Here is a 72,089-nt window from a genome sequence, read left to right as displayed (position 1 = left end):
AAGAATAATCCAGAGCATCGTCTAACTTGCAGATCAAAATTATATCACTACCCTTCGTAATATATACACACAGTATATACAAATAATATATAGATGTAGTGCCAAACAATAAAGCAAGTAGTCACGTCAGCACATAATATATAATTTATATGCTTTAATAATTATATTAATATATAATCCAGTGATACTTGTATACAATCTCATATCTGATTATATACAATCAACTAACACATAAATAATACATTCTTGGATATAATCCACATCCAAATATAAATCAAGTCTTTCGGAATTACAATCCAATTGTAATTCAAACATATCTCGAAACAACTTAAAATAATCAAATAAAATAATAAATAATATAAATTTGGACAGTGTGCATTTTAAAATGGAGCAATTATCAAAACTCAACAACACCATACTCTCTGTCCAAAATAATACACACCACTCGTCCAAATGTCAGATCATGAAAGCATGCGTCTCAAATAATAATCAGATCAAAAAATTAAACAATAATGACAATATTATAATTAAATGTCATCCAGAAAAAAAAATAGATTTTGGAATTTAAATAGCAGTTTCCGGAGTTTATATAAAATCTAATAATCGTCACAAACAATTAAAATACGGAAATAAAGTCCCGACAATAAACACATGTCATTTGCACTTCCAATCACAATTTAGTATTCAAATATTTGAATTTAATTTCTAGATGCAGGATCCTTAGAACAATGCGTATAATTAAATCCGACTAATTATATAACAACTATTATCTACCGATAACAACTCCAGGTTTTAGATAAGATGCAATCTAAAGAACTCGCGATTAGCAACGACCTTCCCGATCTGTACCATGACTGTAATCTATTTCATTCAATCCCTCTACTACAATTCATCCCCTCTGCTTTTCTTCTCTACGGATGTAATAACCCAACCCCAACAATGAAAATAACCACCGCCGACCAAACTCCTAAACACCAAACTTTAGTACAGCCTAAACATCTTCCCCTTAACCTTATGCACCACAACTCAATTACATTCACAACCAACTCCATAAACAACTATATCATGTAAGCATCAGCCTTTAACCCCTTTAATTCAATTTACCCTCACCCTGGACTATCCCTCCCTTACCAACAGCCGTCACGTATCCCTGCAACAACTCCTATCGCCAACTCCCCTTCTCCCTTCATTCCTCCCTGCAACAATCGATGGCAAAATCACCGCTGCCCTCTTACATGAACCCGCCACCACGACAACAATCCCCACAACAACCTCTGTTACGAAAGTAACCTACTCACCTTCACCACAATCTCTTCACCTTTGCCTGCGTGACTGCCGGCTCCGTTAACAACCACCACAAAACTCCCCCTTCTCACGATACTGCCCTGCAGCTCCTATATAATCCCGCGATGTACCTCTGGCCAACGCGGCACTGCTGGCCCTGCAGCTATCCATCCAGCCACCATACAAATCCACCATACCCACCAGCAACAACCCACCATTTCGATCCTTCCCCGGCGACACCCAACCAGCCTTCTTTCGACCAAAAACACAGCCACCAGTATGAAAGCCACCATCATCTCTCCCTCATATACAAACTCATAACCACCTTTATCCCATCGATGTAACCCTCACACCACCGAGCAGCCCCCTTCATCCACTAACCCGGCTGCTGCCGCCGCACAGCCATGCCCTGGCCACAAAACGTGGCCTCGTCGCCACCTGTGCAACACCCCAACCCCTGTCTTGCCTCTCCTCGACTCCAGATCATCTCCGAACAGCGGCAAAGCTGCCGCCTCCCCAACCTTCGGTTTCGAACTACCACAACTCAATCAACATACAATCGCACGCATACAACTATAGATATAATATAAGCATGATTCTCACCTGGAGATGATGCTTTAATCGATTGGATTTAAAGGAAAGAACGCTGGTTGCTTTGGATCCCCAATTCCCCAAACCCTAATTCCCCTCTGCTTCTTTCCCAATTGCAGCCGACTGAATATATATGATCGTGGGTTTTGTTTTAACAAAACAAAAACTATTTATAATTAAAACAAAACAAACCCCGCTTTTTAAAACACAAGCTATTTTGACAATAATATAAATTTAGGGGCTTAAAATTATCTCCAAAATTTAAAAATAAATTTTTCTAAAATCTCTAAATATCACGAATACACAATATTTACAAAAAGAATATTTTAAAAGCTTCCATCCATTTTCAAAATCAAAGCTCAAATTCATTTTTAATTGCAAATAATTAAAATAATCATTTGCACACTTTCAAATATTTTAAATCCGACAAAAATATAAAACACCAATCTAATTATTTTGATAATTTAAATCAGATAAAACTTTCCGGCTCAAATAATAATAAATATTGATTTTGAAATCTAAAAGAATATTTTGATTTCTCAAAAGAATATAATAAATCCAATTTCTAAACTATCCGTTCGGATAGGAAATAATTAATTAAAACTGCACATTCAACATGTACCACAATTAAATTAAATAATCACATACTTCCAGAAGCTCACAAAAATTGTTTTTGAAACTCCAACAAATTGGAATAAAATATAAAATTTTATTCCTTATCTTTTAGAAAATTAATAACAAATTAATAAATAATTATAGAAATTTCCGAGTCGTCACAAACTTCCCCCCTTATAAGGATTCCGTCCTCGGAATCCGCGAAGAAAGAACTAGAGCACTCTATTGTTTGCAAGTCGCATCATGATCTGCTTTATAGTTGTAATCTTGTACAAAACCTTGAAATGCATCGGCATGATTAGCTTTTTTTTTAAATCCGGATGGCATACCCTCAAAATTGATTGGAAAACAAGAATCATGAAAACTTAAATTATATCCGCTTTTAGATATCAAAGCAAGTTTCATATATATAAGTTTTCAAGACAAAGTTGAATTGAAATAAAGAGTTACTGAGTGATCAATAATGATCCAGAGAACTTAATGTTGCGTATCTATAAAGATACTACTAAAGGTAATTAGCCTTCTTGTAATGCACAACACACAAGTGATGGCGTCCCATCAAACTTCTATCACACAGACAGATAGTCCTTGTGTCCCCTATAAATAGGGTTGTTCATCTCAGTTAGAAGAAAAATGTGAAAGTGATTCAAAATCAAGTAAATAATCATTGTCTTTCGAGGGATCAAGATGAATCAATCTCTAATGTATACCTTGGATCAAAACCAGATATATTCCAAAGGGGCTAATTTTGATGAAAAGAATAGTCAGAAAGCATACAGTGAATTCATGCATCCTCCTATAACTCGAGAAAGAGAATATATGCATTTCAACGAAAACTTTATAAAAAAAGATGTTAAAACAAATCACTGATTGGGAAAATAATCAAAATAATCAATAATGAGGAAGGTATTGCCAAGATTCTCAAAGCTGTCTTCTTGATTGATTCTTCTGATGGCTCGTTTCGATTCTAACGATTCTTCTTCGTGCTCGTAGTGATCACTGATATATATTCTGGTTGATTCGTATTTGACTCAAAAGATTCCGTCACTGATATCCATGTTTGTAGGAAGTCCTCTCCAGCTTGGTATGGTCAAAAGTCATATCCATCTTTATACGAGCATCATTATAGAGCGTTGATGTTCTAACCTACTCATAGCACTATCTCGAGTAGTCTCTCACGAACTCTACATAAACAACTCCAAGGACTACACATATGGAGTCCCACTCTAGCTCAACAATGTCTCACTCATTCCATATGTATTTCTATAAGAAATAATAGATCACCTTCTACCCAATACTCAAGAATTGGTAGACATGACAAAGAACATTCTAGGTTAGATAGGTTAATCCACGAATCTGGCTAGTACTGGTTACTCCGAAAGTAAACCTCAAGCTCTGAAATTAGAAATTAAAGGTGTGCTATCATCTTTCTCCTGAGATCCAAACTCACTTGTTTTAGCAATAGAAAACTAGGATATACTAAATGATTACATAAATCAATACTCTAGCGCAATCTCAATTCTATCAACATAGACTACATCCAATAGTCTTAACTTACCTCTATGTGAGGTTCGACTAAACCCTAAACACATCTCTTTATAAACCTGTTAGAACCACCTATATTCTGATTTCAATAACTTATAACCTACAGCTCTGATACCAACTGTGACATCCCTCAAATCCGGGGGTCTGGATTTGGTGCCACTAAAAGAAAATCATTTAAAAACCTGTATTTGCGGAAGACGATAAAACAGATATTTGAAAATCTGGAATTTTTAAAAGAGATTATTAAAAAAAAAATCACTTTGACCCCCTAAAAACAGGATCGCTAATAGGTTACAGCACTGAAATCAGAAACTAAAACTTTAAATCTTATTACAACTTAAACTCCATTATCAGTTAAACCTCGATAAGAAGAGCAACTGATAACCAAATAAATAAATCTATTTACAACTGAACTGAACTTGAACAATTCTAACTATAACTGGTCTTATAGACACATCTCCCTGGCAGTCTCGCCTAGCATCAATCTTACGCGCAGCTTATACAGGTGACCATCTTAATCCCTAGCTGAAAGGGTTAGAAATAATAGCAAGAGTGAGCGAAAATGCTCAGCAAGATAATATGAAAGGCAGAGCCACGAGATATAAATTCTTTTGAATTAAATCAGAGTATTTGAAATAGAGCAAACTTTTGAAGTAAATTATAACAGTTGTAACTCAAAGATTAGCACAGCAACAACAAAGTAAGAATGAGCAACTAGAAGGCTCAACAATATATATATAAAATGCTTAAATGTAAAGCATTAATAAGTGCTATCCTTCTGGAAGTAAAGAGATAAGAAACAATAGTATCCAATGGAAAACAAAACCAATATTAGCTTAAGTAATCAAATCATAAATTTTGATTGAAACTTCCACTGACGGGTGTACTATCACAGCTGATCAGCACGTGTAATAGTACGGGATCACACTTCGTAGAAGCATGTCCTAATTCACAGGTACCAAATATAAGGCAACACATTGGCCTTTGGCAGCAAAGTATTATCATATTTCAATAATACCCAAATAGCCCTTCACTGGACCGCCGTCCCGGCCTCTTACGAAAAAAAAATGTTTTATTTTTCTTAGGGAGTTGAATCACTCAACTCTCTCGATCAACAAACTCGCCATTTCACATGGTCCGGAGTAATCATATCAACTGATGGCAACATAACTAGAATAGTTAGTTATTTGCTAATTATGAATTTCAACTCGGTACTGTTTGGAGTATATCTGGATAGCATAGTTTTCCACTATCTATCTTAGAAGTAATTCGAGAATTCTAGTAGAATGATTACTAGAATGTAGTGAATTCAATCATTGGAATGTATTGAATTCAATCATTATTTGAGTATCTGTATGGTGTATGGAATATCGAACAACAGTTAAATTCCAAGCATATGATATTCTATGAATTGAAGTCCAGAATATAATAATTGCATTGGCAATAATTAAAGGTTGTGGAATAAAATCACTTGCTCTTAATAAATAAGAGAAGAATAGAAATACTTGCTCTTAATAAATAAGAGAAAATTAGAAATACTTGCATTATCAAAAGAAATTGAAATACTTGCTCTTTAAATAAAAGAGAAGAGTAGGAATACTTGCCTCTGACAGAAATACTCGTGACAACCTAGTCACGCTACTCGAGATTCCTAGACTGGCTTCAATTGCTAATCTCTGTAATCACTATAATCTACTGGACTATCTTACGGCACAATATCGCCTTATCAAACTATTTCGGACTTGATTTGCATCACTATTGGCTTGCTTCTGAAAGTCATTGAATGCACGCGTCTCGATAACTATATATGATAGCAACCAATACTTCAGTTGAAGAATAATCCAGAGCATCGTCTAACTTGCAGATCAAAATTATATCACTACCCTTCGTAATATATACACACAGTATATACAAATAATATATAGATGTAGTGCCAAACAATAAAGCAAGTAGTCACGTCAGCACATAATATATAATTTATATGCTTTAATAATTATATTAATATATAATCCAGTGATACTTGTATACAATCTCATATCTGATTATATACAATCAACTAACACATAAATAATACATTCTTGGATATAATCCACATCCAAATATAAATCAAGTCTTTCGGAATTACAATCCAATTGTAATTCAAACATATCTCGAAACAACTTAAAATAATCAAATAAAATAATAAATAATATAAATTTGGACAGTGTGCATTTTAAAATGGAGCAATTATCAAAACTCAACAACACCATACTCTCTGTCCAAAATAATACACACCACTCGTCCAAATGTCAGATCATGAAAGCATGCGTCTCAAATAATAATCAGATCAAAAAAATTAAACAATAATGACAATATTATAATTAAATGTCATCCAGAAAAAAAAATAGATTTTGGAATTTAAATAGCAGTTTCCGGAGTTTATATAAAATCTAATAATCGTCACAAACAATTAAAATACGGAAATAAAGTCCCGACAATAAACACATGTCATTTGCACTTCCAATCACAATTTAGTATTCAAATATTTGAATTTAATTTCTAGATGCAGGATCCTTAGAACAATGCGTATAATTAAATCCGACTAATTATATAACAACTATTATCTACCGATAACAACTCCAGGTTTTAGATAAGATGCAATCTAAAGAACTCGCGATTAGCAACGACCTTCCCGATCTGTACCATGACTGTAATCTATTTCATTCAATCCCTCTACTACAATTCATCCCCTCTGCTTTTCTTCTCTACGGATGTAATAACCCAACCCCAACAATGAAAATAACCACCGCCGACCAAACTCCTAAACACCAAACTTTAGTACAGCCTAAACATCTTCCCCTTAACCTTATGCACCACAACTCAATTACATTCACAACCAACTCCATAAACAACTATATCATGTAAGCATCAGCCTTTAACCCCTTTAATTCAATTTACCCTCACCCTGGACTATCCCTCCCTTACCAACAGCCGTCACGTATCCCTGCAACAACTCCTATCGCCAACTCCCCTTCTCCCTTCATTCCTCCCTGCAACAATCGATGGCAAAATCACCGCTGCCCTCTTACATGAACCCGCCACCACGACAACAATCCCCACAACAACCTCTGTTACGAAAGTAACCTACTCACCTTCACCACAATCTCTTCACCTTTGCCTGCGTGACTGCCGGCTCCGTTAACAACCACCACAAAACTCCCCCTTCTCACGATACTGCCCTGCAGCTCCTATATAATCCCGCGATGTACCTCTGGCCAACGCGGCACTGCTGGCCCTGCAGCTATCCATCCAGCCACCATACAAATCCACCATACCCACCAGCAACAACCCACCATTTCGATCCTTCCCCGGCGACACCCAACCAGCCTTCTTTCGACCAAAAACACAGCCACCAGTATGAAAGCCACCATCATCTCTCCCTCATATACAAACTCATAACCACCTTTATCCCATCGATGTAACCCTCACACCACCGAGCAGCCCCCTTCATCCACTAACCCGGCTGCTGCCGCCGCACAGCCATGCCCTGGCCACAAAACGTGGCCTCGTCGCCACCTGTGCAACACCCCAACCCCTGTCTTGCCTCTCCTCGACTCCAGATCATCTCCGAACAGCGGCAAAGCTGCCGCCTCCCCAACCTTCGGTTTCGAACTACCACAACTCAATCAACATACAATCGCACGCATACAACTATAGATATAATATAAGCATGATTCTCACCTGGAGATGATGCTTTAATCGATTGGATTTAAAGGAAAGAACGCTGGTTGCTTTGGATCCCCAATTCCCCAAACCCTAATTCCCCTCTGCTTCTTTCCCAATTGCAGCCGACTGAATATATATGATCGTGGGTTTTGTTTTAACAAAACAAAAACTATTTATAATTAAAACAAAACAAACCCCGCTTTTTAAAACACAAGCTATTTTGACAATAATATAAATTTAGGGGCTTAAAATTATCTCCAAAATTTAAAAATAAATTTTTCTAAAATCTCTAAATATCACGAATACACAATATTTACAAAAAGAATATTTTAAAAGCTTCCATCCATTTTCAAAATCAAAGCTCAAATTCATTTTTAATTGCAAATAATTAAAATAATCATTTGCACACTTTCAAATATTTTAAATCCGACAAAAATATAAAACACCAATCTAATTATTTTGATAATTTAAATCAGATAAAACTTTCCGGCTCAAATAATAATAAATATTGATTTTGAAATCTAAAAGAATATTTTGATTTCTCAAAAGAATATAATAAATCCAATTTCTAAACTATCCGTTCGGATAGGAAATAATTAATTAAAACTGCACATTCAACATGTACCACAATTAAATTAAATAATCACATACTTCCAGAAGCTCACAAAAATTGTTTTTGAAACTCCAACAAATTGGAATAAAATATAAAATTTTATTCCTTATCTTTTAGAAAATTAATAACAAATTAATAAATAATTATAGAAATTTCCGAGTCGTCACAAATGTCATAGCAATAGCACTTTGGTTATCACAATAAATAGGAATTTTAGAAAAGGATAACCCATAGTCCAACAATTGATTCTTCATCCAAAGAATTTGAGCACAGCAGCTGCCTGCAGCTATATACTCTGACTCTGCTGTTGATGTTGAAATGGACTTTTGCTTCTTGCTATACCAAGAAACAAGTCTTCCACCTAGAAATTGACAGCTCCCACTGGTGCTTTTCCTGTCAATTTTGCAACCTGCAAAATCTGCATCAGAGTATCCAATTAGACTAAAATCTGATTCTCTAGGATACCATAATCCCAATGATGTGGTTCCCTTGAGATATCTGAATATTCTCTTCACTGCAATCAGATGAGGCTCTCTTGGGTCTGCCTGAAATCTTGCACATAGACATGTGGCATACATGATGTCTGGTCTACTTGCAGTCAGATAAAGCAAAGATCCAATCATTCCTCTATAGTTTGTGATATCCACTGATGCACCAGTATCTTTGTCTAGTTTGGTTGCTGTTGCCATAGGAGTAGTTGCAGCTGAACTGTCTTGCATACCAAATTTCTTCAAAAGATTTCTGGTATACTTGGCTTGATTTATAAAAATCCCATCTTCAGTCTGTTTAACTTGTAAACCCAGAAAATAACTGAGTTCCCCCATCATGCTCATTTGGTACCTAGACTGCATGAGCTTGGCAAATCTTTGACAGAGTTTAGCATTAGTGGAGCCAAAAATAATGTCATCAACATAGATTTGAACTAAGAGCAGATCATTACCATGATTCAAATAAAACAGGGTTTTATCTATGGTACCTCTAGTAAATCCATTTTCAAGAAGGAATTGAGCCAGAGTTTCATACCATGCCCTTGGAGCCTGCTTTAGTCCATAAAGTGCCTTGTCCAATCTATAGACATAGTCTGGATGCTTTGGATCCACAAAGCCTGGAGGTTGTTCAACATATACCTCCTCATCCAGTTTCCCATTTAGAAAAGCACTTTTGACATCCATCTGAAATACCTTGAATTTCTTGTGAGCAGCATAGGCCAGAAAGATTCTAATTGCCTCCAATCTTGCAACTGGAGCAAATGTCTCATCATAATCAATACCTTCCTGTTGTGAATACCCTTTTGCCACAAGCCTTGCTTTATTCCTTGTAATGACACCCTCACTGTCAGTTTTGTTTCTGAAAACCCATTTTGTACCAACTATGGATCTATCTTTAGGTCTTGGTACTAGGGTCCATACTTTGTTTCTCTCAAACTCATTTAGCTCTTCTTGCATTGCTTGAATCCAGTCAGCATCTTGAAGAGCTTCCTCCACTTTCTTAGGTTCTGTTTGTGACAGAAAGCAATGATGTAAACACTCATTTGCTGTGGCTGTCCTTGTTTGCACACCTGCTTCTGGATTTCCAATTATTAAATCAGGTGTGTGAGATTTTGTCCACTTCCTAGCATGTGGAAGTTGGCTACTTTCATCATTGGATCCTCCCCCTTGATCCATGCTCTCTTGATTCTGTTGATTATTCTCTGTAGCTCCCCCTAAATTTGTGCTATCAGAGTTTGAATCAGTATTCTCTGATGAGTTTGAGTCAGCATTCTCTGATGAGTCTTGGTTAGAGTTTGAAACATTCTGGTGCTCCCCCTCAGCAAGTGCTTCATTATCATGAACTTGTAAATTTTCACCAGAGTTTGCTGTATTTTGTTCACAGTCAGAGTTTGACTGTTCATCAGAGTTTGTCGAATCAGAGAATATTTCTTCATTTTCAAAATGCAATCTTTCATGATCATCCATGTCTGCTAAGCCAATAATTTTCTTGTCATCAAATGACACATGTATGGATTCCATGATCACCTTGGTTCTGAGATTGTAGACTCTGAAGGCCTTTGTTATCAGAGGATAACCTACAAAAATGCCTTCATCAGCTTTTAAATCAAACTTGGTAAGCTGTTCTGGATGAGTCTTCAATACAAAGCATTTGCATCCAAATATATGAAAGTACTTCAGATTTGGCTTCTTTTTCTTCACCATCTCATATGGGGTCTTGCCATGCTTATTAATCAAGGTTGCATTTTGAGTGAAACAAGCTGTTTGAACAGCTTCTGCCCAGAAATAAGTAGGTAATTTAGCCTCATCAAGCATAGTTCTGGCAGCTTCTATAAGAGTCCTGTTTTTCCTTTCAACTACACCATTTTGCTGTGGTGTACCAGGTGCAGAGAATTGTTGCACTGCACCTCTTTCTTTGCAGAACTCTTCCATTGTTGAATTTCTGAACTCAGTTCCATTATCACTTTTAATGATCTTCACTTTGTCTTCAGATCCATGATCCAGTTGCTTCACATGATCCATCAGATGCAAGGCTGTTTCAGCTTTAGTGTGAAGAAAATATACCCAAGTGTATCTGGTATACTCATCAACAATAACAAGAGCATATTTCTTCCTTGCAATGGATGGTACATTAACTGGTCCAAATAGATCAACATGTAGAAGATAATATGGTTTCTTTATTGAGAATTCAGTCTTACTCTTGAAAGATGTCTTTCTCTGCTTGGCCTTTTGACATGAATCACATAATCCAACAGATGTGAGTAGTGATTCAGGGAGTCCTCTCACAAGCTTTTTCTTTATAAGCTCATTTATAGAGTTGAAATTGAGATGTGAGAGTTTCTTGTGCCACTTCCAACTTTCTTCTGCAGAGATTCTTGTAGACAGGCAGATTGCTTTTCCTTCAGAGTTTGTAGGCAAGTGGATTTTATAAATATTCCCATGTCTGTGAGCTATCACTGCCACTTTGCCTGTTGACTTGCTTACTATCTCACTGTGTTCTTCATAGAAATCAACATGATATCCTCTGTCACAGATTTGACTGACAGAGAGTAAATTGTGTTTTAGCCCTTGAACAAGAGCTACATTTGATATGATGACATTTCCAAGATTGATGTTGCCATATCCCAGAGTCCTTCCTATGTTGCCATCTCCATAAGAAACACTTGGGCCAGCCTTCTCCACAAACTCTGACAGCAGGGACTTATTTCCAGTCATGTGTCCTGAACATCCACTGTCCAAGACTAGAATATTCTTCCTGTTGCCCTGCAATCACAAAGACCACTAATTGTTAGTTTTAAGGACCCAGACTTGCTTGGATCCCTTGGCCTTATTAAGTTTGTTAGCTTTTGCAGCGGAATAATGATTATTATCAGAGTTTGAGCTAACAGACTTTGCAACAGAGTTTGTACTGGAAACAGAGTTTGTACTTGCAGAGTTTTTATTAACCTTTAAAGAAGGTTTCAATTGATAATAATCATAATACAAACTATGATATTCTTTGCAAGTATAAATAGAATGCCATAAACTACCACAATGAAAACATGGATCTTGTGGTTTATATCTAATACTACTTTTTCTAACTCCAGACTTTGTAGGTAAAGAGTTAATGTCCTTGTTCTTCCTGCAAAAATTAGCAAGATGATTAGTATTCCCACAGTTATGGCATGTCTTCCTAGGTGCATTTGGAATAGGCATGTAGTTATTACTCTTGTCTATTCCAATCTTGCCATTTCTATTTTTCCTAGGCTCCCTGTTTTTGTCATCAGACTTTACCTCTTTAAGCTTATGATTAAGCTGTTTCTGAGTCATCAGTCCTATGTTAACCTGTTTGGGCTTATCAGATTTTAAATTGTTGTTAATCTCTGATTTTGGTCTATTCTGTTTAGACTTAGAGGATTCAGCAACAAATTTAACAGGTTTAACCTTAGGTTTTTGAGTTTTAACAAACTCTGTTTTTGATGACTCGGCTTCTGAGTTATCAGTGTAACCTAGTCCCTTCTTCCAGTTTCCACTACCTAAGATATCCTGAGTAGTTTTGCCTGAATTAGTCCATGTCTTAATGATCTCCCTTTCCTTAGCAAGTTCTGATTGAAGAGATGCATACCTCTTTAATAATTCATCTTTGATAATGACAGCATCATCTCTTTCTTTCTGAACTTCCAACATTTGAACTAATTCTTTTTCTAGATAATCATTCCTTTTCTTCACACTTAGAGTTTCAGATTTTAATCTTTCATTTTCTAAAGTCTGATCTCTAAAGCTGATATGCAAAGTTTTAAGAAACAATCTTAACTCAGTTATATCTTCAGTATCAAAGGCAAGAGTAGAATGAGGTACCTTTGTAGTAGATTCAGAGTTGTTGTCAGTGTTTGCCATCAGAGCATAATTGACTTCTTCCTCTGAATCAGATGTATCTGTCCAGTTTCCTTTCTTGGTGATAAAGGCTTTTTCTTTTTCCTTCTTGGCTTTCTTGCATTCAGATGCAAAGTGACCCTTTTCACCACAGTTGAAACAGGTATACTTGTCAGCCTTTCCAGCTTTCCCTTCCTTGCCCTCATTCTTCTTGAAGTTCTTCTTATCATAAACTCTGTCAGAGTTTCTGTCTTTCCTTGAAAAACTTTTGCCTTTGTTGAACTTTTTGTAAGCCAACTTCTTGAAGCTTTTCACCATCAATGCTGCTAACTGCATCATCTCACCATCACTGTCATCAGAGTCTGAGACATCAGAGTTTGAGTCATCAGAGTTTGATGACTCAATGTCAGATTTTGTGACATGAGCTTTTCCTTTGCTCTTAGCAGCTTCCTCTTGAACTTTCAGAGCAATAGACTTTGATTTGCCTCCATGACGTTTGCTTCTTTGCTCCATCTCAAGTTCATGGGTCTTCAGTCTTCCAAAAACATCATCAAGAGACATTTCTCCAAGATCAAGATTATCTCTTATTGTGGTGACTTTCAAATCCCACTTTTCAGGAAGAGCCAGAAGGAATTTGAGGTTTGAATCTTCAAGATCATATTCCTTATTCACCAGAGATAAGTCATTCAACAGTTTGACAAATCTGTCATACAGATCTGTCAAGGACTCACCAGATTTTGAGTCAAAGTGCTCATACTCCTGTGTAAGGATGGTTTTTCTGTTCTTCTTGATGGCGTGAGTTCCTTGACATCTGGTTTCCAGAGCATCCCAGATTTGTTTAGCAGTTTTGCACCCAATCACCCTATTAGACATTGCATTATCAAGGGCACTGTGCAGAAGGTGTTTCACCTTAGAGTCTTTACCAATTGACAAGATGTCCTCAGGGGTATAATCTTTCTTTTCTTTTGGAACCATCTTCTGAGGTTCATCTGCAAGCCCAACAGAGAGCTTGGTGGGCATATGTGGTCCATCATAGATCCTGTCAAGGTATTCTGGATCAACAGAGTCTAAGAATATGATCATTCTCTCTTTCCAGACTGGATATTCAGATGCCTTAAGGATTGGAACTCTAAAGGATGAAGCTTGTGATTTTTCAGACATGATTGTGATTAAGATCTCACTGTAGTAATCTTAACAGAGCTGGCTCTGATACCACTTGTTAGGTCCTATAAACTCACTATATAAAATGATATAGTGATCACAATCTGTAGCACAGTATGACAATATAAGAGATTGAAAACAATAAACTCTTATTCACAAAGCTTTAATGGTTACAAAAACTCTCTCAGTGACTTATAATGTATCACTAAGAGCTGCTAGGGTTCTTAACAATGTACTCGATAACTCAACTCATATAGAGTAACCCTAATCTGTGTTTATATAGACACAGTTACAAAATCAATCTCTGATTTGATATCCTATAAATCAGCTATGTATTCTATCAATCAAAGATTGCTCCAGTTTTCTGTTTAGTTTCCATAGTCAGCAAATCACTCCTCAGCTTCTATCCTTCCTTGAAGTATATCCGCTTCTGAGCTCTTTCCACGTGTAAACTCTGACGAGTCTTGACTATGTAAACTCTGATCAGACTTTATCAAACTCTGGTCAGACTTTACTAAACTCTGATCAGCTTCATCAAACTCTGATCAGCTCCCAGCTTAAACTCTGATCACTTCTGTTCTAAAACAAACTTTAAGAACATTAGTAATCATCAATTATATCTAACAATATATATATTGCGCCTCTGGGAGTCAAACATGGCGTCAGGTCAATTGTTGCGCCTCAGTAGTGCATCACAGGGTATGTACAACTTAGAAAATATTCTAAGTTAGGAAACAAGGTGCACCACTGAGTGAATGGCTTGGAGTCGCAACCTTTGACTTGGTCAAAGTTTGCGCTCCAAGTGAAGTTGCGCTTTCACTGATGCTGTATGTGCATGACTTAGAGAATTTCTAAGTAGTTGATCCTTTTGACTTCAGTCAACACTTGCGCCTGTTAGAAGGTCAAACCTTGCGCTTCTTGGTTGGTCAAACCTTGCGCCAAGGTTACACAGTGTAGCAATTTTCATGACTTAGAAATAATTCTAAGTTACCATTTGAGTTTTGACTTTTAGTCAAAACTCGCTCCACACAGTGCAAGTTTATTGTCTTGACTTAGACAATTCTTCAGAACTTAAGCTATATGTATATGTATATGTGTTGTTAATTAATTTAACAATTACCTGACTTAATTGATCAAGTAATTATTAATTTATTAACACACACATATATATAAATATATATAAATTACAATTCTCTGAAGATACTTCCTGGAATAGCTCGATTGACTTGATCAATTAATTTGTTGATCGAATCCACTGAATAATTTCGTACGTCCTGACGTCCTGTGCACTGGTCTGGTTCACGAACGACTCGAACTGAAATAATTCCTTGAATTCTTTTGCTTGATAATATACTTGATGAGTCATTCCGGGTTAGATGTTGCTTCGATAAATTTGATTATAAATAATCAAAATTGATATACTGGAATCTTCTGGTCTTTGATACTTGGTCTTCAGGGAATCTTGATAGTAGAAACTGATTGAGCTTTATTCATCACTGAGGCTTGAACATATTAATGAACTTCTTCCAGTGGACGGAATCTCCCCCTATTTGATTGTTAGAGTTCGACAAGCAAATCCTTTAAGAGGATAACTCAACTGACACAATGAAAAAGCACACTAATTTAAAACAGGAAATAATACTAAGTACAGTCTGGATTATATCTTATAATTTTCAGAAATCAAAAGTAAATACAAGTAGCCATTGTTCCTCTAGCCTGAACTAATCTTTCCTTGATTTCTTGGCTCTTGCATTGATCAGATTCTGCTCAGCTCTTCTCTGTGCAACATCTTTCTCTCTCTTCTGAATGAGCTTGTTTTCAATTTCTTCAATCCTGGCCGTTATAGTACTCTGTTCCACTTGCTCCAATGTATTCTCAGGTGGTGGTTGCTCCAGATTCTTCTTCATCTTCTCTAAAGTCTGTAGATGGACCATTTTCTTCAACTTCTTGAAACTGATATTAAGCTCCATTCCTTCAATTTTCATGATGACCCTTGATGGATGAGCACGAACCCTTGAAGTGTTGTGAACAGTCTCTACAGCTTTCCTAATCTCCAGAAAATCAATCAGTTTCTTGAGCACACACTTATCTTCTTTGACCACAGACCACTTGACAGCACCAACTGCAGCCTCAGAATCTTTCTTCTTCTTGAATATAATGGAGGTTGGATTGTAAGTGACAACAGGTTCATTTGGATTTTCAGGAACTTCAGGATTGCGTGGAGGCAGTGGATATGGTTGCTGACGATTGATTGCAGATAAGTCCAAGTCTCTAATAGCAGCAAAGTTCAGACGATAAACATATAACAATTCAACAGTTAGTCTTCCCTTGCTGGTCCTAGAGCACTTCTCTCTCACTTGAGCTTCCAGATATTTCAGTATTCGAGGAGAGTAAGTTGATAATGCTTCATCAGTGAGTCCAATACTCTGAATCATACCACCCTTGAAATACTTGATAACTGAAGGCTTGTCATGAATTTCAATTCCAATGTCAGTGATCCATTCTTCCACCATATCCCTGAATACCTCATTGTGCTTCCTGCCGGTTGAGATGATCTTGTTTCTTACCACAAACAGTTCAGTTAGAGAAAGATCTCTGAGAAACTGACTTGACACATGCTTGAGTCCATGGCTTTCTCTCTGTAGCTCAAATGATATGTTTACCATCCATCCTCTCCTAGGAAGAACAGCAATAGATACAGTAGATATGATATCATTCAATACCTCATGATAGTCATGTAGATCCTTGTAGTTATTCCTGAAGGAATCAAAGATATCTTTCACTTCTGCATCATCATTTTCTTGATAGACCTCTGGAAAGTCAAACACAGCCCTGGCAGCATCCCATTCTTCTCCATTCTTATGCAAGTTGGCAATCCTTCTTTCCCTTCGAATCCGTCTCTGGTTTTATAACTTTTCCCTTGCTCTCTTTTGTTCTGCATGTTCTTTGGAAACTTCAGCAATGTCCTGAGGATTTGCAATTTCATACTCTTCAGGAGGGAAAATGTCATTGTGATATGCAAGTTCATCAGCAAAGACTTCATTCTGAGGGATTTCTCCTTCCTCAAGATCATCATCAGCACCAACCATCCTAATCACCCTGTCAGTGTCAGCAAACTCAGGGATGTATTCATCATGATCATAGCTTGATTGACTTCTAAGAGCAGAGTCAATCAGCTCTTCTGATACTCCAGTGATCACCCGTTTTCCTCGTGCTTTTTCTGCTGCTCTCTCCCCCTCAGTTGAGTAATCCTCTTTTGAAAGTTGAGATGCCAGTAGATTAGCCTCGAGTGCAGCCAACCTTTGCTCCATTGTAGACTTTATTTCCACTAACTCCTCCCGTAGAACAAGATTTTCAGCTTCTACATGTTGAACTTTGAATTTCAGAGCTTCAAATTCTGTCACAGATACAGTTGGAATAGTTGATTCAATTGTAGGTTTAGCTGTGGGGTTCTCACTAGATCGTTCTGTAGGTGTTTCTCTCGTTACGCTCATAGATTGAACACTCAGTGGGTTTGAGGGATTCTGTATGATATGTTCTGTTGGTGTTTCCCTCTCACTCAAAGTTGTTCCAGCATCTATATGGGATCTACCTGCAGAAGAAATCTTTTTAGCCTCTTCTAGAGAGGTCACAGAAGGTGCAATGAGGGTTCGTGAGCCCTCGTCCTCAGTTTCCTCGTCAGATAAATCTGATTCATAGGAAACAAGTTGCCAACTACTCGAAGGTAGTGAGTCCTTAACTGGATCCTGAGTTAGAATCTGAGGGTGGGTAGACACAGGGCTCGAAGGATGTGATCCTTGAATTGGCGAAGCACCCTGGTTTCCCACAACTGCATTTGACGGCGACAGACTTTGTGACAAGTCCTCTGTAACCGGCACACTTCCTGATATGAAGGGCTCAGAAACAGATTGTCGTTCACCTTCGAGAGGTGAAGAGTCCCTTAAGGGATCTGGGAATGTTCCTCCCAGGGGGTAGACGAGGGTGGAGATTGTGGCAAATCACCCAAGTTTCCCCCAAAAGCCTGTGAAGGCGGCTGACCCTGAATAGGATCAGAAACAACAGTGTCTATCCCTGACATGGACGACAAAGTGTTAGCAACCGTCAATTCTTCAATTGTGTGTGCAACCTCACTGTGCATTGAAATATTATGTGGTTGATGTGGTGAACAAATAGACATGTCTGCAGATGCCTCAGGTTCTATTCTCCTTTCTTGACTAGGAGACAGAGCTGCAGAATCAGAAACAGTCTCCTTGTGTGGTGCACTTAAGGCACTTTTTCCCTCGCGCTCAGAAATATCAAATGGTTGGCTAGGGGGTTGAGATGTTTCTGCAACAATGGTTTGTGTATAGGTGCTTGGGTTTTGAATTTGTGGGATTTTAAATTCACTGGCTCGTGCAAGAGGTGGAGATAGAGGATTGAGATCCAGCAAGTTCTGAACCCAATCTTCAGGTGCACTGAATGACAAATTATCAGGATCAGAAGTAGGTATACCTGATTGAAGTACTGGATTGTAGGTATTAGTGAAGAGCTCATCAATATCCAGCATTACATTGTCATTGGTTTCAGCTTCAGTGGATTGGATAGGAACATCCACTTCATCGTCAAAATCAGTGGTATTGTCCTGCAAAGAATCCTCTCCTTCGTCAGATGGAACTTCATGTTCAGAGGAATCTTCAGCAGCATCCTCCACTATCACTTTCTCTTCCTCAACTTGAACATTCTGAGCCTCGGGAATATCTGCTTGAATAATTGACTCAGGTTCTGGCTCAGGTTGCTGGAAAGGAACCTCTTCAGCAACCACTGGATCAGCAACAGGTTGAACAGGTGGTGGAGGCACGTTCTGATTTAGAAATGCTTGCATGGCCTCAGGGATCACTACTTGCTCATTATTAGTGTAGTTCTGATGATTCTCCAGCATTGAAATCACTCTTGTTGTCATGAAGCAAGAAATGATGTTGTCTATATTTGGATAGACAGCACGCTCAGCAGGGGTCAGCAACTGATTCAACACAATCTGGAAGAATCGAGGATATAGTAGCATATTTCTAGCTTTCCTCAAAGAATCTTGAAATGCTCCCATAATCAGATGTCCCAAATTGATCCTTGTATTCTGAGCAATAGCTATTCCAATTTCCTGATTGAAAGATGTAATTCCATGGAATCCACCAGTCTTGGGTGCAAACACATGGGAGATGGAATTAAAGAAGAAATTTCATTCCTTAGGCAGGTGCTTGACATACAGGTTTGATGGAAGTTCACCATCTGGCTCCCTCTGACAATGAATGGCATAGAAAAAGTTGGTCCTTTCAGCTCTGTCAAAAACTGCTTCAAAGTCCTCTGTTGGTAGTTGTAGAGCAGTATTCAGGGTGTTCTCAGTAATAGATATCGTACGTCCCTGAATAATACATGTAAGACCAAGTACCTGTCCTACATTCACAACAGAAACAGAAGACAAGAAATCTCGAAGAAGAGATTTGTTAAGCATTACAGATTCTGTCATAGCAAATCTTGCAAAAGAAAACTCAGACATATATCGAACCCAGCGTCGATAATTTGCTTGCGGAATTAAATTATTATTTTCAACAATTGTGAAATTTGTCTTCGGAATATCAAAATTTGCAGCCATTTTTAATTAAAATTGAAAATGATTATAAATTTCGTTTCACGAATAAAAATGGACAAATAACCACTTATGTTACGAAAATAATTAGTTAAATACGCTCCGTAAAAACCCTAAATTCAAGAATTTCGGATTTCGATGAAATTCAAGTATGTTGTTCCTCTCAAAATTCTAAGAATTAAGGTATCGGTCTTGCAAATTTTCGACACAAAAATCTCGTTCAAAACTAGCCTAGAAGTTCGAAAGTCACGAAAAACCCTCTCGAAAAATAACGACGGATCGTTAATATTCTGGTATGAATAGGAAGCTTTCGACTCAAGGATTCCAAAACTAGTCTCAGAACAGAAAATGGGCAAGGTTTTGGTTGTGTTTTTCTCGATTAATAAAAGGCGAGTTCGAGAGTTCTTGAAGCAGTGTGTGTATCGCTCGAATGTGTGTGTATATGACTGATAAATTTGAAAAGAAAAGAAGTAACAAACACATATACATATACAGTAACAATCCAAGACGCAGGTTGGTTATTTACGAAATTGCCCTCTATACATATGGCTGTATAGAGGCGCAACTTCGTAAATGACTTAGAAAAACCAAGTCGAGACACTGTGTGTATAGTGGAGGGTGGCGCAACTTTGGTAATTACCAAAGTGCCCCTCCATTGAACACAGATGAATGAGTGAGGCGCGACAAATGAAAAGATGATTATGCCCCCTATACATATGACTGTATAGGCGCAACTACGTCCTTTACTTAGAGAATTTGGAGAATTCTCTTTCAAATCACTCTCATATCAATTTTGTTAAACGTATTTTGATTAAATTCAAAATAATCTAACAAATTGATAAAGAAATAACACAATTAAATCAAATAAAGTTTAACTAAATTAAAAATTCAGTCAACAAGTATTTAATAAATTATGCTTCAAGTATTTTAATTAAAATTTAATTAATGGATAACTTAAAATAATTTGAATTGCTTCAAATCCATTAATCAAATATAATTAAAATATGAATCAAATAAATACTCATATTCATTAATTGAATATAAGCACTTAATTAATTCAAGAAAATTAATTTCTAAGTATTTACCACTTAACACATAATCACATAATCACATAAAATCATGCAAATCATATAAATCATGGCAAATAATTATAACTAATTATCCGATAAATATGTAAAGTACTGGATACTCTTTGTAAATTCACATGTCCTGAAAATATGGACATTTTAAAACTTGTGATCTTACAAACAAATTGCAGTTATTTCTTGTCTAATTAATTGGACATATTTAACATCCCAAGTTCACCAACCAATCTAGAGAAAGTGGATTCGTCTAGTGGTTTAGTGAAGATGTCTGCAATTTGTTGATCAGTAGGTACGAAGTGTAACTCTACTGTTCCATTCATGACATGCTCGCGAAGGAAATGATACCTGATATCAATATGCTTTGTCCTGGTGTGTTGAACAGGATTGTTGGCAATGGCAATGGCACTCGTGTTGTCACACAGAAACGGAATTTTATCCAACATGAGTCCATAATCTTGTAGTTGATTCCTCATCCACAAGATTTGAGCACAGCAACTTCCAGTAGCTATGTATTCAGCTTCCGCTGTAGACGTAGACACGGAGTGTTGCTTCTTGCTATACCATGACACCAACCAAGGTCCAAGAAACTGACAGCTTCCTGAAGTACTTTTCCTATCAATCTTACATCCTGCAAAGTCAGAGTCTGTATAGCCAATCAGATTAAAACCTGTATCTTTAGGGTACCATATCCCTAGATTGGGGGTTCCCTTAAGATACCAAAAAATACGCTTAACAGCTATAAGATGAGACTCTTTAGGATCAGCCTGGAATCTTGCACATAAACAAGTTGCGAACATGATATCTGGCCTACTAGCAGTTAAGTACAAGAGAGAGCCAATCATACCTCGATACTTCATGATGTCAACTGACTTACCAGATTTGTCCTGATCAAGTTTGACAGCAGTTGGCATAGGGGTTTTGGCAGGAGATGCTTCTTCCATTCCATATTTCTTCAGAAGATCCTTGATGTATTTAGATTGGCAGATAAATTACCATCAGGCTTCCGAATAACTTGAAGTCCTAGGAAGAAGGACAATTCTCCCATCATGCTCATCTCATACTTGCTCTGCATAAGCTTAGCAAATCTCTCGCACAAAAGATCATTAGTAGAACCAAATATAATGTCATCGACATATACTTGTACAAGAATTATATCATCCTTATGCTTTTTATGGAAAAGAGTTTTATCGATGATACCTCTGGTGAAACCATTTTCAAGTAGGAACTTGGAAAGAGTGTCATACCAGGTTCGAGGGGCTTGCTTTAGGCCATAGAATGCTTTGAAGAGAAAGTACACGAAGTCTTCAAATTCCTTATCTTCAAACCCAGGGGGTTGTTCAACATAGACTTCCTCTTCTAGATCACCATTCAGGAATGCACTTTTCACATCCATCTGATATACTTTGAAGTTAGAGTGTGCAGCAAATGCTAAGAACATCCTGATTGCTTCAAGCCTAGCAACTGGAGCATAGGTTTCATCATAGTCAATTCCTTCTTCTTGTGAATAACCCTTTGCTACCGGTCTGGCCTTATTCCTCGTAAAAATACCATCTTCATCCAGCTTGTTTCTAAATACCCATCTGGTGCCAATTATAGATTTTCCTTTAGGACTTGGCACCAGCTTCCAAACTTTCTGCCTTTCAAATTGATTGAGTTCTTCCTGCATTGCAGATACCCAATCTGGATCATTTAGAGCCTCTTCAACTTTCTTTGGTTCAGTCTGAGACAAGAATCCAGCAAAGTTGCATTCATTTTGAGTTGCTCTTCTAGTCTGCACTCCTGTGTCTGGATCACCAATGATTTGTTCAACAGGATGGTCTCTACTCCATACCCTTTGTCTTGGCAGATTCAATCTTGATGATTCATCGTAATCATAGTTGTGTTGAGTGTGATGACTAGTAGATCCACTAATGTGACTTTCTCCCCCTGAGCTGATGCTAATTCTGTTTGATGATCCTCCACTTTGACCACTATGATCATGACGATCATTTGTATTGTTACCAATACTTCCTTCAGATGGTTCAGGATCAGCAGTTCCTTCATTGGCATTAGGTTCCCTAGTATCAGCTTCAGGTTCATCTTCTCCTATGTAGATGTCATCTAAATTCTCAAATTCCAGAAAATCAGATTCATTTTCCTTTTGAAGACTTGGGAGCTTGGTATCATCAAATCTTACATTGATGCTTTCAATCAGCTTGTCGTCATTGATCAGATAAACCCTGTAGGCCTTAGACTCCAAAGAATCACCCAGAAAGATGCCTTCTTCAGCTTTAACATCAAACTTTCTCAGATGCTCTTCCTTTAGCACATAGCATTTTGCACCAAACACATGAAAGTAACTCAGTGATGGTTTTCTGTTGGCCATTACTTCATAAGGAGTCTTATCCAAGTCTTTGTTAATCAGGGTACGATTTTGAGTGTAGCAAGCAGTACTCACAGCTTCAGCCCAGAAATAGATTGGAAGTCTTGATTGACTAATCATTGTCCTTGCTGCTTCAATCAAGGTCATGTTCTTCCTTTCTACGACACCATTTTGTTGTGGAGTCCTTGGAGCTGAATACTGACGAGAGATACCCTTATCAGTATAGAATTCATTAAGAACAGCATTACGAAATTCTGTTCCATTGTCTGATCTGATTGCCCTTATTGGTAGATCTGCTTCCTTTTCAATCTTTTTGATATGATCAATGATGACTTGTGCTGCTTCATCCTTTGTATGTAAGAATAATACCCATGTGTATTTTGAGTAGTCATCGACGATCACAAGAGCATATCTTTTCCTCGACATAGAAGGAATGTTGACTGGTCCAAACAGATCCATATGAATCAGTTGAAGGGGTGAACCAATGTCAGTCATGCCTTTGCTCCTGTGTGATGCTTTCTTTGACTTCCCTTTTTCACATGCATCGCAGAGTCCTTCTTGACAGAATTCTTTCTGCGGCAGTCCTCTCACAAGTTCTCTTTTGACTAAAGAGTTCATAGTCTTAAAGTTCAAGTGTGAGAGCTTCTGATGCCATAACCAACTATCATCAGCAGAGGCCTTGCTATAGAAACACTTGACCTCCCCCTTATTTGCTGAATCTATGTCGGCTATAAACAAACTTGATTTTCTTACACCACGAAGTGTAAGATCCTTGTTCTTCCGGTTCTGAATCAAACAAACTTCTTTCTGAAAGATTACGTCGTATCCTTTGTCACAGAACTGACTGATACTCAGTAAATTGTGCTTGAGTCCTTCCACCAGAGAGATAAAACCTATCCATGAGTATTCTCAAGAGGATACTGAGGAAGTGCACAAAGACAAGAAAACCATGAACCTCTTGTTTAATGGTTTAGATCAAGAAATGATTGATAGTGTCATTAGCTGCACAAGTGCAAAAGAAGTTTGGGATACCATCAGAACCATCTGTGAAGGAAATGAGCAAGTAAGAGAAAACAAGATGCAGTTGCTGATTCAACAATATGAGTCATTCCATTTCAAGGCTGGTGAAGGTTTGAGTGACATATTTAACAGATTCCAAAAGCTGTTAAATGGTCTAAAACTCTTTCGAAGAGTATATCAAGTTAAGGATTCAAATTTGAAATTCTTAAGAGCTCTTCATAAAGAATGGAAACCTATGACAGTCTCTCTCAGAAACACTCAAGAATTCAAAGACTATACTCTTGAGAGACTGTATGGAACTTTGAAAACTTATGAGCTTGAAATGGAACTTATGAGCTTGAACTTTGAAACTTATGAGCTTGAAACTTATGATAAACTTATTGTAGTAATAAGACCCTGCGATCAAATTATTCTCTTTGAATTTATTATATATAAGTACATAATGTGATTTTTGTTTATATTTATACTACTTTTGTTACATTCTTCTTATTTTTAACATGTTTTCAAAAATAAGTAAATATGTAGAGTTATATTTTCTTTATAGAGATCTGTATATATTATGCTTTTAAAATCAAATTTTGCTTTTAAAATAAGTAGATGGCTTAAAATAATTCTTGAAATAAATAAATTTTAGGTATAAACTAAATCTAATTATATTTTGGTTAAAATAGTTTAATATAATTTTTAAAAAATGTAAAGACAGAACTGCCCTTATGTGCTAAGCATTACCTATCCTTTATTATAATATCTGAGTGTACCAGGATCTCCGGTTAACCAATCAGAAAAGAGAAATTATTTTAGGACCAATCAGGGCCATACCTAAATTTTAAACCAATAATATTCTTTCTTCAACTTTCCTTCTATTAAATTTTAACTAAAGTCCAGTTAACCAATCAAAAAAGAGGAATTGTTTTAGGACCAATCAAAAACCACTCCTAAATTTTAGACCAATAATCTTCATTCTCCAAATTTCCTTCTATTAAATTTCAACCAGGGTCTCCAGTTAACCAATCAAAAAAAAAAGAAGGCACTTCTAAATTTTACAACAATTATATTCCTTTTCCAACTTTCTTTCATTTAAATTTTAACCAGGATCCACAGATAAACCAATCAAAAAAATATTTATTTTAAAACCAATTAGAAGCCACTTATAAATTTAGACCAATAATATTTTTTCTTCAACGTTATTCAATTAAATTTTAAACATTAACCATATATAAGTTAATTAAACCAATACAATTTTCGACGCGTACAAATTTCTTAAAATATGGCTACAAAGACTAATTATGTAGATACAAGTAATTACACGTAATTATTAATAAAATTATATAATTATAATAAAATAATAAAGACTAATATTAGGAGATGCATCTACTCGATCCACCCTGACCTTAATTCCATAATACTTTATTCATTCTTCTCCGCCTTCCCAATTATCATACATACATATATATATATATATATATAGAGTCATGCTCTATTGAGAACCAATATTAATGTGAGATGTGAGATCTAATCCTAACCACTCATTCAAAAATCCTATCTACATCCATCATCAATCATTAATTTACCTACATCCTCATCACCTACCTTCATCTTCTTCATATTTCGACCATCACCTCCGGCCACCGGCAATCGCCAACTCCGGCCACCGGAAGTCAAAAATCACCACTGCAAACACAAAATCACCAGAAGCAAACCACCACAACACCACCTCCTCCTCCGGTCACCAAACTGCCTAATACCACCAACCACCGCCAGAAAATCACCATATCCATGCAGAAATCACCAGATCTCAGTAAAAATCACCATAATCAAACAAAAATCCACCACAACCACCATTAATCATCACACCTGTCTCCTCCGCCACCACCACCATCTTCACACCACCACTGCCATCTACACACAACCACCGCCACATAATCACCGGGCGAAAGTCAAACTGACCAAAAATCAATACAAATCAACAAGAACCAACTGAAAATCACCTGCTGTACAATAAAAAATCACCACCGACGACTTTTGCAAATCTGAGCATATTTTACAAAGATCGCGATAGCAACGAAGAGAGATGAAGGCGTGAGGAGAAGGGATGGCTGAAACTCAGGCCGTACCGGTAACGACGACGTGCTGAAAGAGAGGGGGGCAGGAATGAGAAGGAGAGAGAGAATAGTGGTGGTGTTCCGGCGAAGTGACTGCTGGAGGTGAAGCAACGATGGGGGCGGTTAATGTGTGGTGGTGGTGGGTGGTGTTGGTGGTGGATGGGTGGTGGTAGGGGTGGGTGGAGTGGTGGATGAAAGAGATGAAGGATAAATAGAAATTTAAATGTGTGGTTGTGATTTAATTTAGGAATAAAAATGTATGGATGAAATTAGATCTCATGTCTCACATTGGTTGGGGTTCTCATTTGAGCACTTGCCTATATATATATATATATATATATATATATATATATATATATATATATATATATATATATATATATATATATATATATATATAGGCAAGTGCTCAAATGAGAACCCCAAATAATGTGAGATATGAGATCTAATCCCAGCCATTCATTTTTTAAAATTTCTTTCATCTCCACCACACAACCTTATCTGCCTCTCACCCATCTCTTCCCTTTCATTCTATTATCCCCGACCAACTCATCACATCTCTTTCCAGCCCATCATTTCTCCACGTTCACCACCGTCACCACCGGCTCCGTTTTCCAAAGCCGTTCTCTCTCCTTCCCCTTCTCCAAACCTTATCTGCCTCTCGCCCATCTCTTCCCTTTCATTCTATTATCCCCGACCAACCCATCACATCTCTTTCCAACCCATCATTTATCCACGTTCACCACCGTCGCCACCGGCTCCGTTCTCCAAAGCCGTTCTCTCTCCTTCCCCTTCTCCTTCGATCTATCCCCATCTCCCGTTTTATTGTCAACACCACCACCATGGCGGTAGCTCTGCCACAAACATACACAAAATCGCATCGTTCTCTTTCTTGCCCCTTCTTCTTTGCCGCCCTCCTTTCACTCTCGCTGCTCGTCGTCATCGATCCGGCGTTGTTCCCCGTCGTTGAGTCCATCTTTAAAGCACGCATCCAAGCTCCTGAGTTCGTTGTCGCGATCTGTAATTATGTCGACGGTAAGGTATGGTGATGAAGGACCTGCAGATGGTGTTGTTGGTGGTTTGGTGATAGTAACAGTGTGGCGGTAGTGGTGATTAACGATGGCATTTTGGTTGTAGTTTAATTGGAGTGATTAATTTTTCAATTCGGTGATTTTTGTTATGGCATCGGTGGTCGGAGTTGAGTTACAGAGTTTAGTGTTCGGATCTGGTAGTTAGAATCATCGTCTAGATATGGTGATTTTTTTTTCGATGGTGATTTTTTGTTTGACGATGGTGATGATTTTGTTTTGTAAATGGTGATTTTTCAGATTTGGGGGGTCTGTAGATGGTGGTGGTGGTTTGTAGATGGTGATGGTGGTGGTGTTGTGCTAATTAGTGATTATTGTTATGATTTACAGTAAAATCTGGTGATTTTCATTTTCCAGCGGTGATTTTCAGTTTTCCGGTGGTGATTTTTAGTTGTCCGGTGATGATTTTTGGTTTGACGGTGGTGATTTTATGTTTGCTGGTGGTGATTTTCCGGTGGTCGCCGGAAGTGATGGTGGCCGGAAATGGTGGTCAGTGGTGGTGGGAGGAGGCAGGTGGTGAAATTAGGATGAAAATGATGATAAAATATTTAAATATTAAAAATTAATGTATGGTGAGAGATTGATATAAGGTATAAAATGAGATATAAAATTAGTGGTTATGATTGGATCTCATATCTCACAATAACATTGGTTCTCACTGGAGCATGACTCTATATATATATATATATATATATATATATAATAAAAACATTATGGCTAAATATTCTAAAAATTATTAAAAATAACATAATTTTATATTTACTTTTATTATTATTAAAAAATTATTATTTTACATTGTGATGTGATTTATTAATGATAATTTTGTATTTATTTTAAATTATACGACACTTAAATGTTAATTCATACTCTATTAATTAATTAATTAATTTAAAATATATTCTATTTTATATTGAATAATTTTAAAATTTTAAAAATTACAAATATTTGCGGGGATTTTAATTTCGTTCGAACTTGACGAACGGGGATCAAGCAGACAATTTATACCTAATCGATAGTGCGCTTTTGTGGAGGATTGGGAGCATTTTATTCTTGAATCGGACCACTAATTTGAAGCGTTTTGGGAGTGGAGAAACTCTCTCCTGGAGGGTGTTCCCCCTGAGCACGAGTTCATTGTTCAGCAACTTAATCAACGAAAAGCAGACCCTAACTTCGACTTGGAGCCCTCTCTGTGCGATGATAATGCAAACGCTCTCGCCGAATACTTAGCAGACTATGGTGCGGATAACTTCAAGGTAATGGTAGTGATTGCTCAACTCTTTGGCAGAATATTTGAGTTGTGGAGCTTGGATATGGGTCTAGGGTCTTCTGAGCAACGCTTTGTGGCTGTCCATGAGGCAGACCTTGCTCCGGCAGTGGAGGATGGTGTGGATGCTCAGGCCCCGATGGTGGATAACGACGTCCAGGAAGGCCAGGAAGTTCTAGTTGGTGATGGCGGAGTGGAGATCGTAGAGATGATTAACTAGCTTGCGTTCGATGCCTCTAGGAACATGGAAGGGTCTGCTGCTATGCATGGGGTTTTCTTCTAGGTTTAGTATTATGTTAGTTTCGCATGGTTTCAAGTAGTTTTTGGGAATTGTCTTTGTCTGCATGCTTGTAGGAGTATGATTACTAAGTTTGTGGTTGGCTCCGCTTCTGGATGTACTAAGACTTTTATTAATATATTCTATTTTACTTTAAAAAAAAAAAACCTAATCGATATCGGACCAAATTTGGAAATCGAGAGAATACTGAATACATATCGTAAAATTATCAACTTTTAAAATTGGGAATGAGGCTATCATTAACCTGATCCCTAATTAGTTATAAAAGAAAAAATTCTTAGCATCCGATTGATTGTACGAAACATATAATTTAATATATATATTTCATTATTATAATATATGTATGAAAAAAACACACACAAAATTATACGTAATTACTAATAAAATTATATAAATGTAACAAAATAACAAGAACTAATATTGGGGGATTCATATAATCAATCCGACACGGCCTTAATCGCACGATACTTTATTTAAGTGGGAAAATTAATGAAATCAAATAATTTTATATTTATTTTTTAGTCATACGATAATTAAATGTTAATTCATATCTGAGTAATTGATTAATTAATTTTAAAATGTTTTATATTGTATATTGATTAATTCTAATGTATTTAAAAAAAAATTCGCAAATTCCTACAGAAAATTTTAATTCCAGTCGAACGGGAGTAGGGGAGCAAACTCATACGTGATTGATATCGGCGCGATTTCGGACATCGTGAGAATAATGTATACATATTGAAAAAATTTTGAATTTTTGAAATAAGAAATGAGGATATTACTTCTGATCTAGTAACGTGATCCCTAATTAATATAAAAACACTTTTAACATTGTTAACATTGATTCGATTGGTGATTTAATATTTATTTTATATTATATTATAAGCGGGCCATTTATATCTTATTGAATTTAGAAAAGTTAGGGAACAATATTAATTTTTTAAAATTATAATTATATACTTATTATACAATTGTACAAATAATGTCTAAATAATTTATACTTGAATTTATTTATTAATAAAATCATTTTCATATTTTAAAAATAATCTCTCAATGAGTCAGTTAACCAATCAGAAAATAGAAATTATTTTAGGACCAATCAGAAAACATTCCTAAATTTTAGACCAATGATAATCCTTATTCAGCTTTCCTTCTTCTAAAATTTAACTAATATGTAGTTAACCAATCACAAAAGAGAAGCTATTTTAGGAACCAATCAGAAAAAAAATTATTTTAGGACTAATCAGAAATCATTACTAAATTTTAGACCAATAATATTCTTTATTCTACTTTCCTTCTACTAAATTTTAACCAATATTCAGTTAGCCAATCACAGAAGAGGAACTATTTTAAGATCAATAGGAGACCGTTTCTAAATTTTAACTTCTCTTTTATTGAATTCTAACTAAAATATTAAGTACATACGAATTAACCAATACAATTTTTAATATATAATATAATAAAATAATTTATCTCATTTAAATAAAAAACACTAATATTATTGATAAAATCAGAAGTAAAATACTCACAACAACGTGTATAAGATGGAGTGAGGGACGTTATGCAGGAATCTGAGATATGCATCATGAATCGCCCCGTTGAGTCTACCAAAATCACGCAATAAAAAAATAGAATTATTTTTAAAAAGTTACTATATAACATGATGTCAAATAATTATAATTATGTACGCTTTTATTGTATTTTCATAAAAATTCTAATCAAATTTGTAAATCTTAACTATCTGCAAAACAAATATTTTTAACAATATATAATAGACTGATTAATGGATTCCTTTATTATAATACCAGAGTCTACCAAGATCTCTAGTTAACCAATTTAAAAAGAGTAATTATTTAGGATTAATCAGAAGCCATTCCTAAATTTTAGATCAATAATAATCCTTCTCCAACTTTCCTTCTATTAAATTTTAACTAGGGTCTAGTAACCAATCAAAAAAGAGGAAGTGTTTCAAGGACACCAATCAGAAATCACTCTCAAATTTTATACCAATAATATTCCTTATACAACTTTTCTTTTATTAAAATTTATAATGCTTATTTTTTAACTTCTCTTTTATTAAATTTTAACTAAAATATTAAGTACATACGAATTAACCAATACAATTTTTAATATATAATATAATAATATAACTAGTTGAGAAGACGCGCGTTGCGGCGACCTATAAAAATTATATTAATGATTCAATATTAATATTTGTAGAATAAAATAATTTTGTGGCTGTCTATAAGAAGTATATTAATATTTCAAAATTAATATTTGTAGGATAATACAAATTTAATATTATAAAAATCTTAATATAATACCAATACTAATATATAAAATGGCAAAACTAGACTATAATTCATGGTGAAAAAATGAAAATAAATTTATAAACGTAATTAACAATTTAAAGCATGACGAATCTTAATTTTATTTGTGTTTTTTCTTAAAGTAATCATGTTCTTATATTGTCACCATCAACCAAATTTTTTGGATTGATTGTGCACAAAAACATCTAACTTAAATCTGTGAAATAGTGGTCTATAACTACCCTTACTTGTGACAATGTTTATTTTCTAATAGTGTATAAACAGCCTTCACTTAAAAGTAGCCTTCACTTAGAAGTTGCTTGAACGGAGCAACAAACATGTCCGATGAACAAAACAAATATTATAAAAGAATAGCCAACAAACATACATCACTAATAGTTAATTTATTGATAGCATCCATCAATATCATGTCAAAACTATATTTTTTTCCTGTGTTTGGATTTGTCGACTCCAACATAGCGGTCTATAACTACCTTTATTTGCAACAACCTTTATTTTTTAATACTGTATAAACAGCCTTCACTTATCGTTGCAGAAGAACGGTACCACCAAGTTAGAAATCGAGCAAGAGAACTATCTCCAGAGAGAGGTAGGGTTGGTATTGAGAGAAAGGAGGTTGTGTTTAGATAATACAAAACCCTACAATCTATAAGGGTATTTATAGGTGCAGAGAGACTTGTGTGCTACTCTTTCTTATAATTAAATAATCTGAAACAAAATCAGATTAAAACTTTCAATCTACTGTATTCCATAAATAATTTGAAACAAAATCAGATTCTGAAACTTGCTTCTAATATACCCGAAACTGAAAAAGGTAGTTCTAATTATTGATATTTTTCATCCAAAAATTTTAGAAAATTAGAAAAATAGAACGAAGAAATGTGAGATGCGCCACCTACACGCCTCTCTCTTCTCCTTTATGTAAGTATATTGATTGATGATTGATTAAATAATTTATCTAATTTAAATAAAAAACACTGATATCATTGATATAATCGGAAGCAAAATACACCCGACAACGTGTATAAGATGGAGTGAAGGACGTTACTAGGGCTGAGCAAAACCGAACCGAAACCGAATAACCGAACCGAACCGTGCAATTCTGGTTAGGTTCGGTTCTTATTTTTCTGAAAATTTCGGTTAATTCGGTTTTCGGTTATTAACCGAATTGTTATTCGGTTCGGTTCGGTTATTAGAATTACAAATCCGGTTATAACCGAAATAACCGAATTATATATTTATTATTTTTAAATAATATATATAATATATATAAAATAGAAATCAGATTAGAATTAAACTTACCCAGAGCCTCAGACCTAGTTTCTCGTACACAAAACACAATACCTAATCCGCAGCCACCGCTCCGCCTCCGGCCCTCCGCGACTCCGCCTCCGGCCCTCCGCGACTCCGCCTCTCCCTCAGGCCTTATCCTGCAGCCGCCGACTTCAAGAATCAAAGATTCAAAGGTACCCAATCTAATTCGTATCTATATTTTCTAATATTCAAATAATCTAATCCGTATCTATATCTGATTACCTTCTTAAATCTGTTAATTTGATACCTAATATGTTCGATTCTTCTTCAGTCTCAACCCTAATTACACGCTCCAGTCTCTCCCCGGTCAGTACTCAGCAGTCACTTGCAGCCCTGTTGACTTCAAGAATCAAATCAAAGATTCAAAGGTATTAACTAATTTGTATCTAATATTCTAATCCGTATCTAATCGACTACTCTATATCTTCTGATTTGCCTACTTTGTGTTTAAATTTCATACCCAATCTGTTAGATTCAACTTTGTGGTTAATAGCCTTGTAATTTAACAATCACTTGTTGCTGCAGTTGGAGCTATGTCACAATCTCAACCATTGCAACCGGAGGTAGAGATGAAGGATTCCAACGATGCTAATGCCAATACTCAATCAAGCTCCATCACTTGTTCTGTTTTGTACTCCTTTCTGTGACTCTGTGTTGGAAATACTGATTATTATAGCAACATAGAGGCAGTTATATATCATATTAAACAAGCCAAGGCCAAGCAAGTTGAAACAAAACGTGAAGGTAAAATACATGCATGTCAGTGACTGTAAGACTAGAGGAAGGAAAGAAGTTGTACCAGTAGCCATAGCTTGAGCCAACAACATGTACAACAAGAAAACACAAGATCAGCTGAGTCGTCAGGCCTTATACGAAGACCTGACTGCTCTTGAAGAGAATATTGCCCCCACCTGCTGCACTGGGGATGCTCGCAACACCTCCTCCAGGATAAAACAGCACAGAACTTTGGTTAAGCAGCACCTCCAAAGCTCAACAGCGACTTGCTCCTCACTCGCCGGGAAACCACGAACTGACTAGTGTATGAGAGAGGGAGAGAGCAGAGAGGCAGTGAAGAAGAGAGAATGTAAGGTGTGTAGTGTGTAACAATCAGCTGCTTAGGCCTCTATTTATAGGAGAGGCTAAGTGTAACTGATACACCTCAATTTAATATCGAATAAAAACCGTCCATTTAATTAAATAAATCAAAAACGTATGATTTGTATTTAAATAAAATAATAACGGTTTTTATACATTAAAACCCACATTAAACCAGCCGTTTTGATATATATATAATTAATTTATATCAGTTACATGTCCAGATTCAGTGTATCTTGACTCGGCCCATAAGAATTGAATCCAGTCCAAGAGAGCCCAATAGAGACACTAACCCAGCCCAACTGATTAAATAATTTTAATTAAATTAAATCAAAACCGAAATAAAATCCCCGCCCAGGTCGCCTCGCGTACGCGAGACGCCGAGACATTCGCCCAAATCGCCCTTCGACCCGACCCGACCCGACCCGTGTCGTGACGTGACGTGCCGAGGCGAGGCGAGGCGAGGCGTGGCGGGGCGGGGCGGCGGCGGCGGCGCGCGTGGGCTCGTGAGAACACCACGCACCATAGCACACCTTAGTAGTTATGCACTACTCATGTGTGTTATACTATATAAAGCCAACACCCCCTTTATTTCTTTCTATGTGGGACAAACAATACATTCTCAAAACAAGCTCTTTCAAGCTACTAACTTCAACTTCATTTCTCTTATGGATTTCATTAAGAAAATTCTTAAACCCATACATGAAAGTTTAAGTCCCGATATCTAGAAACAACTTCCAATCATTAGATTATGGAATTAACAACAAGAACATAATAAAATTATGAACTTAATAACTCCATTTTCTAACACTCTGTCCCTATACTATGCTTACAAGTTACAATGCTCACAAAAAAAGGACTCTTGTTTTATGTATTATTTGATTTCTAGCAAGAAACATGGTGTTCTGTCAACTTTTATCAAAAAACAATAACTACTTTTTAGCTCCTTGAGAACAACTTTTAGTCTAAAAAATTCTTGAGTTCTGGTATATATCCTGAACTTTTGCTATTCTAACATTAATCCTGATAATTTTTGTTTTTGCTTGTTTTTTCTTGCTTTCAGATGGTGGCCTAACTACTGGCTACTGGTTGTGACTTTGAGTTGGCCGCATTGCAGATTCCACTATTCCAGAGTAGTCCAAGCACCTGCACCTGCTGTTGGATCAAATGGATTAAATTAAATTCTGTTTTTCAATTAAGAACTAGTACCTGCCACTGTCTTTTGATGTTGTAACTGAACAGAATATTTGGAATTTGTGTAAAACTAAATTCTTGATTGTTTTGCTAATTGCTAGAAGGCTTGAGTGTATTAATTTTTAATTGTTCTTTTGATTTTTCAATATATTGTTTTTTAAAAATCAAAAAGAAAAGAAAATTCGGTTATTTCATAACCGAAACCGAATTAACCGAATTATTTCGGTTCGGTTTCGGTTCGGTATAATAGCTAATTCGATTCGGTTCGGTTTAATAAAAAATCTGCATTTCAGTTTTCGGTTATTTCGGTTCGGTTCGGTTTTGAACCGAACCGACCGAATGCTCAGCCCTAGACGTTACGCAGGAATCTGAGATCATGCACCATGGATTATGGATTGCCCTGTTGAGTCTACCAAAATCACGCAATCAAAAAAAAAAAAGAAATATTTTTTAAATTTACTATATAACATGATGTCAAATAATTATAATTATGTACGTTTTCATTGTATTTTTATAAAAATTCTAATCAACACTGTAAATCTTAATTATCTGCATAACAAATACTTTAACAATATTTAATAAACTGATTAATGGATTCCTTTATTATACTCCCTCCGTCCCAAATTAATTGTCCTGTTTGACTTTTTTGTGATCAATTTGACCCAATTTTGACTGAAACTTGAAAATTATTCTTTTACAATATTACAAAAGTGAAAATAATATTTTAAAATAGATTTGATAATCTTTTCAATGATATATTTTTCATAATTTTATTCAGTTATCTAATATACTAATTTTTCAGTTAAAGTCGAGTAAAATTGACTATGAAAAAGTCAAACAAGACAGTTAATTTGGGGTGAGGGAGTAATACGTGAGTCTAGCAAGGTCTCCAGTTAACCAATCAAAAAGGAAGAATTATTTAGGATCAATCAGAAGCCATTCCTAAATTTTAGATCAATAATAATCCTTCTCCAACTTTCCTTCTATTAAATTTTAACTAGGGTGCAGTTAACCAATCAAAAAAGAGGAAGTGTTCCAAGACACCAATCAGAAATCAAGCCTAACTTTTAGACCGATAATATTCCTTATACAGCTTTTGTTGTATTAGAATTTAACTTGGCTCTCCGTTAACCAATTCGAGAGAAAGAAGCCACTCCTAAATTTTGAAAACAATAATATTTTTTCTCCAACTTTTTTTTATTAAATTTTAATCACGGTCTCAACTTAACCAATTAGGAAAAAATTATTTACGATCAATCAAAAACCACTCCTAAATTTGAGACAAATAATATTTGTCCTTTAACCAAAATATTAATTATGTATAACTTAACTATAAATTAACAAATAGATAACATGTTTTAAATTTTTTATAACCAGGATCTTTACTTAACCAATAAAAAAAATAATTATTTTGGGACAAATCAAAATCTGCTCCTAAATTTTAGCCCACTAATATTTTTCCTTTAACTTCTTTCTATTAAATTTTAACCAAAATACTAATTATACATAAATTAATTTTAAATTAACCATCTAAAGTTTTACTACAAATCACAGCGCATTTTCCTGGCCATTTACCGGAAATTATGCGCTGTGATTTGTTCGGATTCTTCCAATGCTGTGAAGCGCTTCCAGGAACTTAAGTCAAACAATTTCAGTACAAGAAGCCCAGTACTAGGAACAATTTTTCAAGCAGAGGGTTTAGCTAATATTTGGTCATGCAAAATCAGCAAGCTTTGGAATAGAGAGGGTGATTTACTAGCTAAACACGGTATTAAGAAAAATTGAATCGTTGAAGATTTTTTTTAATCTCTTTCTACTTTTCTACTTAGTAGGTTTATAGGGCGTTTATGAGCATTATTACCTATGAACGCCTTTACTGCATGGGTGTGTATTCCCAGAAGTCTTTTCTGGGAAATCTGTAAAAATTCGAACAGTAGCCGCCATTGGTTGTTGTGCGGGGGAGTTTTCTCATGCAAGCTCTGCCATCTCTCCTTGCCTAGGAAATTGAAACCCTAGCATGCGTTTGGTTGCTTCAGGGTATAAATGTGGTCTTACCCCCATGCAGTTTCATCACCTCTCATTCTCCTAATCCCTTCCTTTTCTTCTCTACAAGCATGGATATTCATTGTTTCCTCCCTCCCCTGGCGAAATGAAAGTGAATGTTCACAGGGCCACCCTTTCAGCCCCAGCTGCAAATGGGAATACTACAGGTTCGGGAGCTGTTATCCGCAGAGCCAACGGTGGTATGGCTAGCAGCATCTCTGGGACGAACCCCAACTTGTCCCCTGTTGAAAATCAGTTAGCTGCCATCCATATTGGCATGAAACGAGCTTATGAGGAAACATGCAAGAAAGTTATCGTCGAAACCGATAACCTCGAGGCTTTTGGAATGCTGAAGTTCCAGCATAACGGCATCTCCACCACAGCTCGCAATATCATCCAGCAGATCAAGATACTGAAGAAGGATAAGGTCTGGAAGTGCAAGATCAGGTATGTCTATCCAAGACGCAACCGCGTAGCCACATACCTAGCCTTGTTGGGGGCCGACCTCTTTGGGCGCCTCTTCCTGTCTTTTGAGCCCCTGGGAAGAGCTGCTGAACTGATTGATATGGATGTGGGTTTAGGGTTCCATGACCCCAGGTATCAAGAAGTGCAGATGAATGGAGATGAAATGGAACTGTTCGACCAAGCTCTGGATGAAGGATGGGGTGCTCCGAACGGTCCTGGACATGCAGCTCAGTTCATGAATTCAGCAGGACTCCATGGTATGCAGGTTGGTGTTGCGCAGGGTGAAATGGAGATTCACGACTTGATTTATGAGGATAAGTTGGCGGAGGATGAAGAAGGTGATGATCTGGTGGTGATGATGGGCTGATGAATTCTGCAGGGTTTATTAAGAATGGTGGTCGCGCTGTTTGGGTTGGTTCATCTTCCTATTGGTGTCTAGCTTGAGTCTTATGTTTAGTATTATGTCTTCCTAGTTTCTTTATGTCCAGTTGTTCTTGTTTAAGTTTGTCCTAGGTTATGTAGGTTAGGTGCTGTGGTGTTGTTTCTGTGTTGAAGTCCGAGCCTGGTTGTATTCCTCCCACTATAAGTAGAGGTTCAGTTTATTTCTAATATAGTCCCTTGCTGTTCAAAAGAAAAACCATTACATTTTCGAAACATCAAGTGGCAATTTTTGTTTTTTCTTCGGAACTGTCGAAGAAAAGGTGTGGCTTCATCTTAAGAAAAAGTCCGGAGCTTCATCATAAGAAAAAATGCCAAATATAAAGATCTTAAAATCAAGATTCACCAAAACAATAATCAACAAAAACTAACATTACAAATCAATCATCCAACAAAACCTCACAAAAAATAAATAACAGAAAGAAATTGAACATTTTAATAATATTCATTTAGCAAACCAATGAATGCAGTTTTTATTTTCTTCCGAACTGTTGAAGGCAAAGTTCTGACTTCATTCTAGGATAATTTCTCGAGCTTTATCTTAGGAAAAAGTGTCAACTACAAAAATCTAAAATTGAGATTCACCAAAAAATTAATCAACAAAAATTAACATTAAAAATCAATTATAAGACAAAACCCCGTAAAAATTAAATAACATGAAGGAACTGAACATTTAAACAATATTTATTTAATAAATCAATGAAATTTGTGTTTTTATTCTTTGCTAACATAAAATAATACGAAATGAGCCTAGGGGATCATTGACTTTTATGAAAATTTGTAGACTACAACTGAATTTTACATTATCAGAACATTCCAATGAATTGATTATTTTTCTAATAGTAAACAAGTTATTTTATAATTTTATTCCATCATTCATTTGGTTGAATTGCATCAACTACATGCCTTTTTGGACAAGTCTATGAATGAGGCAGAATCCATCTATGAAACAGGTGTTCTAATGGGTCTTTTACCATCTTCACACAGATCAGCTTCCCTGGACCTCATCAGGCGAAACCTGAATTGTTAAGTTAGTCAATCGCTTTCAAAATTCATTTAGTAATGGAGAGAAACTGTTACATGTCTTGGAATGTACGTGGTACACGTAGTTTAGTTAATAGGCAGCATATAGCAAAAATTAACTCACTGGCCCGCCCGGTATTGTGTTGTCTCCAGGAAACCAAATGTGCTAAATGGAGTGAGTCAATGATTAGGCAACTTGGAATGGGAAAGGAGGTTGGTTGGGTAGAAGTTTCCTCTCGAGGTCTCTCTGGCGGACTTCTCACTGTTTGGTCTAAGGATCATATCTCCATCTCAGATATAATCTTTTCACAAAACTGGATCCTCGTTCAAGGCCTTAATACCACTTCAAACTCGCAATTTGCATGCCTGAACATATACGCTCCGCAAAGTGCAAAAATGAAGCAACTGCTGTGGGAGGAACTGGGGACACTTTTACTTTCCTTGTGTGACCTACAGGTATGTCTTCTTGGTGATTTCAATGTAGTGCGCCAGAGTAATGAGAAGCTTAATTTCCAGTTCATTGGTGCAATAGCTAAAGCTTTTAACTCCTTCATCTCCCGCGCTGGACTACTGGAAATTCCACTTGTAAACACTACCTTCACCTGGTTTGGTCCCAATCAAAAAAAAGGAAGGCTTGATCGTGCATTGGTTTCAACTGCATGGTATGAAAAAGGAGGGTGGGTGTTGCAAACCTATCACAGAGGACTCTCTGATCATTAACCTATGGTTCTAAAAAACAATTCGATTGATTGGGGGCTTAGGCCATTCAAATTCTTTAATATTTGGCTGAGTGACCCTCTGTTAGCTCATAACCTAAAAGCCAGTTGGAAAGGCTCACAGGAAACAAATCCTCAGTTGAAATTCAAAGGTTTAAGAGAAGCCGCTAGAGAGTGGAATAAAGTAAAGCTTGGGAATGTAGATATAAGAATTCAACTGTTGGAAAAAAATGCAAGAAAAACACGATGCTGGTGAAGTAATTTCTCTAAATATCTCAGAGATTAGTGCTGAATTGCACAAGTTACACCAGTGCAGGGCAAGCATGCTTTGCCAACAATCCAATATCAACTAGCTGCTAAATGGAGAGAGAAATACAAAGTTATTCTATCGAGCATTAGCAAAAATAAGGGCTGCAAATAATATCAAGAAACTCATTGTGGGAGAATTTGTTCTCACAGAGCCTGTAAAGATAAAGGCAGCCTTTCAGAGTCATTTTCAGCAAAGACTTTTGGAATCAAATAAGGATAGGGTATTTGAGCTGGGTGATACTATCTCAAGTAAACTGAGTCGAGAACAGAGCTTACTACTAGAATCAAATTTTTCCATCGAAGAAGTCAAGATGGCTCTAGATATGACTGAAAAAACCAAGGCCCCGGTCCTGACAGAGTGAATGCTGGGGTGTTTGCCCTGCTGTGGGATGAGATAAAGGAAGATGTTATGGTGTTCTTCAATAATTTCCATAAATATGGTGAACTGCCTCATGGAAGCAACTCTTCCTTTATCGCACTAATTCCAAAATCACCTGATTCTTCTCTTCCCTCGGATTTTCGACCAATCAGCTTAATGAATGCCCTGGTAAAATTACTTACAAAAGTAATGGCCAATCGCCTTAAGCCTCTAATGCTGGAGTTGGTCTCACACCATCAATCAGCCTTCATGAAAAATAGGCAAATTTCAGATGGCATACCCATCACCAGTGAAATTGTGGCTCTATTGCGTAAGAGACAAGCAAACGGTTTAATTTTCAAAATAGACTTTGAGAAGGCCTTTGACAGAGTAAAGTGGGATTTTGTATTCGACATCTTCTCTTCAATGAACTTTGGTTCCAGATGGATTAATAGGATCAGAAATCTCTTCCAGACTTCTAGGATTTCGGTGTTAGTGAATGGTGCCCCAACAGGAGAATTCACACCCTCGCGTGGCCTTCGACAAGGTGACCCTCTGTCACCTCTGGTCTTTAATTTGGTTGGTGAAGGTCTCTCCTCTCTGCTAACTATAGGGGTACACAAAGGCATATTCAGTGGCATAAATCTTAAGGGAGGAATTGATAATTTTACACATCTACAGTACGCAGATGATGTGATTCTCTTCATTAAGGACGAGGATAGCTCTGTGATCGGGGTCAAGCGTATTCTTCAATGCTTCCAGCTTCTGTCTGGCATGAAAGTGAACTTTGCAAAGAGCGAAATATTTTCTTTTCATGCATCACAGGAACAGATAACTAACTGGACTTCTTATCTACATTGCATGCATGGGAATCTTCCTTTTACATACCTTGGAGCATCCATAGGTGCCTCTCCTACGGCCATAAAATTCTGGGACCCTTTAATACGAAGAGTGAAACGAAAACTTTAAGCGTATGACCCTTCTTCCCTTTTTATGGTTGGCCGAGTTGTCTTGTTGAAAGCAGCAATTGATAGTACTCCAATCTATTGGCTGAGCTTGTACAAATTACCTGCGACTGTGTTGGCCAAAGTCGATCGCCTGCGAAGAGACTTTTTATGGGGGGACAACCCTTTCCAACAGAAAATGCATTTCATCAGCTGGGATCGCATTTGTAAGCACAAACATGAAGGAGGCCTTGGCATTTCTTCTCTAAAAACAAGAAACAATTTGCTATTAGCCAAGTAGTGGTGGAGGGCCTACAGTGAAAGAGGGTCCTTATAGAACTGTTTTTTCCAAGCTTGCTACGGTCATAAATGGTTGTATGACTTGGGAGGTCTAAATCATAACAGTTGCTCTCCAATTGTTAGAAGCATCGTCTCCATTTCTAAAGACCCATGCTTCTCATTAATAACGAATCGAGCATATTACAAATGGACTAGTGGGGATGGCTCTAAGATTTTATTCTAGGAAGACATTTGGGTAACGGACACGACTCTAATGGATAGCTTCAACACTTTGTACTACAAGTCTTCAAAGCAACATTCTACTGTCAAAGCCCTACTGAACCTGTTAAAATTCTCCCCCACTTGCACTTTATTGTGGATTTCCCCTCTACTCCCAATCGAGCATGAAAGCTTACAGTCCCTTTTTGCGATTGTTGACAGAGTAACCCTATCCAATAGAGATGATCACATTTGTTGGCTTCCTTCAGGGGGGCCTTTTTCGATGTCAACCTCTCACAAGTTTCTCTTTCCCACCCACACAGATTATAGAACTTCCTCAGCCAAATGGAGACTTATTTGGTCTCTGAGAGTCCCGCCAAAAGTCACTATTTTTCTGTGGAAGCTATTATGGGGAGTGTTGCCTTGTAATCTGTTCCTCAGCCATAGAATTCGTGACTTAAACCCCCAGTGCACTTGGTGTAATCAGGCAGAGGAATCCATTGCTCATATTTTCTGGTAATGTGAGTTGGCCCAGAACGCTTGGCGTTATGTGCATCAGTGGTGGTGCATAAAGTGGGAGCTTCTCACAAAGTTTGGTTTTAATTTACAGTACATCCTGCAGCTCTTTAAGCCGAAATTTATCAAGCAAATCTGGCAAATGGTGGTTGCTGCAACTTTGTGGTCCATATGGCTTGGGAGAAATGACTCAATTTTCAATAAAGCCAAGACCTCTAATAAGATTCTTCAAACCCTAATCTTTCATAGGGTAGCAAAATGGGGAGGGGTTGCCAAGTTAGTTAAGTTTACTCACATTCCGTTGTGGCAGATAAACCCGGTGGGAACCATTCATGTGCATCATTATCTCGACAAATCTAAATATTTACAAATCAGGCGGGATAATTTCCACGTAGTATGCATGGTAGATGCTGCATGGCATGTCAACAGTGCGGGTGTTTTAAAGGGAGGTGTGGGTGGTTTAATCATCAACAAAGCTGGCCGTAGTATTTATTGTTTTTCAGGACCATCTACTGCAAAAAGCATCTTGGAAGCAGAGGTGGAATCAATTCTTCATATGCTACGAATTTTGTATGCTGCAAAGGACATGCAACAAAAAGTAGTTATTTGTTCGGACTCGACTCTGGCCATTAATTCTCTGCATGAGGGTCTGGAAAAGACTTTCCCATTGCTGGTCCCTCATTTTGATGTCCATTCTCTACTGCGTTCTTTAGTCTCTCTTAACTACTTTCCATCTGATATTAATGAAGATGCCGATGAGTTGGCTAAAAAAGGTGTGGATAGATGGAGTATGTTTGAATGGTGGGCCAGTGGGGCGTCCAATTTTTTCTCCCCTATTAGGCCTTAATTTTTTCCTTCTTTTATTTTCTTTATTTTAGTTCTTCTCTTGCCTCTTCTTTTCGCGGGTTTTCTTCTTTTATTTTTGAATTGGCCTAGTTTACAGTGGGGGTTTATAGGACGTGCTTAACGGGTGCCTTGTACTACAGCACCTGTACACCTTTCCCTTCTCCCAAGGTTTATTTCTTCAGTTCGGTTGTTTGCCTTCTGGACAATACTTGGATTCTCTGGGTAATACTTGATTTCCCTTCCCAATGACTCCAGCTGTAGTGCAAAGCATGGTTACAGCTCTATTTAGGCGGCTCTGTCCACAGTCCCCTTCCATCTTATTTTCATTGTTTACAATTTTCTCTTTCTCCTCCCTTCCTTCCAGTCTTCTCTCTCTAAGAAGTGTCATGGAGTTCATCTGGGATATTCCTGAGGGAGATTTCTATAAAATTAATGTGCACTACGAAACTGTTGAAGTGCCTTCTGAAAAAGGCAACACTGTTGCTATTGGTTCGCTTATTAGGGGTCCTGATGGGAAAAAGATCTGGGGAATTCAGGGTCCTGTCAACAGCATGACGGTCGAACAAGCAATCATGGCAGGTATCCATGCTGCGTGTGTTTTTGCTAAAGAAAAACAACTGGAACTTATTCACATAGAGACTTCTCACATTGGTATTTTCGAGCTGGTTAGCAACCAAGAAATGTTTGTCATCCATGATGAACTTCTTGAAGCTTTTCGCCTTTTTAACTCCACTCATGCAAACAACCCCTCTCAAAATGGTGACGCCACTCAGAATGCAAACTCCAGGAAAATCTCATGGATCCCAGAACACATGAACTCTGCTGCATCTCATATGGCAGAGTATGGCCTTCTCAATCTCTCAGATCCATTTGAGCTCCCTAGGGATGCCACTCTTGGCAACCTCCAGTTCATCCTGGATCGTGACATGGGGCATGTGATCAATAACCCTGAAGTGGTAGTGGTGCCCTTAATGCGTCTGGGGGAAGTAATTGATGGTGACCCGCCATGTAACACTCTGAAGCGTAAACGGGAGGTTAATGATGGTTTTTGTGATTGTAGGAACTCTGGCTGCAAATTTGACGAGGACTGGTATGTCAATGCACCTGTGCCTTCATCTTGGCGTATTAACCCCCCCTGCTGCACTGGCTACAAGCAAAGGCAAGGGCAAACACTATGAGAACCATGCTTTCTTCGAAAATGGCTCTCTTTCTGATAAGGCGATTGCTGCCTTTGACTCGGGTGCTTTACTTCATTTCTCCTCATGCTTTCGTGAGAAGACCCTGGATTTGAAGACACCAGTGGGGAATGAAATGTTTGGTCTGTATGCTAAGGATGTGCTTCACCATACATGTCTTGACACTTTAGGTTTGCTTGAGTCCATGTTTCTTCCTGCCCCGGTTCCACCTCCTCAGCCTTCTTCTCCGTTCATGTCCACTGATCTCATGCTGTATGAAATGGGTCTTGAGAGTTCACCTGTCCATGTTGGTAATGTTGTTTCTGGGGCTTTGGATGGTGGTTCTCTCTCAGCTTCTTCTCAGCGGGGCCGTAGGGCCGCCAGTGTTTGAAAGCCTTGCTTATGTCACTACTTTTGGCCTGCTCTAAGTTCCTAGTTTAGTAGGCTTTATTTCCTAGTATTGTGTTGTTTGTTTAGTCAGGCTGTTTTGGTATGATTCTCTCAGGGCCTCTTTCACTTTCATTTTCCTTTGCCTTAGTTGGTGTTAGCTTTTGGGATGGACTCTGGTGCCATTCGCGTAAGATGTTCCGAGATTCTATTATATATATATAGTGCCTGCTTATAAAAAAAAACTACTCAAAGTACTTATATACAATCTTCAAAGAGGCACCCGGTACAGGGAGGAGTGAAATCTTCTCAAATCGTTGCCTGGATTTTTAATTTTGTTTGAACGGGGAACGAATAGACAATTTATATTGGGAATTGATAAATAAGCTCCACATTTTACTATTTAAACTCCAATTCCAAATTTTATAGCATATTTAACCATGCCTTTTCCATATGATCCATCCATATTGGTGGTGATAATGAGATTTGGATAAATGAAAAAATTGAATTGGAGTTTAAATAGTAAAGTTTGGAGCTTATATATCAATTCCCTTTATATTTAATCAATATCAGGACGAATTCGAAAATCGAGAAAATATTAAATATATATCGTAGAATTTTTGACTCTTGAAATTGGAAACGGGAATATTATTCCTGATCGAGTAACCTGATCCCTAATTAATTTCAATAAAATTCCTAATATTTGATTTGATTGAAAAGAAAAATATGATTTAACATGTATTTTGTTACTTTAATATATGTATTTAAAAAGATACACATGAAATTATGCGTAATTATTAATAAAATTACATAATCATCATAATCTAATAGAGTAAAGTTCTATGGAGACCACTTTTATTGGAGACCGTGGAGACCACTTATGTTCTGCAAGTGAAATATTGCATAAAAACATTGCAAAACGTATAGTTTTGCACATCATGTTGTACAAAATCATTATTTCACTTTAAAATCTTGAATATCATATAAGTTTCGCATATCGAACATTACAAAATGTTATATTCTACGAAATATATTTAGTTTGCAGGACATTATTCAACTTGCAGAACATACATTATATACATATGAAACATATATGATCTTCAACAATTTGAATGAATACATGATATTTGTTGAACATACTTCACAAAATAATGTATTTTATAGTGTTTTGTTGCAGAACATAAATGGTCTCCATGGTCTCCAATTAAAGTGAGTCTCCATAGAACTTTACTCTCCTTATCGGGAATTTTAGTTCTGTTCGAATGGGGTCTAAAGAGGAAACTAAGTACACCCGAAAAAGAGGATAAATGTAGAAATTTCGGATTCCAAAATTTAAAATGAGGATATCATTTCTCATCTAATATGATCACTTATTAATGTAAAAAATTTCTTAACATTTAATTTGATTGGAAAGAAAAATATAATTTAATATATATATTTTATTTGATATAATAAGTGATCTATTTATAACTTATTAAAATTTATACTTGAATTTAAATATTAACCAAACTATTATCATATATGAAAAATAATTGTTCCGTGCGTAACACGGTAAAACGCTAGTTTAAATTGGTATCCTAGTTGTGATTAAATTTTTTGGTCGACAGATGCTATGATCCATCCATACATTCCATTATCATATCCGAATTACTTCAAGAATAAGACAAAGTAATTGGTGCCCTCTTTATCATGATATGATAGTGAGAAATTGAGAATGTATGCAACTTAAAAGGACCATCAACAACTTTGTGGCCATAAAACAGAGAAAGAAAATCCATTATTTGCCATGGCTTCATTCAATCTTTGCAGCCTTGAAAAATCCACCTTTCTGGGCAGAACCAATCTTTTGAATCATGCCAACAAACCATTCTTCAGCGCTCAAAGATTAAGATCAAACAAATCTTTAAACACCACAGCCAAGCTCAGCATTTCTGAAATCTTTGGAGGCAGAGGTCTGTGCAATGGTGAAGAAGGTCTCCAACAAGAACTCAAAAAAACAATCTCACAGGAAACTTCACCATCAAACTTGAAATATGAAGAAGAGTCAAGAATCGCAGACATCCCGGAAGACGGATTTGACAAGGAGTTACTTGGCCTTACTGGTGGATTTCCAGGTGGTGAAAAGGGGTTGCAAGAATTTATTGCAAAGAATCCACCACCTAAAAAACCATCTCCTTCTCAGAAGCTAGTTGAGTCCAATCAGAAGAGCTTGACTAAGAAGTCGAAGCCGCCTGTTCTGCCATTGTTGATGCCTGGTATGATTGCTATTGTCAAGAATCCGAACAATCCTTACTATATGTACTGTGGTATCGTGCAAAGAATCACTGATGGAATGGCCGGGGTGCTTTTTGAAGGGGGGAACTGGGATAGATTGATTACGTTTAAGCTGGATGAGCTTGAACGTCGCGAGAAAGGGCCTCCTATGGTTAGTTGTAGGTCTGTTATACTTGAAACAATGGTAGAACAGGATGCCAAGTAAATTTTACTTCGTTTCTAAGTTCATGCTTGTGAATATATCTCTGCATTGCATAAGCCCGAGTGTTTATTTATTGAATATGGAATGCATATCAACTGCTACAAGTCCACAACATACCTTTTTCTAGTAATGGTTAGAGTAATCTTTTAAGATCATAAATGACGGAAATCATTCGCTCTTTATAAATATCAGGTTAGAAACACTGATATCCAACTGAATGGACTTTGCTCATGTTCAGACATCATTACAGGTAACTGAGAAGGATGAAATAAAGTAAAAAAAATCGAATAAATGAACATATATGAACAACAAAATCCCAAAAATATATATATATATATAGGGGGCTACTCTACTAGAAACTAAAAAAAATAGAAACTAGAAACTCCAACCCAGTCCATTACTAACAGCCCAGCCCAGATTAAAAACAGCAGCCCAATTAGTCCATTAGCCGCGCTTATTTTAAAAAAATAAAAGGAAATATACTTACACATAAATACACAACGGTTACAGTTGGCCATTACTACCATTTTCTTCTTCACTCTTCACTGTTCATCTTCTCCTCCGAAAACCACAGGTAATGTTCGTGCTTTTCTTCAAATTTCTAGTGATTTTCTGTCTTCTTCACTTCTAATTAGTGATTTTACAAACTTTCCGGTTAAATTTGACGTCAATATCAGATCTGGTTTTGTTGTTGAAGTTGAAGCAAGGAAAAATCACCAAAATCAGTCGCAACAGGTACTAGATCACTTCTAATTACAGATTTAGCAAAAAATATGATACATATATTTACGATATTCATTGCATGTCATTTTTCCGTTTGTTTTTTAGGGTTTATAGTGATAACTAACATTATATTGATGATATTGTTTCATAACAGCACTTATTTAGCTTATTTCACTGTGAAAGCTACTAAGTTATGGCTAGAACTAGAGGAGGTATGTCGATTTAGGGTTTTATAGTGTTTTAATATTTTTTTGTTTTATTAGCATTTGTTAAAATTGTGATTTAGCATGTGGTGATATGAACAGAGTATATTTGAAATTTGTTAAAATTTTGATCTATTTTTTATCTGTATTGATGTGTAATTTTGTATTTTTTTGATTGTGATGTATTTTTTTTAACAGAGTTCTGGTATGCAATTTTGTTTGTGGTGTATTGATCTGTACTAATATGCATTGTATTATGAAGATAAATAAGTTTGAGTTCTGTATTTTTTGTTGTTTCTAGTCTTGTAGTACTTGGGGCTTAATCTTGCTAGTTTTGTAGAACTCAGGGCTTGAGTTTGTGGCATAAAATTGTAGGTTTAGTCTTCCAAGTTTATAGTACTTTAGTTTACAAGAAATTGTTGTTGTTGTATATAGAATTGTCACTATGACTTTAGTGATACAAGTCAGTAGGACATTAATTTATAACAAATAGCTGCTGTAGGTAAACTTACACAATACGCTTGCAAAACAGAGAATATTGTACTTATAGTTGAACACTTTAGAACACTTTACTGATCTAAGTCAGTGATGTGCAAAGAATAGTTCTCCATTTTTACAGATTGCTCCAAGTCAGTAGGACTTTAGTTTGAAATAAATAGCTGCTGTAATTTGATTTGAATTAATAAGAAAGATATAAAGAACTTAAATCGTAATATGAGTTCTTTCAGTGTTTATTTTATATAACTTACACGATATGCAAATGAATAATGAACTTATAATTGAACATTTTAAAATACTTTAGTGATCTAAGTCAGTGAAATGCAAACAATTGTTATCAATTTTGTCATCACTTGTAGATAATTGAAATTTGTTAAAATTTTGATCTATTTTTTATCTGTAGTGATGTGTAATTTTGTATTTTTTTGAAACAGAGTTCTAGTATGCAATTTTGTTTGTGGTGTAGTGATCTGTACTAATGTGCATTGTATTATGAAGATAAATAAGTTTGAAATACTAAGGGCTTGAGTTCTGTATTTTGTGTTGTTTCTAGTCTTGTAGTACTTGGGGCTTAATCTTGCTAGTTTTGTAGAACTCAGGGCTTGAGTTTGTGGCATAAAATTGTAGGTTTAGTCTTCCAAGTCAATAGTACTTTAGTTTACAAGAAATTGTTGTTGTTGTATATAGAATTGTCACTATGACTTTAGTGATACAAGTCAGTAGGACATTAATTTATAACAAATAGCTGCTGTAGGTAAACTTACACAATACGCAAAAGAAGTTGCAAAATAGAGAATATTGTACTTATAGTTGAACACTTTAGAACACTTTAGTGATCTAAGTCAATGATGTTCAAAGAATAGTTCTTCATTTTTACAGATTGCTCCAAGTCACTAGGAGTTTAGTTTGAAATAAATAGCTTCTGTAATTTGATTTGAATTAATAAGAAAGATATAAAGAACTTAAATCGTAATATGAGTTCTTTCAGTGTTTATTTCATTTAACTTACACGATATGCAAAGGAATAATGAACTTATAATTGAACACTTTAAAATACTTTAGTGATCTAAGTCAGTGATATGCAAACAATTGTTATCAATTTTGTCATCACTTCTAGATATATTAGTGATATTTATACGCTAAGATACAGTTCATTACATAATGTTTTTCTCGAGTTTCTTGTTTATGAATGCAGGATACAGAATCCAGCTGAGAAGAAGTTCAAGACTTAGACAACTGAGTTTCCCTAAAACAAGCATAGCTGAGCCTATTGACTTAGTGGAATCTGACAGTGAAATTATGGAACAAAATGGAAATCAAAACACTGAGAATAACAAGGAAGATAACACACCAGTGAAACTATGGAAAAAGATGGAGCTCAAATTCTCTCGAAAATCAAACAACATCCCAAAGGAAACTGCAAAAAGACCAGCACATTCCATCTCCAATGATCAGGTCTTATATCTTATTTACCATTTTTTAATTATAATGGTTCTCCATATTTATTAGTCGTTTTATGTTCTACAGGACACTGAGAGTGATCAATGTGTTCCTGAAACAATTATAATTGTGCATGAAAAGGATATTCCACAAAATGTTCCTGAAACAACTACTGAGGATAATCAAACAACTACTGAGGATAATCAAACAACTGTTTGGGAAAATGATGGTGATGAAGACATTGCTGATGCAAATACCAATTATGAGGTTGCCGAAAATGTTGCTCATACAACTACTAACAATGAGGAAGATCAGGAAGCTTTGAAGAATAAAAAGCCAAAGGTGACAAAATTCAAAAGGAAAAAGGTAAAAATTTCTAAATACTACTAAAAATATAACTAATATCACTAATATATGGCACAAATATCACTAATATTTCCCCTGTTTATCACTAACATATCAATGATGTACCAGGAAATTGATGATGAAAATGAGGCAATAAGAAAGAAGAAGATCATCACAGTATGTCCTTTAGTGAAATATACTAAGGATAATATTCAGGTACTTAATTATATTTCATTAATATTCTATGTATATTTATATTCAAATTTGGTTTTTATTTTTATATAGCAATATAATTCTATATGTATTTCATATTTACAGAAAATTGAAGGAGCTAAACACTTGAATGTACGAAAGGATGAAGTCAAACTAAGGGTTTCTCCAAGAATTTTTAGTGAGATGATATTCCATTTAAAAGATGAACAAAGAAAATGGGTACACCGATCAGGTTTTGGTTTGTTGTTGAATTTTGAGTTGGAGATGTTGCCTGCAAAATTGGCATACAATGTTCTTCAGATTTTTGACCACAACTCAGTGTCACTAAAACTGAAAAGCTTAGACATCCAAATCACAGAAGATGATGTCTTTGATGTACTTGGACTACCATATGGAGGTCTCAAAATTCAACTTGCTGATGAAACAAAGTTCAAACAAAGAGAAGAATGTTGGAATGCACAGTTCTCCACTGAAAAAGAGAGAGAGCAAATAACAGCTCAAATGCTTGTTCAGAAAATGAGAAAACAAGGAGTTAGTGATAATTTCAAACTGAACTTCTTGATAGTCATGTCAAATGCATTGATTGGGACAACAAGCTCATCCTATGTTGACAAGCAGCTTCTTAGGATTGATGATGATCTGGACCATTTACAAAGATACAATTGGTCAGAATATCTTCTCCACTACCTTGTGATAGCAACAGAAGCCTGGAATAGGACAGCTTCTACTTTTTTCCGTGGATCTTTGGTTTTTCTCACTGTAAGACTTTATATAGCTAACTAGTTAAAACTATATTCTAATTGTTAATTATCAAAATTTGGATATTATTCACTAATGCTTAAACTCTTTTCTTTTCTTAAATTTATACAGTTGTTATATGTTGACCGTGTAAGGCATATGGGTATAAAACTAGTTGAGAGAACATTGCCTTCTTATATTGGCTGGACACACGATGAGCTAAAGGAAAGGCAAAGGATGGAAGTAATTGATGGCATTTTTGGAGTCGGATCACTTGTCCCTCCTATTAGGGAAATTTTAAAAGAAACTGATTGTTGCAAAGCAGATCAAACAAAGGTACTTTTATTTGAAATGATATATTGATTTACTACATTATTGCATTATGTCTAATTTTTATCAATTAACTTCGGCAGAATGAATATGAAGATGACTGGGATGATCCTGAAGTATGGAAACAGATGGATGAAGTAGTGAAAATTCACAAAGAGAAGAAGAATTCAAAAACAACACAACAAAGAGATGACATGGCTGAAGATAATACAGATGAAGAACCTCCAACAGAGGTAATCACTAAACTCTAATTTAATAATCACACACTAATCAATAATTTATCACTATCATCCATCAATCATATCTATCCTGTTTTATTGTCACAAATGATAAATTATTATATAATTAATCAATACTAATTATTCAACTGTCTATTTTATTGTCAATAGAAGAATAATTTATTTAAGGTGTAATTGGATAAACATGATGGATATAATGATTCTTGTTTGTGACATATGATGCATGATGATACTTTATTATAGGATGTTATTGAAAAATTACTTACAAGAGCACAAGACTTGGTGGCTTCAAAGTTAGAATTTGATGATGACCTGAAGAAAGCTCTAGAGATGTACCCAGATAATGACAGCCTACACTTCATTGTTGAAGTGATGGATGAGCATTTTCACCAAAGAAAAACAAGTGATGTGGAAGATGATGAACAACTTTGGGCAGAGGATCCTTTTTTTAATGATCAACAAGATGATGCGATCATTCAAGATGATCAACATGATCAAATAATTCCAGAAAAAGATGATCAAATCATTCAAGATGAGAATCTGGAAAGTAATCAAGATCCAGATATTGCTAAGTCCAGCACAAAGCTTCCAGTTGCCAAAAACAACCAAGATGTCATACCATCTTTTTCCCTTGGAATAGAAGAATTAGATGATTTAAGAAATGCGACTGTGGAAAATCAAAATTCTTTTATCACCCCAGAACCAGCACAAAGGAAAAAGAGCGCAAGGGACAAAAAAGTCGGTCCTTATGGGAAATCACCATTCATCAACAGAGTGATCGATATTAAGACAAAACTTGACAAAACAGACATGGGATTGTGGCTCTTCTTGGTGCAGAAAAAAGATATGCTGTAAGACTACTCACCTTCAGTACATTATGTTTTTAAGTCATTTTACATTTCTTAAACATCAATTTAACAATTAGTAAATCTTATTATTCTAGGGAAATGGTATACAGTTGGAAAGGTGTTGAAATTATTAAGGAGCATCTTCAAACTTTGAAGATCAAAACCAGCTTGTACTATTCAGTTATTGATGTGTGGGTCACAATTTTAAATGATTGTGAAAAATACAAATCTGAAGAATCACCAATGAGGCTGTTTTGCAACATTGGACATTTGGTAATATATGTCTTATACTGTTCTTATATTCTATACATATAATTCTGGAAACTAATCAGTTTATCTTTAATTCAGGCTTTCACCCTTGATCCAAACAAAAAAGTTTCAGAAACTTTTACTCTCTTCTCTGAAGGCATGGATAAGATTCTTGATACATTTGATGTATCAAAAGTTGAAGACGTAGATATGGTATTAAAATATAGTGTTGCTTATATAATTCATATTTTAGATGTATAACACTTAAATCAATATCTTTATAGTTTTTTCTTATGTAATTGTAGGTTTTCTTTCCAATCACCAAGTCAGAGCACTTCTACTTGATTTGTTACGACATCAGAAACCAAGGACACTTCATTATTGACAATATCAAGCGGGAAGGCAATCCAAAGCAATACTATATGAGGGTCCCTGATATATTGGTAAGAGTTTATTTCCTTATTTAATTACAAGTGAACTCAGAATTACTAAGAACCATTGATAAATTGTGATGACTATAAACTCAAACTTATGCAACTTGATGACTATAAACTTATGTCATTATCAACTTATGTGATTATAAAGTTCTATGACTGTCACTATCAGCTTACGTTCTGTGATTATCAAGTTCTATGACTGTCACCATCAACTTACGTTCTGTGATTATCAAGTTCTATGACTGTGACTATCAACTTCTGCGATTATAAATCACTTTAAATACTTTCGATTACAACTAATATTCAAAATACTACTGGTTTAAATTTGTGAATTATGTCAGTGTGATTTGTGATTATTACTTTGAATACTAGTGATTACAATATACACTAGTATTTTAAATATTAGTGTTTTAAACTTGTGAATTATGTCAGTGTTATTTTTGATTATCACTTAAAAAACTAGTGATCACCAATGGTGTATATTGTAATTGCTTTTTATTTGTATAATATAATTACTTTCTATTTGAATCGTAGTTGGATATACCATAATTGCTTTATTTTTTTATCTTTGTGACAGCATTCTCACTTCTGCAACTACATACAAATAAAAGGCAATATTCCTTTATCTAGAAGAATTCGCAAATTCAAGCGAACATACTTGACCATGCCTTGGCAGACTAGTTGGAATTCCACGGATTGTGGAATATTTGTTATGAGGCATATGGAAACTTTTAAAGGAGACCCTAAGAAGTGGGATTCTGGACTTGCAGAGGAAGGGGTTAGTGATTTAAATAATTATCTAGCATATTGTAATATTCATCCGCATGTGCCAGTATTTTAACTTTATTTCAAAATATTATGCAGATTATCCAAGATCATCAACTCAGAAGACTTCGCATTAAATATAACACTGCCATTCTCTCTTCTGGTCTAAATGCATTTCAAAGAGGGATTGTGGATGAGGCAGCCAAGCTAGCTGAAAAAGCAGCAACTTACAAAGATTTCAAAGTTGCAGCTTTCGAAAAGAATCCAACAGTTCCTAAATCAATTTTAAAGAACACATCAACTTCAGCAAAGAAGAAAGTTATTTTTGCAACTAATTTGAACACTATATTTGAAGCTGCAGCAGAAGAACAGGGCACACAAGAAGAACAACACAATGATAATTAGACATTTGCGAGTTACTGTAACTCAGAATTTAAATCTTTTGCCAATGAATGGTTTTATTTCTCTATGAATTTAGCAGACTAGTAAATCATATTCTTTTGCCAATGAATGGTTTTATCTTCTATGATTGCTTGTAAAACAGATTCAGATGTCAGCTTAAACATACTAGTGTTTTAAGTTTGCAAAACTGTTGTCAACTTAATGATAACTAGTGTTTTCATTTTCTATATTCAGTTGTATGCTGAAGGGGTTTTGTTTCCTTAAAATAGATACCATATTTACATATTCTTGAAGGTAGATATATAGCTGCTTAAACTAGTGACCATTTTTACTATTTAAAATTTAGCTATGTCATAATATATGATATTTTTTGAAGGATTTAGGCATAGGCTAATCACTATCTTTCACAAAGTGGTCTCATAAACCGTCAAGTATTTTACTTTAAATTTTGAATAATTCTAAAAATCACTCAAAAACAAAATGTTAACGATTGTAAATTAATTTATTCCACCGGCCCTTCAACCTCGCCTTAATTAGGGTTTAGGATTGAGGTACGAATTAATCTTTCTGCAACCCAAACCTAAACCCTAAATGTTGACGATTGTAAATTAATTTATTCCGCCGGCGTCTCGGCTTCAGGGCCTTCGGCCCTTCAGCCTCGCCTTAATTAGGGTTTAGGCTCGAGGGAGTAGGGCCTACCGGCCCTACACCCTCAATCCTAAACCCTAACCGTCGGCCAATTCAATATACAGTACGAATTAATCTTTCTGCAACCCAAACCTAAACCCTAAATGCTAACGATTGTAAATTAATTTATTCCGCCGGCGTCTCGGCTTCAGGGCCTTCGGCCCTTCAGCCTCGCCTTAATTAGGGTTTAGGCTCGAGGGAGTAGGGCCTACCGGCCCTACACCCTCAATCTTAAACCCTAACCGTCGGCCAATTCAATATACAGTACGAATTAATCTTTCTGCAACCCAAACCTAAACCCTAAATGCTAACGATTGTAAATTAATTTATTCCGCCAGCGTCTCGGCTTCAGGGCCTTCGGCCTTCGAGTAATTTAAAGCGATGCGCGCATCTAACACCATATTTAGTGAATTACATAATCAAAATTAGTGATATACATACTATATCTTAGTGAAAATCCTAGTATATGTTAGTAGTATAACTTGTTATTATTTATTATGCTGATTACTAACATCATGATTCCTAACATCAGTGAATAGTAACTAGTACTAATTCTAAAACTCAAATGTAAACCATATAATTGTTAATTTCTCAACAATACTGAATATCAAAATATTAACAAACCTTGAATTGTTTTATAGCTCTGGACATAATACAGTTCTAAACAATATTGAATATCAAAATATTTACAATGCTTAAATTGTTTTATACCCCTGCATATAGTAATGTAAAAACAATAATCACACTTTCTGCCTCTTTGCACATGTCCTTGAATCATGAGTTGTTGCCGAACATAACTTGCATTTTCGCGTTCTCTTCTTAGATTTATTAATCGCCTTCTCCCTGTCACTAATCAACCTCTTGAAAAAATTTCCTTTATTCTTACAAACATTCGGCGCAAGAACTTCAATAGGTCCAGTAGGTTGGTCACCAACCATAGCTGCCAAATGATCTCGTTTAGTAAATTCAGCATGTTCATTAGAACTCTCAAGATCAGCTGTCAACTGCAATACAGTTTGATGAACAACATCAAGCTTCTCCAAATGAAAACCAGCCTTGTTAACCAATTCCCGAAAATCAAACCAAATATCTGTTATTTTTAACGAAACCTTCTCCATCTTCAAATAATCTTCTGATACTGAAAGCGCTGCAGAGGAAGTACCACTTTCTGCTATTTTCATCCATCTATTCAACACAAGGCTCCTAGGAAACTTTGTCACCCCTATTTGTTTCAAGCCGCAAAAAGCATGTCTGCATACTATTCCACACATAACGAATTTCTTGCAAGAACAAACAGCATGATTTTTACTAACAGACACCTGCCAATAATAAAAAAATAACAATTACAGAACAATTGTCACAATAATATTAGTCACTAATCAGTTATTTTAACAATAAGTACAATAAATAATAAACAGTTATACTACTAATTACTAAAATATATAATATTTTTCACTGAGCAGAATTATGTTTATCACTAACATATACTAGACTTTTCACTAAGCTATAGTATATCGATAACTAATTTATATTATGTAATTCACTAAGTATGCTGATATGTGAGTTAAATATAAACACCATAGTGGACTGCATTGCAGTGAGTAAAGTAGATAAATTCTAACTATGATTTTAGCTACTTTTTAAATTAAACTAAGAACTAAAATAATAACAATACCTTAAAAACTTTATCTTTGATTTTCACGTCCTTGATTTCCAAAGCAGTAACACCATCAATCTCTTCACTCATACGTTTTATTTGCATATCCAAGCATCCTGCAAGTATTTCTTCCTGAATTTTATAAAATATCTCCCTTGTGAATATGGCTGCTGCATCATCCTCAATAAACCACCTTGACAGTATATTTGGAGTGAATGAATCTGACTCGTGATCCAACCTCTCGGTCTCATTACGTTGTCTCTCCATAGCACTCTGAAATCGCAACCAAAACTCGCAAAGAGTGTCACCCTGTTTGTGAAACTGACCAAAGAAAGAGTTCTCACTCTCTGATCGTGACGTAGTCCTCATTAAGCCAAACATTGGTTCATCTCTAAAATAAGCAGGAATCCAAGACGATCTTATTTCATACATATCTAACAGCCACTTGTTCGACTCCAACTTGAATTCTTTAATTACTGCCTCCCAACCTTCCTCAAACTCAGCAATTTCTAAATGAGAAGCCCATATATAAGTTTTCATTTTTTCCATGAAATCAGTTTCCTTGCATAAACGATTACCAAGCTGCAAAATTATTGAAAATCAAATTATAATCATGGTTAACAAAGATTATTTCAGTTATATAAATTGAATTTTTACCTTTGTCGGGAATTTTTCCATAATATGCCACATGCATAAACGATGTTTAGTTGAGACCAATCCATTATTAGAATTGAATGACGCAGGTACAGCAATTTTCATGGCAGGGCACTGATCTGTTATTATCACCACTGGATTTCTACCCATTACTTTAACAAAATGATCAAAAGCCCAACTATAGTGCGTAACATCTTCTTTTGATAAAAGACAAGCACCAAACGTAACACATCTGTCATGTTTATCTACACCGGTGAATGGAGCAAAAATCATATTGTACCTAACAAAAAGACACAAACAATAACATTTATTAACTACAACAAATAACAACTATAATCAGTAGTTTCTGTTAAACCAATCACTATTATTACAAACATATATCACTATTATTACAAACATATATCACAAAGACAGTATTCACAAATAACTCTAAAATAGTTACAAAAATACATATTCAATTGTAACTTACTTATTTGTATCAAAAGTAGCATCAAACGATACAGCATCACCATATAATTCAAAATTCCTTTGTCCAATCACATCAGACCAGAAAAGCTTCGTCAAGTGTCCTTCACTATCAACCTCATAAGCAAAATAAAATGTTTTAGAACTCTCCTTTGTAACTTTGAATTTGTCAATAAGCATTTGTCCATCTCGCACTCCAACGAAGCACTTCAAATCACGGTTAAAATTTCGAAAATCTCGCAAAGTAGCACCAACATTAGCATAGCTGCCTACCATCTCTTTCATTAAGCCAAAAGCCTTGCTGCACCCAATATTAGCTTTTCCAGCTGCAAAAACAAAGTTTCTTGAACTAATTCCCATATCCCGACTTACTCTTAGAAACTGCCTACCAGTCTTACTAGCCAAAGGATGATTATGTTGTTCAACAAAACTAAACACGTAATATCTATTTCCACTTGTATACTTCAGAACCATTTTGGCTTTACAACCACACCTCCGCGAAGCTGTCCTTCTTTCTTTACCATTTTTCCAATTATTGCTTTCTAAACTACCAATATCAACATCATTAAAACCTTCAGAGCTACATACATAATGTTTTCGTATCACAGTCCCGTCATCATCCCGTTTCTCTGTTGTCTTTCGAATATCAAACCCTCCCAACCTCCCATAATTTTTATAAAACTTATAACCAATATCCAAGCCCTCAAAAATCTGATTTAAAGACGGAATATGCTCTAAATCTACATCCTTAGGCACATAAACGCGACTACCACCCGGTGTTAAACTATAACTTGTTATAGCACTCTCTGTTTCACTTGAATATCCATCACCAGTACAATCAATAACGCTAACACGAGATGAATCACCACAATTAGAACCTACAAAAACATTCAAACAACAAAACAGAATTCATATACTTATATGATTACTGTTATACAGCCTAATAATCATAATCACTTATCTCATATCAACAACAACAAAATCACACTAAAACTCATATATCAACAGAGGACTTATATTTAAAACTCATGAATGCCTAAAAAAACACTAAAACAAACATAAATCACAAACTCAAGTATATACATAACTAATGAACTAAACTAACAGATTTCAAATAGCAAACATCACTACACTACAAATGAAAATATATTTTGTATAAAATTTCAACCTCAAACATAAAATTATTCGAATAAAATGATTTTAGACTAAAAATCTAATGAAAGTGTACCTTGATTATCACTAATCTTCAACAAATCTTTCGAAATCATGCTTTTTTATCACAACAGCACTCTAGCTTCAACGAAAATCACCGATTGTATAGGATTGAACAAGTAAATATCACCTCTCCAAATCAGCTATTAATCGGCAACAGCATCTAAGAATTATTGGATTCGAACAAATCCGATTCGGACAAATAAACAAACTGTATAGAATCGAACAAATTCCTATTCGGATTTGGTTTGTATAAGCAACTGTTGCGGAGAAAAAATCCAGAGAGAGAAAGTAGAGAGAGAAAGGAGAATAAAATTATGACGAAAGAAGTGAATTAATGTACCCAGGATTTCTGTCTTTTTCATTTTTTTAAAATTAAAAAAATCAGTGGCTGAGATTAAAAGCAAGTGATATAGATGAATGGTCAGATTTAGTTTCTAGTTTCTAGATTTATTTTGAGTTTCTATTTGATCAAATGCCTATATATATATATATAAATAGAAAATGTGCCCTATATTTTTCTAATCCAATTTTTTGAATCAAACCAGGTTTTAGTTGCCATTTACACCCATGTTGTTGTGTTTGGTTGAAATGAATGAATTGGAAAGAAGTGAAATAAAATTTAAACTACCGGGGTGCCTTCTATCTTTTCCTTGGATTTTTCACAAGCAAAATCTGATGAAGTCCTGAAAATCGGGAGAGGCCTATTTAGGCAAAACAGGAGAATCTTCGTAACGCACATCAAAAATTAGATCAAACTCGGTCTTGTTAGGCCTTCTGTCTGGGGCAAAGTAGGGTTGATGGCCGATATATATCTCCAGGGCCGACCCTTGGGTAAGGAGAGCAGGAGACCGCCCAGGGCACCAAAATTTTCATATATTTTATATATATATTCTTATATAGATGTGTTGTTTTATTTAAGATTAAAATTTATTCAAAATACAAATAAATAAATGTATTTGAAACACTAAATTAATTTAAAAATATATTAAATTAAATATTTCAAATAAAATTTTAAATCAAACTTAAATTTAATATATACCAAAAGACTTATTTGAAAAAATAATCAAAAGAAGTACACGCTCTATCAAAAATTAAAAGAGGGGTAAATATCAAACAGACATATATGAATACAATACAGTATTGGATCGGATATTGTGTTGGCTCTTAATAGGAGTTATCACTGAAGATAGATGAATTAAGATTATTATATCTCCATGTAGGGGCGGAGCCACACTCGGGGTAGTGGGGGTACTTGCCCCGGGTAGAAGCTTTAGTGTTTTGTATATTTCAGTACATAAATATTACCAAGTACATTGTTGCCCCCATGGTTGAAGTGGAAGTTTGATATTGTAGTGGCCATAGTTTCATTCTTGCATGTTGCAAATCTTATTTTTGAGCTCATTTTTTGCTCAGCCCAGGCTTTTATTTGTCCAGGAGCAGCTCCCTCAGGCTTTTGTTGTCCAAGAGCAGCTCCCTCCCTGTCTTCCATATATTCCTGAGCAGCTCCCTCCCCTGTTTTTCATATATTTTTATAAAATAAACACTTCATCCTCAAAGCAAAAGACCCCAAATCAAGGAAAAATTTTCTGTATCGTTTAGTATCTCCCATGAGTTTGAAATCTTAGATACTTAGCCCCCATAGGTTCGAAAACCTAGATATGTCCCTGTCTCCATGAGCGTCAATCCCAAGCTCCAGATATCTCCAGCAAAAACATCCATAACTCACCATAAACACATGAATCAAATCTATCAGGAGCCATGTACGCAGTAGTTCCTGAAAATGCGTGGCTCTGATCACTTGCTAAATCAATTAGCTTGCTAACTGCAAAATCCGCGAGCTTAACTTACATGTTGTGATTAACAAGCAGATTGGCAGGCTTTATATCACAGTTAACTATGTGTTTAGTATTCTGTAGATAATCAAGTCCCGAGTATTCTTCTTGCAACTTCGGCTATCATCCTCTCAGACAATGTACCATTGATTTTCACTAGATTTTGAAGAATTCCAGCCTCCATGTACGCCATGAGAATAGAATCCATCCGGCCCCCAATTTGGAGAAAACAGTACCATAAAACTGAGTGATATAAGGACAATCAGTAGACTCCAGTATGGTGATTTCTTTGACAACTTCATCATACGTAGCAAAATTGTTGTACGTTTATATCAAACTGAGACAGGGACGGAACTGCAGGTTTATCTGTACGCGGCAGGTAAGATTTGAAGTAGCAACTGGATTATTTCATGAAGGGGTTAAATGGCAATAAGGTCACTCAACTCGATAGTAATTTTCACTTGGGTCATCCAACTCAAAAAGCTTTCAATTGGATCACAAATCAAATAATAATATTCAAACTAATCATCAATCACGATTAAAATTTCACAACCGTTAACTTGCGTTGACAATAGACGGAAGTCCGTCAATTGTCCCACATCAGCGGCCACGTATACTGCCACATAATCAGCCACATCAGTACTTAACCCAAATTAAAAACCCGACCCATAACCCACCCTTTTTATAACCCACCCTCTGTATACACAAATCCAAATCACACTCAAATCACACTCAAATCCCTAACCACACTCAAATCACCCAAATCAATCGCTGAATCAATCGCTCGTTCGTTGTAAGCTGTTGAAAAAATGGTTCGAACGCGATCAGGTGTTGAAGTTCGCATAGTCCAGAAACGAAATGATGAAGACGAGATTGTGATCGAAGATGATAACGCTGGTGAAGATGATGGAGTCGATGCAAGTGATGGTGAAGACGAAAGTCGTAACAATGGTGAAGAAACATTGTAAGGCTGTTTCACTTGTGATTTATTAAAACGTCCTTTACATTTTGTAATTAGGGTTCTTAATTTCTTTACATTTAACAGGGAAAATCTGTACAATGTTGAATTATACTATGGTGGGCATTTTGTTCATGTTCCTTACGAATCGTATACAAGTAATGTGAAGAGAGTCTACAAGAACGTTGATTTGGAGAAGCTTAGCATCGATGAGTTGAAGAGCTGTTTTAAAGGTCCTGTAATGAGAATCATTTGAATATTATTGTTAATGCTAAATCTCTGTTTCTATTATTTGGCAATGTTTGGCTCTGTTTTTTATTAGAAACACAAATCACACACAAATCACACACAAATCACACATCATTCAATATAGAAAATTCTTGAGATATATAAACTTTCATTACATAACGTCGATAATCAACTGAAATATCACATTCGAAACATTGATTACACTACTTGAAGAACCTAAAAACAACCCAGGTGATGATCATAAGCAAGACCAACTTCTTCATTTTGCTGCCATCTCTTTTTATATGAATCGAAGCTGTCAACTCATCATTTTTCTTACGCAGCGACATACATTCTTCGTTCAAGACCACCATCTTTTTTTCGATAAAACGCAACTCCGCCATAGTTTTTTCCAGCTGATCTTCTTTGACTCTCAATTTTGTCTTCAAATGTTGAACCACCTCTCGTGCTCTTTCTGTGTATGGGGGATCAGCCCATACAAAAAAGTTACATTTTTTGCTTGCATCCTAAACAGAATGGTAGAGATTAGCTTAATACAGTCAAATACTAAACTGAAAAAATACTCACAAATTATACCTTGTATTGACTGCAACCAAAAAACCTCCTTCCCGGGTCCAATGTTCCTTCTCTCCAAGCTTCTTGACATGGAGCCAAAAGATCACCCCTACATTTGATACCATTGTAGCAAGATTCCAATTCAGAATTGAAGTGTTTATGGGTTGTGAAGGAGTTATTAATTGTTCCAAATGGATTTCTAACCGATGAACTACTACTCTTAGAATCCGACATAGAAGATGGAAGGGGGAGGGGGAAGAACCCTAACTCAGAGATGACAATGGGGGAATGAGAGATGAGAGATTGAATGGGGTGATTAACAAGTGGGTCGGGTTTTAACTCAGCTGATGCTTGCCACGTCAAACGGCCAACTCAGCTTTCCATCCATTTTTAAACGTCGTTAACGCGAAGTGACCTTTTTGAAATATTTTAAGTGAAAAGTGAGTTGACTGATAGCTTTTTGAGTTGGATGACCCAAGTGAAAATTACTATCGAGTTGAGTGACCTAATTGCCATTTAACCCTTTCATGAAGTACTCACTATATCCCGATACTCCATCCCAAATTAGATAAACTATGTGACTTTGGACACGTAACTTAAAATGTATTGACCGTTTAGTTCCGAATTTATTTTTTTTAGTTTTTTTTATAAATGAAAATTTCATATTTAATTTTTATTTGCAAAAATAAATTGTAAAAATAAGTAATATAGTTATACGATCAATGAATCTTAAATTGTGAGCCCAAAGTCAACGAGCTCATCTAATTTGGGAGGGAGGGAGTACAAAAATTGTACTCCCTCCGTCTCTTAATACTTTTCCTGTTTGCCTTTGACACGTTTGCCAACGCACACTTTTAATCGTTAATATCTTTAATTTTATATTAGTAATAAATATAAAAATTTCACTGTATTAAAGTACTCATAAATACGAATTCAACAAGATCACTCATGACTATATTTGGTTTTATAGATTAGATGTAAGTTAGTAATTTGTCTCATGTCATGAACAGTCCCAACATTTCAAATGAGAAAAGCATTTAGGCACGGAGGGAGTATAAACTTAATCCAATGACACGATATCAAGATCATAGTGATGTCTAGGACAGGGGATGGTGTATCTCATTTCTTACGTAAGGCTCTCAAAAACTTTGTGGTACTACGTTCATCCCAAATTAGATGATCCTGTTGATTTTGGGCACGCAACTTTAGGTGCATTGACCGTCTACTTGTGAAATTTATTTTTTCTCTTGCAAATGAAAATTTCATATTTTAATTTTTATTTGCAAAAATAAAATTTTAAAAATAAGTCATATAGTTATGCGGTAAATGAACTTTAAATTGCGTGCCCAAAGTCATCTAATTTGGGATGGAAGGAGCAGTATCTTTAGCATCATATTCATTCTCAGCTTAAGACAAAGAACCTGTCATATAAATCAGTCAAGCTTGCATCAATTTTAGCTGTCAAACTATTCATACTCTTGAATCAAGAGAGCCTTCTGTTTTCTTCATTAACTTTGTTCCTTGACATTCTTCATTTTTTTGTATCTCATTTATTATTTTGCAAGCAATAACTCTATTAGACATTATAATGTAAAGACTGTTATTAAGAATGTTTTTCACCTTTGCATTTTTCAGTTAGGATTTTTTTTCTCGAGCGCGGTCTCTCTCTTGTTTCCTGACAAAGTGTTCAGGAGTGGCATCAGCCTATGATACCAAAATCTTTGGGATGTATGGGCCATTATAGATCTATGAGGATAATGGACATATGATATTTTAAGATATATCACTATATTAATTTTCCAGCCTTTTATAGGATGGGAATTTTTATGTTTTCATACTTGTTTGTCGACATCTTATTCCATATTTTTGATATGAAATATTCAGTCTACTCTAATACTAATAGTTGCAATGCCTCATGAGTAACCAAGCCAATTATGGGAGGGGTTGAATACAGGAGTTCCATCAAATATTTACTGATAATTTAATAATAATATTTTAATTAAAACATATAATAAGAAGTACCAAAAATAATTATGAATTTTATAATAAGAATCAAATTCTATTTACAAAACCCACTTTCATTTAATTTTATAAAACCTATTTCTAAATTATTTAAAACATAAAAAGAATAGGATAAAATATTATTTTTTTAAATATATATATGTATAATCGTTTTTAATATTATATAATTGCAACCGTTTAGCAAATAATAAGATTTAATGGTTCTTAACTATTTTGCAGTATTTATTTATTTTATGTATCTTATATTTATTATATAGAAGTTTATAAAGGAAAGTTCTATGGAGACTGTTATTTCATCTGAAAACTTGGAGACCACGTATATTCTACAATTAAAACACTATCAAATACATTATTTTTTGATACATGTTCTACAAATATCACTACTAGTTCATTAAAATTATTGAAGATTGTTTATGTTTACTAAGTAGAATGTGTATGTTTTGTAAGCTGAATAAATGTTCTGCACACTAAACATATTTCGTAGAATAAAATATTTTGTAATGTTCTACATGCACAACATATATGATATTCAAGATTTTGAATAAAATAATGATCTTTGTACAACATAATTCACAAAATTATATGATTTGTAATGTTTTTATACGATATTTTACTTGCAGATATAAGTGGTCTCCAAGATCTCTAAAAAAAAATGTAATATCTGTAGAACTTGAATCTTAATAATATAATCATAAGAATATAATTTTTAAAACATAAAACAGAAAGAAGTAGCCCAAAAAAACTAGACTAGATAGAAGCAGATTAATTGAGCTTTATTTGATTTTGAGGGTCCATCAGTCGCGATGAGCCGATGATGAACAACTATGAGTGCTAAGTCATAAAAAATAACAAACACTGCGCTAAGTTGTTGAAAGAAATATAAACAAAACTATAAATCTCCTACCCAGAGAAATCAGCGTAGCATGCAGATGGGGTCGTGGAGGAAATACATAATAGAGGTGGAGGCAGCCAAAGCAGCGGAGGATGGAAAGCCATCCATGGGACCCGCTTATCGAAGTGTTTTCGCCAAGGATGGCTTTCCGCCTCCTATTCCAGGTTTAGAAAGCTGTTGGGACATTTTCCGGTACTAAATATATAAATTGTTTATATATGTCAGATCTATCCGGACGTATTATTTTATCGGATTTTCTATTGTGTGTCTGTGAGCGCACGCACGTTGATTTCTATTTTCTATTGACTACAATTTCAATAATAATGATGTCCACTGCATGTAAAAAAATCTCTACCGATAAAATTATTTACCTGACTAAAAAGTAGTTGTTAGTCTGTGGGGAAACACACTATTTTATTTTAAGAACAATGCAAGATTATAGATGATTTCCTCAATTTGTTGAAAAAGAAAATGATATTGTCTTCAAAACTTTCTTCTTCTTATTGTCATGCAGTATGTCCGTAGAAAAGAATCCTAATAATCGAATGCTTGGTCACCGTGAGTTCATTAATGGGAAGGTATATATAGTAGTGTTGCTATAATTTTGTTTATACATGTTTTCGAGTGACCATGAGCTTACTATTGTTTTACATGCAGCCTGGAAAGTATGTGTGGACGACATACAAACAAGTATATGACATAGTGATTAAAGTTGGTAATGCTATTCGCAGTTGTGGAGTTCAGGAAGTAAGTGAACCTGCATATTAGGAGGAAATATTAACTTTTAATTTATACTGGTGTGGATGAATTTGTTTCATGTTTTGTAAGCCTGTAGATGCCAACATGCTGCAGTATCCTAAAACTATTACTACATTTGAATTTTGATTATGTGTCAAGGGGGACGGGTTTATAGCGGGATGCCTTTGTTTTGTTATCTTCTTTCTTTTAGCAAAATAACGACTGACCTGGAAATTCCTTATTCAAATTTTGATACCTTATAAAGTTTGATACCTTATTGGCTCCCCATTGTAAGATTAGTAAATAGGCACCTTGATTGCTGGAAAAGGCCAACTCCTCTTGGGCTACGAATGCAGATCATTTTAAGCAACTTTAGCCAGCATCCTGCATTATAATCACAAACTGTTTTGATCTTAATTAGTGTGAGCAACAAAGTTTCCTCAGTACATAAAGTGCAGATTCTAGTTTGTTTGGCCTAGAGCATGAATACCAATATTATTATGTGGATATATTATGGGAGTTGTTTATGAAGAGCGGTGAAGGCCTAGAGGATTTCAATAAAACTTCAAATCATCTATTCATGAATCCCATTGTTGTAAAGTAGCATGTCAGACTACATATGAATACTGAATCACGTGATTGATTCAGAACATATTATAGATTAGAATTTCCTCCTTCCTCACTTAGCATATTTGTGGAGAAGTGAGAGATTCAGTCTCCTTTGTTCATTGTCTTATGTTTTAGTGACCGGCAAGTCTGCTGTGCTTGGTTAATACTTATTAAATTTTGGGACCTTATATTCAGTTATAAGGTGTTTGTAAGAGGTAGAACTTTCCTTATTAGAGCAATTCCAAACTTGGTTGCATTTCTGTAATTTGGAACCAAATGCTAAAAAAAAAAAAAACTCCAAAGGAGTTGCATAATTGGATGCAAATATGCATTAATGGTCATTTGGTTCTAAATTTGCAATCAAGGATGCATATATATGTTATGAAAATTGATGTACTTTAAATAAAAGTTGGGATAAGTTTGGAATTATTTGGTTTCAAAATGAAACTGGCATTGGAGGGCAAGTTTTCATTTACAACTAAAAATTACTTTTGGTGGCAATGGCTATGACCATCTTACATTTAGCATAGGGTTTGCTCTATAGTCTTCCTTGTTTTCCTTCTATAGGTGGAATGATGGATCATATATGTGCTCTTAATGTATGTTGTCAAAATAGAGGTGTTTCTTTGTCTAAATATTTGTTTTCAGTATTATTCAGAAAGCTTATTGTTAAACCTCTTGCAGAAGTAATACTGAGAGTTGTATTCTTGCTATAAGGATTGTTCTATTTTTATTGTTTTTCAAGATTTTAAGGACAGGGTACTTTCCCTCCCCCATCCCATGTGTGTTATTGTTGAAATGTCCGTCTATCGTCTCTTTTCATTATAGTAATGCACAAACAATGTAATTATTATCCACAATATCGTTGTCAATGTTAGGTTTGTACAAATTCTATTGGTTCTGCTTCTCCCTGACATAAAATAATATTGTTACATATGGTCTCTAAAATAGTTTATCGCAGAGGAGACTAACATATGAAATTTATCTTTTGACTATAGCGAGGAAAATGTGGTATTTATGGTGCCAATTGCGAAGAGTGGATAATAAGCATGGAGGTAATTTCTCTTTGAATCTTATAATAACATTTAATTATAATTTTCTGGGCCATGAAATTAACCTTTTCTTTAATTATTTTTTTAAAGTTTGATAAATAGTGCCAGCTATAATCTGAAACTAAAACTAATGCAGGCATGCAATGCTCATGGGCTCTATTGTGTACCTTTGTATGACACCTTAGGTAAACATATTTCTCTTCAGTGGGATTTCATAACCATGTAATGAGTTCCTCTCTTGTATAATCGATCTGTTAGCATTGTTATGCAATTGAAAGGGTGAGAAACATAGTTTAGTGATAAGCTCACTAACTCAAGTGATATCTATTTTATGCTAAATTCAGTTATATTTTGATAAACCCTACCGTATCTTCATCAGGTTTTGACAATTTCCTTGACATGGTTCAGGTGCCAATGCCGTTGAATTTGTGATGTGCCATGCTGAGGTTATAATTGTGTTTGTAGAGGAGAAGAAGATTCCTGAGGTGTATATGGTTATTATTATCATCTGTGTTGTGTTGTTATATCTTCGTTGATGATGGATTGTTCATTAATGTTGCTGCTAGCATAATTTTGTAATAAAATTCTAGTTACAATAAACTAAAATAGAAAACATTTTAGAAATATGACGTTATGTTGTGAATTATCTCATTGTTTCAGGTGTTCAAAACATTGCCCAAGACAAAAGAGTACCTTAAAAGTAAGTGTAAAATTATTCCTTGCTTCCTTTCATGATGTATGTGCAATATCTAATCAATCATTCATAAAACGCTATAGCAATTGTTAGCTTCGGAAAAGTTACTACTGAGCAAAAGGAAGAAGTTCAAAAGTTAGGCCTGGCAATATATTCTTGGGATGAATTTGTGTCGCTGGTAAGTTTTTTGTTCTTACAGATATGTTCTTTATAATATTCTTGCGTGAAAGTTCATTCAGATCACTCTATAATTTACCAGTTGAAAGTAGTGTTTTCAAGTTTTTATTATAAACAAAAGTTCCCCGGACATATATGATGTTACAAAAAGGGTTGTTGTTTCATCTTAATAACACCTATTAATTATTTGGGAGTTAATATAATTTCCTTTGATATTGGTTGCGTTATGCTCATTGAGGACACCACATGCCACAAAATTGATGAATATGATTGTTTCTTTATAGACTACAGTCTACAGTGATATTCACAAATGTGTTTTGCTCTTCATGTTTAACATAAAATTGGATCTAATTTAAAAACTCAAAGAATTTGTTTCTTTTAAGACTGCTTTCACCATTATAGCATCTGATTATCTAAACCTTTTGTATGTCGAGGTTGTCACTTTATACAATATGACGTGGAACAATTTGATATGTAGCAAGGAGAGCATTCCCATTATTGTCAATTTCAATTAGGATTAATCTAGTGCCTACTGGATGTAACAGGGTACTATGTTACGTGTATCTCATTATCTCACAATTTTATTTTTTTAGATTTGTTGATTTCATACCTGAAATCAGGAATATGAGTTTAATGTGTGTTTGTGCAGGGAGAAAATAAGAACTTTGAGCTTCCGGTTAATAAGAAAACTGATGTTTGTACAATAATGTACACAAGTGGAACTACTGGTGAACCAAAAGGTGTAATGATTTCGAACAATAGCATTGTTACTTTAATAGCTGGGGTGAGACGATTTCTGGAAAGCTTTAACGAAACGGTATATATGCAGCATCTGATTCTAAAATTTTTCTAGGCCTTGCATAATTTTGTCATTATTAAATTTTACTTGATATATAGGTTTCGGTATTGTACATGTTGATCTACGTGTTCAAGAAATAAAAAGTAAGTGAAGGAAAAATAAGTTAAAATATCTAAAAGCTTCAATTCAATAAAAATTACCCTTGCCTTAGAAATGTAAATGTTAAGAACCCCAGATAAATTGAGGGGGCGTTTGGATTAAGGTTGGGAATCGGAATCGGGAATGGGAATGGAGGGTATGGGAATGGGGGTTAATGGGAATGGGAATGGTATGGTAACCTAAGGGGTGGGAAGGGTATGATTTAACCACCTAAAAGGATTGGGGTTCCCATTCCATAGCACCAAATAACTAATTTAAACTCTTGTCATGGGATTAAGGTTCCCATTCCCGTTAACCGGGCTCATTAGTTATCCATATGAAGAACTACTTATTTTATCTAATAGTATGCGGGAATAGTTACACATTATATTAATAGGCTTAAAATCACTTGGACAGTTTCATAAAACTAATATATGAACCTAAACAAAGTATCTAACTACAGAACTGGTGCTTTTCTAGTTTTAAGTAATAACTCAATTCAGTCAGCTATTTTGGAATGGAATAACATACAGCTATTTTGGGAGAGAGTAGTGCTCTTGTGCAGTGAACTTTTGAGTCATTGACACGCAGCCTCTGCAATCTTACAGCTAAATGAGAAGGATGTATACATTTCATATCTCCCTTTGGCACATATCTTTGATCGTGCAATTGAAGAATGCATGATCATGCACGGGGCCTCCATTGGATTTTGGCGTGGGGTAAGATGGTTTTATTTTACGACTCTCCAACGATGAGTATGATCTATAATGTAATACAGTAGATGTTATTCATGTATATCAGGATGTCAAATTGTTACTCGAAGACATTGGAGTCTTAAAGCCGACTATATTCTGTGCTGTTCCCCGAGTACTGGACAGGATTTATTCAGGCATGGACACAGTTTTTTGTCGATATATCTTATTAACTACTTCATCTGTCTCATTCAATTCTATACGTTCACTATTTGGCACACACTTTAATACTTAATAAAATATAGTTCTATAACTTATTTTTAGAAATTTCTTAAATTTTTTTTATAAAAATAAGTTATAGAACTATACTTTAGAGTAGCATTTAAGTGTGTGCCGCTCCCCCTGCGTATACAACTCAGGGGGACGGAGGGAGTACTGATTGTTGTCTTTGATAATGTGCAATATATTTTTAAGAGGAAAGCAATTTTTCGTATCAATGATGCTTTGCTCCCTTCTTGTCCTGCATCAGAAATTTTCAAGTAATTTTAATTCCCTGCCATCCATAACAACTTGGCTAACTCAGTACAGTTAATGTACCTATTAAAGGATCTCTTAAGTTAATTACATATGGCACATGTTCACTTCAGTATCATTTAGTCTTGGGGTTTGTTAAGTAAATAGATGAGTTTTATCTAATTCTTGGATATATTCTTTCTTCCTCTGACAATCATATTTGATTATGACATTTTTTCTACTAATATGTGTGCTTGTTAATTAACTACTATGTACAAATTCAAGGTTTGACGGAGAAGATTTCTACTGGTGGTCTCTTGAGGCATACACTGTTTAAGGTTGCATATTCATAGTAGGTTCCCTTCACCTGCTCATTTTTATTTGGAATATCTTCATAATGCATTGTATAGCTCTCAAGCTTCTTGCTCTTTCAGATTACATATGTATATGAATCAAATTATTGGCATTGACTTCTACTTGAGTTGTAATGAAATTGTACATTGCTCTCTGTCTCACTTGTTCGCACTTGTTCTCACTTTGTATGATCTACTTACATAAGCTAAGCAAAAAAGACAGCAAACTTATGTACTAATAACTGCATGATCTGGTCACTATTATAATCTTACTGCATCTGGTTTTACATGTCAAAAAAGGGAAAATGTTTAGTGACGGTTAGCAAATAACGTAGTATTAGCTCTTCATGTTTCCCTTACTGGTCACTATTTATAATCTTACTGCATCCGGTATTACAGTCAACTTCATGTCCATAATATTAGTTCTTCATGTTTTCCTTTATCTCTATAATAAGTACCTTAAACATGAAATGTTTGGCAGCAAATTACGTGGTATGAATGGTGGGAATAAACACGATGAGGCTGCTCCCCTTTGTGACAAAGTTGTATTTAATAAGGTGGATTTTCTTCTCTTTTTTTGGGGGGGAGAAGTCAGAAACTTATTCCCAATTTCTGTACATATTTACTACCTGATTGCTGAATGTTTGATTCACTTTCCGCACCCCAGGTTAAGCAAGGCTTGGGAGGAAGAGTGCGCCTCATTCTCTCAGGAGCAGCACCTCTTGCAACTCACGTTGAAGCTTATCTGAGAGTGGTGGCATGTTGTTATGTTCTTCAAGGATACGGTATCTGTCCTAAATTCTTGGCTTGCATCATCAGCATGGAATTAGAATATCTCTTTTTCCTTCTCTTATATCTAGAAAATATTTAATACTCTGGTTACTCTAT

The 72,089-nt window shown here is 35.5% G+C and overlaps 6 protein-coding genes and 1 long non-coding RNA gene across 10 annotated transcripts in view; 5 read left to right on the top strand and 2 right to left on the bottom strand.

The window, feature by feature from the left end:
- Positions 1–32,387: 32,387 nt before the first annotated feature.
- On the top strand, positions 32,388–34,729 carry LOC135149364 (uncharacterized). Of its 3 annotated transcripts, none has more exons than XR_010287809.1 (4): positions 32,388–32,489; positions 32,609–32,705; positions 32,863–32,958; positions 34,496–34,729. It is a non-coding gene; the product is annotated as an uncharacterized LOC135149364 (long non-coding RNA). The 3 variants fall into 3 exon arrangements; XR_010287808.1 differs by having other exon boundaries at positions 32,863–32,963; XR_010287807.1 differs by having other exon boundaries at positions 32,863–32,968.
- Positions 34,730–38,634: 3,905 nt separating this feature from the next.
- On the top strand, positions 38,635–39,315 carry LOC108201302 (uncharacterized). The gene has a single exon (XM_017369595.1). It carries the CDS (start codon positions 38,635–38,637, stop codon positions 39,313–39,315), a length of 681 nt encoding a protein of 226 aa, XP_017225084.1.
- Positions 39,316–46,053: 6,738 nt separating this feature from the next.
- On the top strand, positions 46,054–46,898 carry LOC108200925 (NAD(P)H-quinone oxidoreductase subunit S, chloroplastic). Its single transcript, XM_017369199.2, has one exon. The coding sequence runs from the start codon at positions 46,131–46,133 to the stop codon at positions 46,821–46,823; it is 693 nt and encodes a 230-aa protein (XP_017224688.1). The 5' UTR covers positions 46,054–46,130; the 3' UTR covers positions 46,824–46,898.
- Positions 46,899–46,987: 89 nt separating this feature from the next.
- LOC108201304 (uncharacterized) lies at positions 46,988–54,399 on the top strand. 2 transcript variants are annotated; one of them, XM_064083934.1, is made up of 13 exons: positions 46,988–47,555; positions 49,440–49,699; positions 49,772–50,050; positions 50,159–50,245; positions 50,348–51,001; positions 51,113–51,316; positions 51,394–51,543; positions 51,793–52,400; positions 52,493–52,670; positions 52,746–52,859; positions 52,952–53,089; positions 53,661–53,861; positions 53,948–54,399. In XM_064083934.1, exons 2-13 carry the CDS (start codon positions 49,544–49,546, stop codon positions 54,251–54,253), a joined length of 3,075 nt encoding a protein of 1,024 aa, XP_063940004.1. In that variant the 5' UTR covers positions 46,988–47,555; positions 49,440–49,543; the 3' UTR covers positions 54,254–54,399. The 2 variants fall into 2 exon arrangements, with proteins under 2 accessions (XP_063940004.1, XP_063940003.1); XM_064083933.1 differs by having other exon boundaries at positions 46,988–49,699.
- Positions 54,400–55,528: 1,129 nt separating this feature from the next.
- LOC135149133 (protein FAR1-RELATED SEQUENCE 1-like) lies at positions 55,529–57,172 on the bottom strand. Its single transcript, XM_064084016.1, has 2 exons — positions 56,613–57,172; positions 55,529–56,256 (listed from the first exon to the last, which is right to left on the bottom strand). Exons 1-2 carry the CDS (start codon positions 57,141–57,143, stop codon positions 55,678–55,680), a joined length of 1,110 nt encoding a protein of 369 aa, XP_063940086.1. The 5' UTR covers positions 57,144–57,172; the 3' UTR covers positions 55,529–55,677.
- A 58-nt stretch (positions 57,173–57,230) lies between these two features.
- Positions 57,231–59,209, bottom strand: LOC108201305 (protein FAR1-RELATED SEQUENCE 5-like). The gene is made up of 3 exons (XM_017369597.2): positions 58,942–59,209; positions 57,718–58,591; positions 57,231–57,528 (listed from the first exon to the last, which is right to left on the bottom strand). Exons 1-3 carry the CDS (start codon positions 58,979–58,981, stop codon positions 57,231–57,233), a joined length of 1,212 nt encoding a protein of 403 aa, XP_017225086.2. The 5' UTR covers positions 58,982–59,209.
- Positions 59,210–65,359: 6,150 nt separating this feature from the next.
- LOC108202948 (long chain acyl-CoA synthetase 4) overlaps positions 65,360–72,089 on the top strand; it is an 8,727-nt gene continuing 1,997 nt past the window's right edge. Inside the window, exons 1-14 of the mRNA XM_064084525.1 lie at positions 65,360–65,628; positions 65,951–66,014; positions 66,094–66,183; positions 67,782–67,838; positions 67,972–68,020; positions 68,244–68,320; positions 68,496–68,535; positions 68,613–68,707; positions 69,356–69,523; positions 70,252–70,362; positions 70,445–70,532; positions 71,134–71,200; positions 71,683–71,758; positions 71,869–71,986. Of these exons, the coding sequence (XP_063940595.1) occupies positions 65,468–65,628; positions 65,951–66,014; positions 66,094–66,183; positions 67,782–67,838; positions 67,972–68,020; positions 68,244–68,320; positions 68,496–68,535; positions 68,613–68,707; positions 69,356–69,523; positions 70,252–70,362; positions 70,445–70,532; positions 71,134–71,200; positions 71,683–71,758; positions 71,869–71,986 (1,261 nt within the window). The 5' untranslated portion in view covers positions 65,360–65,467. The remainder of the gene's footprint in view (positions 65,629–65,950; positions 66,015–66,093; positions 66,184–67,781; positions 67,839–67,971; positions 68,021–68,243; positions 68,321–68,495; positions 68,536–68,612; positions 68,708–69,355; positions 69,524–70,251; positions 70,363–70,444; positions 70,533–71,133; positions 71,201–71,682; positions 71,759–71,868; positions 71,987–72,089) is intronic.

This window comes from Daucus carota, chromosome 9 (genome assembly GCF_001625215.2).
Source record: "Daucus carota subsp. sativus chromosome 9, DH1 v3.0, whole genome shotgun sequence".
NCBI lineage: Eukaryota > Viridiplantae > Streptophyta > Magnoliopsida > Apiales > Apiaceae > Daucus > Daucus carota.
This window is presented reverse-complemented; position numbering and strand designations above follow the sequence as displayed.

Bases quoted from the DNA above. Each gene is read 5' to 3' on its own strand.
- LOC108201302 (XM_017369595.1), top strand. From the start codon at position 38,635: ATGGAGAGAAACTGTTACATGTCTTGGAATGTACGTGGTACACGTAGT.
- LOC108200925 (XM_017369199.2), top strand. From the start codon at position 46,131: ATGGCTTCATTCAATCTTTGCAGCCTTGAAAAATCCACCTTTCTGGGC.
- LOC108201304 (XM_064083933.1), top strand. From the start codon at position 49,406: ATGTTTTTCTCGAGTTTCTTGTTTATGAATGCAGGATACAGAATCCAG. The intron at 49,700-49,771 runs GTCTTATATCTT...TATGTTCTACAG, and splicing joins ATTCCATCTCCAATGATCAG to GACACTGAGAGTGATCAATG. The intron at 51,317-51,393 runs GTACTTTTATTT...TAACTTCGGCAG, and splicing joins GCAAAGCAGATCAAACAAAG to AATGAATATGAAGATGACTG.
- LOC135149133 (XM_064084016.1), bottom strand. From the start codon at position 57,143: ATGGAAAAAATGAAAACTTATATATGGGCTTCTCATTTAGAAATTGCT. The intron at 56,257-56,612 runs GTATTGTTATTA...TATTATTGGCAG, and splicing joins TCAAAGATAAAGTTTTTAAG to GTGTCTGTTAGTAAAAATCA.
- LOC108201305 (XM_017369597.2), bottom strand. From the start codon at position 58,981: ATGATTTCGAAAGATTTGTTGAAGATTAGTGATAATCAAG. The intron at 58,592-58,941 runs GTACACTTTCAT...ATGTTTTTGTAG, and splicing joins GAAGATTAGTGATAATCAAG to GTTCTAATTGTGGTGATTCA. The intron at 57,529-57,717 runs GTAAGTTACAAT...TCTTTTTGTTAG, and splicing joins GCTACTTTTGATACAAATAA to GTACAATATGATTTTTGCTC.